The sequence below is a fragment of the Malaclemys terrapin genome, chromosome 8 (assembly GCF_027887155.1).
Source record: "Malaclemys terrapin pileata isolate rMalTer1 chromosome 8, rMalTer1.hap1, whole genome shotgun sequence".
Classification (NCBI taxonomy): Eukaryota; Metazoa; Chordata; order Testudines; family Emydidae; genus Malaclemys; species Malaclemys terrapin.
In genome coordinates, this window is record NC_071512.1 from 84,268,665 (window position 1) to 84,340,753 (window position 72,089).

Here is a 72,089-nt window from a genome sequence, read left to right on the forward strand (position 1 = left end):
AGAGTTGGCATCAGGCTTTGTTACAAGGATAGGTTCCTGGGTCAGTGGTTTTGTTCAGTGATGTGTGGTTGCTGGTGAGTATTTGCCTTAGGTTGGGGGGTTATCTGTAAGTGAGGACAGTTCTGTCTCCCAAGATCTGTGAGAGTGAGGGATCATCTTTCAGGATAGGTTGTAGATCTTTGATGATGCGCTGAAGAGGTTTTAGTTGGGGGCTGAAGGTGACAGTTAGTGTTGTTCTGTTATTTTCTTTGTAGGGCCTGTCTTGTAGGAGGTGACTTCTGGGTACTCGTCTGGCTCTGTCAATCTGTTTTTTCACTTCAGCAGGTGGGTATTGTAGTTATAAGAATGCTGAGCATACTCTAGGGCCAATACATGTCCTTATTGCAGAGAAAGGATCCACAAGCAGATGCACTTCAACTTTTAAGTCTTTCCACTCAGAGAAGACTTTGAGGAAAGGTTTACTTCCAGTGAGCAGACAGGACAAATATATTCGCAGAGAGACAGGACAAATAGATTCGCAGAGAGAAGCAATACTGAAATGCCTATCACACCTGGTCTGATCCAGGCATCTCATCTACCATAGAGACACTAAAGTTTATGGGATGAGCTTGCATCCCATTTAAACAAATGTACCAGGAAATACCTAGCCAGATTCTCTTCTTGTTTTTTGTTTTGTTTTTAAGGCTACCTCATGAGTACAGTGTTGTGTACAGAAAACTGCACCCAGAGATGTGGATCTCGTCTAATACTTTTAACATGTAATAATTCAGGGGTTGGTATAACAGAGTCATCAGATACATTGATGTTTGCGCTGTCTTTAGATTACAGATATTGCAAAGCTCATCTTTTCCCCGGGCATTTGAAAATGGGGATACTTCCGTTATAAGGTCAGAGAATTGTTCAGGGATAGAGGTTGGGCCTTGGGTACAGGAATTTGAATTGTACTAATATAACTTGCTTCACTTTATTTATTTAAACAATAAAATGACACTTGTCTTTGACTCTAGGCCCCCTAACACATGATTAATAATAGTAAAATCCCAGCAGCATTAAAATAGTCATTTACTCAGGAACCCAGCCAACTATAAAAAGTCCCTCATTTTCACTCCATCATTACTGTGGAATGGATACTCTCAGCACTTTCCATACCTGTAAGGTCAACAATTGGTGATTTATTTTGGACCACGATAGGGAGCAAGTTCCAGAGTTTCGAGAGTCCTCTGAGAGAACATTGTGCCAGCAAACCCTCTCTTTTTTTAATGAGGGAACTCTATCTCAAGTGCCTCTGCTGACCACAGCTGTGACAGTATGGCACAGGGAGAGAGGCGATCCCTCAGGTAGGCCAGTCCCAGGCCATGTTGGGCTTCATAGATGAAAATCAGCATCTTAAACTCCTGGAGACCAATGGGAAGCCAGTAGTGATCCATTTAGGATGCATTTTTAAGTTAAAAGGTGCATGGAGCATATTGATAGGTGCCTTTTTAGCATATTGAAGGCAGGAATTCAGTCAGAGTAACACCATGTATAGTGGCAGGGCTCGTTGTTTTTAACACTTTTCCTTGGGTGCCAGGTAGTGATGAAGATACATCTTCTAGACACTGTTTCACACAATTACACAATTTCAGACCATGTAAATACAATATTTCTGAGCTGACACTTTTTGTAGTTGTAGTTGTGGACTACTAGGCCGGGAAGCGGCCGCCAGCACATCCCTCAGCCTGAGCCGCTTCCCGCAGCCTCCATTGGCCTGGGATGGCGAACCGTGGCCAGTGGGAGCCACGATCGGCCGAACCTGCGGACGCGGCAGGTAAACAAACCAGCCCAGCCTGCCAGGGTGCTTACCCTGGCGAGCCGCATGCTGAAGGGTGCCAATCCCTGATCGAAATCAATGAACCTTCTAATACTTATAATACATTTGGATAATTTACCTTGAACTAAGGGCCTAGTGGTCAACAATTACAAAAAGTGTCAGCTCAGAAATATTGTATTTACATGGTCTGAAATTGTGTATATGTGTGAGACAGTGTCTGGAAGAAGTGTCTTCATCACTAGCTGGCAGCCAAGGAAAAGTGTTAAAAACAACGAGTTCTGCCACTATACATGGTGTTACTCTGACTGAATTCCTGATAATGTCTTCAGTATTTATGTGCACAGCTGAGTTAAAACAGAATGTAAGGACTTGTCTACGCTTAAAATGCTACAGCAGCCCAGCTGCAGTGCTTCAGCGTAGACACTATCTACCCCGAAGAGCGGGATTCTCCCATCAGCATATGTAATCCACCCCCCCAAAGAGGCACTAGTAGGTTAACAGAAGAATTCGTCCATTGACCTAGTGCCCCCACACCAGCAGCAGAAGGAGTTTGTGTGTGGCAGGGGGCTCAGGGATGGGGGTTGGAGCACAGGAGAGGGTGAGGGCTCAGGGCAGCGCTTACCTCGGGGGGTTCCCCAGAAGCGGTGACATGTCTCTCCCTTGGCTCCTAGGCAGAGTTGCGGCCAGACAGGTGGCTCTGCATGCTGCCTCTGCCTGCAGGCACCACCCCCACAACTCTCATTGGCCGCGGTTCCTATCCAGAGGTGAAAATAGGCCAGTACGGTCCGGTACAGCGTACCGGCAAGAGCCAGTATGCCGTTCCGGACTGGACCAGCTTCTCTGGCGGTGATTTAAAGGGCCCAGGTCTCCAGCCACTGTGGGGAGCCCCGGGCCCTTTAAATCACTGCCGGAGCTCCAACAGCTGGGCTCGGGTGGGGATTTAAAGGGCCCGGAGCTCCAGTCCCTGCTCTGGCAGTGCTTTAAAGGGCCCGGGGCTCCCCGCAGTGGCCGGAGCCACTGGCCCTTTAAATCGCTGCCGGACTGGACCAGCTTCTCTGGTGGTGATTTAAAGGGCCCAGGGCTCCGGCAGCAGGGCTCTGGCGCTGATTTAAGGGGCCTGGGGCTCCAGCTGCTGCAGGGAGCCCCGGGTCCTTTAAAGCGCCGCCCGAGCCCTGCTGCTGGAACTCCGGCGGTGCTTTAAAGCACCCAGGGCTCCTCACAGTGGCAGGAGCACCGGGCCCTTTAAATCCCTGCCCAAGCCCTGCCGCCCCAGGATAGCAATGGCAGGGTTCCCGCAGTGATTTAAAGGGCCCAGAGCTCCGTGGCGGCTGGAGCCCCAGGCCCTTTAATTCGCCCCTGAGCCCCGGGGATCCCAGCCGCCTCTGCAGCTGGTAGCTCCAGGGTGATTTAAAGGCCCTGGGGCTCCCAGCCACAGCCAGAGCACCAGGGCCTTTAAATCATGAAAGGCCCCGCCTCTTCTGGCTGAGGCCACGCCTCTTCCGGTTGAGGCCACGCCCCCCGCTCAGGACTCCGGTGTACCGGTAAGTCCTTTAAGTTACTTTCACCCCTGTTCCCAGCCAATGGGAGCTGCAGAGCAGGCGCTCGAGGTGGGGGCAATTCATGGAGCCCCCTGACTGCGCATCTGCCTAGAGCTCACAGGGACATGCTGGCCGCTTTCAAAAGGCATGCAGGGAGCCTGCCAGCCCTCCAAGCCCTCCCACCCCTCCAGCACCAGCGGGGGTCCTGGGCCACTCCCCCTCCCAGAGTACCCGTGGCACCCCTGGACCACCCCCTACCCCAGAGCATGCAAGTTTTAGTCAGGGGTATATAGCACAAGTCATGGACAGGTCACATGTGGTCCATGACTTTTACTAAAAATACACATGACTAAAACGTAGCCTTACCTATAAATAAACCAAATGCTAACTGGATTAAGAACTGGTTAGATGACAGATCTCAACAAATAGTAGTAAATGGGGAAATCATCATTGAATAGAGGTGTTCTGGTACAGTTCCATAGATATTGGTACTAGACCAGATGATATTCAGCATTTTCATCAGTGATCTGGAAATAAATATAAAATCACTGCTAATCCAATGTTCAGATTGGCAGAGTGGTAAATAATGATGAGGACAAGGCAGTCATACAGGGTGACCTTGATTGCTTGGTAAGCTGGGCCCATTCAAACACAATGGATTTTAAAGCATCCAAATGCAAAGCTGTGCATGTAGGAACAAAGAATGCAAGCCAGACCTACAGAATTGAATGCTGAATCCTGGAAAGCAGTGACACTGAAAAGGATCTAAGGGTCAGAGTGGACAAGCAGCAAAACATCAGGTCCCGGTACAATGTCGGGTCAAAAAGAGCTCATGCTATCCTTTGATATATAAATAGGGGAGTAGTGAGTAAGTGTAGGGAGATGATTTCACCTCTGTCTATGGCACTGATGAGACAGATACTGAATACTATGCACAGTTTTGCTGTCTACATTTTTTAAAGGATGTTGAAAAATTAGAAAAGGTGCAGAAAAAATAATAAAAATTATTCAAGAGCTGGAGAAAATGTCTTAATAGTGAGAGACTTAAAGAGTTCAATCTGTTTAGCTTATCAAAAAGAAGACTGAGAGGTGTCTTTATTACAATGTATAAGTACCTTCACAGGGAGAAAATACCAGGTACTAAAGGGCTTTTTAATCTAGTTGTGAGAGACATAACAAGAACCAATAGCTGGAAGATGAAGCCAGACAAATTCAAATTGGGAATTAGCAGGGCTGGTGCAAGGAAGTTTTGCGCCCTAAGCAAAACTTCCATCTTACGCCCCCCCAGCCCTGCGGCAGTTCCCCGCCCCTCCCCCTGCCCTGAGGCACCCCCCAGGCCTGAGGAGTCGTGCAGCAGCTCCCCACCCCAGCTCACCTCTGCTCCGCCTCCTCCCTGAGCACGCCGCCCCCTCTCTAATTCTCCTCCCCTCCCAGGCTTGCAGCGCCAGACAGTAAAAAAAAATTGGGGCACCGCTTTTTGGATTGTCCATCTCTTGATTTCTTCAAGCCAAGACTGGATGTACTTCTGGAATATAGTATCAGAGGGGTAGCCGTGTTAGTCTGGATCTGTAAAAAATGACAAAGAACTCTGTGGCACCTTATAGACTAACAGACGTATTGGAGCATAAGCTTTCGTGGGTGAATACCCACTTCGTCAGATGCATGTAATGGAAATTTCCAGAGGCAGGTACCTTATGCTTATGCTCCAGTATGTCTGTTAGTCTATAAGGTGCCACAGAACTCTTTGTCACTTTCTGGAATATGCACTTTTGCCAAACACAAGTTATGGCGCTCAATACAGGGATAACTGGGTGAAATGTAATGACCTGTGATATACAGGAGGCAAGACTCTTTCTGGCCTTAAACTTTATAAATCTATGAATCAAGTCTTCAGAGTTCCAGTCCAGTGCTCTATTCACTAGGTCGCACTACCTCCTGTCACCACCAGCTGAGAATCTTGGGGCAATCAGTAATTCAAAAACATCCCAAAATTATGACTCATTGACCAAATGTTGGGTGAACCCACTTAGTACTGGAAGCAGCCATCTCCATTATCAGACTCTCTGGTAGCATCCTCCAAACTACCAGCAAATACCTCTGTCTAACCCAGACCAAGCATCAGGAAAGTCACTGTCATCCAAGTCCTTATAGAAGCCTTGGCCCGGAGAAATAGATATATTGCATTATCCAAGTTCAGTGAAAAAAATGACATAAAGCTGTGTCGTCCACAGACTTGAAGGCATTGTAGCCTGAATTGCTTCATTATCTCTTGCAAAGGCTTTACATAGGAATTCAGACATTAAACAGGAAGGCTGATAAAACAGAATTCTAAAGAAGAACCCTACAAGGAGAGCATTACCCAAAACACCTTCCATATAGAATGAGACCATTCCAGCTCAATCTCTATACACCCTAGTCAGAGACCATCAAACTGCTAGGCTAGTGCAGCCCATATTATATCCAGTCTATAGAAAGATTAAAGGTATCAGTGCAATCTGCAGACTCCAGGATACATCTATATTATTTCACTCCAGTGTTCTTAATAATGTTACCCATAAAGATGGCTAGACATAGGGAAATTATTAATAATACTGCTGGCACAAGAGATGACTACTTCAATATGGGGTTAATGACTCCTTTGAGGGATGCTGGCACCTTGCCCTCCTAAAGGAAATATCAATGATTTCAAACAACAATATAACTTGCTTTGTTTTACAAGTTATCCAGGTCAGGGGTGCATCGTTCAGATGGTCGGTGGAAACCTTCTTAGTACATCCAGAACCAACATTAAAAAAATAAAGAAGTGCTGACTTTCAACTAGAAAAGTTCTTATATTTGCCTCTTTTTAACATGGATCAGGTACCTGGAAGTCAGCCAATCTGGTCTGAATCCAATTGATCTTGTTTGTGAAATAGATAGAGCAAGAACCATTTGACATTGCCTCCAATCAAAGGCAGCCCAGATCCACATTTTCTGAGCCTGGTGCTGGAGGTCACCTTCTCACTGAAAAATGTGATGTCAGCTGTGAAGCTGGCAGCATGAGAGCCCTGTGGAGCAGACTATAAACCAGCATCCAACCTGCTTTGATGATTGTTTAGTAGCCAAAATAAAACCTTTTATTTAATATTAAAAATTAATTTTTTGTGTAAATATTGTGGTTCTTTCATTACACTGGAATCATTATTAAAGTAAGATGGAAACATTTTTATGGTCTCTTTGCACTGAATCTGTGTTTACATAACTACACAGATACAGCAATCAGGACAAAATTCAGGACTTTTGAAGGCAAAACCACAGACCTTTAGTACTTGGGTTTCAGTCATTGTTACTAGCATTTTCTCAGCTTCCAAGCAATCAAGAAGGGTTTCAACTTCTGGAGTGAGTTATTTCCTTGTTGGGAAAGAAGTGTGTGTATATTGACATAGGACACTGTATTTTGAGTCTGATTTATTGCCAAGCATGTAGTTTCTTGAACAAGAATATTAGATGATGAGAGCAAAAATGTATCTTCAAATACGAAGTCGTAGGGACACTTTCAGAACTAAGAGAAGATGGGAGGTCAATTCAAGTCTGGGGTCTTTTCTACAATTAAAATGCTACAGCGGCACAGCTGGCCCGTTGCAGCTGCATCTCTGTAGCCGTTCAGTGTAGACACTACCCACACTGACAGGAGAGGCTCTCCTGTCCAGAGGCACTGACTTTCTAATGTGCCGGGGGGTGCTTGACCCCCACTGTGACCAAGGCCCCACTCCCACTCCACTCCTTCCCTCAAAGCCCCACCCGACCCCGCCTCTTCTCACCTCGTTCCACCCCCCCGAGCATGCCCTGCCCTCACTCCTTCCCCCAGCACTTCCTGCACGCTGCTGAACAGATGATCACCAGCACACGGGAGCCCTGAGGGGAAGAGGGAGGCACTGATCAGCAGGGCTGCTGGCAGGCGGGAGGTGCTGGGGGGTGGGGGAGGAGCTGATTGAGGGGTTGCCAGTGTCATTTTTTTTCTATGGGTGCTCCAGCCCCAGATCAACCACATAGTCGGTGCCTATACTCTTTTTGTTGTAGTTAATCCACCTCCCCGACAGGCAGGAGCTAGTTGATGAAGGAATTCTGGCAACCAAAAGCTGTCTTTGCAGGGACTTAGGCTGGCTTAACAACACCGCTCAGGGGTGTGGATTTTTCACGCCCCTGAGCAACATAGTTAAACTCACCTAAATTTTTACTGTAAAACAGGCCTGAGAAAGTTGTTACTCACCAGATTTTGCCAGTCCTGCTTATTTTTAAATTAAACAGCCAAGTAGCAATGGGAAGATGCAAAATCTTCTTAGGATGTCTTAGGATCTAGAAGCTAGGAAACTTTTCCCATTAGACTGCTGACCTGTAAAGATGCAGAAGAGCAGAGCTTTCTGTTTTCAGGTTTTGAAAAGTTCATTTTGGAAAAAAATTAAGACCCTTTGCTAAGCTCCCATTGAAGCCACAATGAATAACAAAAGTAAATATGCTGGGTTGGACTTTCAAAAGTGCTCAATGCTGGCCTACCTCTGCTCCTATTCAAAGAAGTGAACATTTTGAAAATCCCACTCTCAGATTCTTTAACTTGTTTGAAGAAATCACATGCTTGCCTACTCTTTTTATTAAAACTCACAATTGTGTTTAATCAGGTAAACTGATACTTATGTTTTACAAATGTTGTTTACCTTATGATGTTTGCATATGTGCATAATTGACATATTGTTTATGTCTATTGAAATGTGTACATTAGAGCACAACATTTTTGAATGAAAATATTTACATTTTAAGTGATATTTTCCCAAATATTTTAATTAAAGTGTTATAAAAATATTTATTGAAAATGAGTAAACAGAAATTCTTTATTTATCAAAAATTGGATTTTTGGTAAAAAAAAAATACTTAAAGCCTATTTCAATTTTAATTTTAGAAATATTTGAATAAATTGTGGAAAAATGAAAAACAACCAAACAAAATGAGTCTGTTTCTACCCTTCACAAATGAAAACAACTGAAATTTTGCATGAAGTTTCTTTTTAATTTTTGACACGCTCTAGTGTACGGTATGTTTAAAAATATTATACCAAATAATTATTAGTTGAATAGATGTTAGAATCATAGAATATCAGGGTTGGAAGGGACCTCAGGAGGTCATCTAGTCCAACCCCCTGCTCAAAGCAGGACCAATTCCCAACTAAATCATCCCAGCCAGGGCTTTGTCAAGCCGGGCCTTAAAAACCTCCAAGGAAGGAGACTGCACCACCTCCTAGGTAATGCATTCCAGTGCTTCACCACCCTCCTAGTGAAATAGTGTTTCCTAATATCCAACCTAGACCTCCCGCACTGCAACTTGAGACCATTTCTCCTTGTTCTGTCATCTGCCACCACTGAGAACAGCCGAGCTCCATCCTCTTTGGAACCCCCCTTCAGGTAGTTGAAGGCTGCTATCAAATCCCCCCTCATTCTTCTCTTCTGGAGAGTAAACAATCCCAGTTCCCTCAGCCTCTCCTCATAAGTCATGTGCTCCAGACCCCTAATCATTTTTGTTGCCCTCCACTGGACTCTTTCCAATTTTTCCACATCCTTCTTGTAGTGTGGGGCCCAAAACTGGACACATTACTCCAGATGAGGCCTCACCAATGTCGAATAAAGGGGAACGATCACGTTCCTCGATCTGCTGGCAATGCCCCTACTTATACAGCCCAAAATGCCGTTAGCCTTCTTGGCAACAAGAGCACACTGTTGACTCATATCCAGCTTCTTGTCCACTGTGACACCTAGGTCCTTTTCTGCAGAACTGCTACCTAGCCATTCGGTCCCTAGTCTGTAGCAGTACACAGGATTCTTCCGTTCTAAGTGCAGGACTCTGCACTTGTCCTTGTTGAACCTCGTCAGGTTTTTTTTTGGCCCAATCCTCTAATTTGTCTAGGTCCCTCTGTATCCAATCCCTACCCTCTAGTGTATCTACCATGCCTCCTAGTTTAGTGTCATCTGCAAACTTGCTGAGAGTGCAGTCCACACCATCCTCCAGATCATTAATAAAGATATTAAATGAAACCGGCCCCAGCCCATACTTCTTTAACTTGGCAGCAAGGATACTGTGGGAGACCGTATCAAAAGCTTTGCTAAAGTCAAGGAATAACACATCCACTGCTTTCCCCTCATCCACAGAGCCAGTTATCTCATTATAGAAGGCAATTAGGTTAGTCAGGCATGACTTCCCCTTGGTGAATCCATGCTGACTATTCCTGATCACTTTCCTCTCCTCTAAGTGTTTCATAATCGATTCCTTGAGGACCTGCTCCATGATTTTTCCAGGGACTGAGGTGAGGCTGACTGGCCTGTAGTTCCCCAGATCCTCCTTCTTCCCTTTATTAAAGATGGGCACTACATTAGCCTTTTTCCAGTCATCCTGGACCTCCCCCAATCGCCATGAGTTTTCAAAAATAATGGCTAATGGCTCTGCAATCTCATCCGCCAACTCCTTTAGCACTCTCAGATGCAGCACATCCAGCCCCATGGATTTGTGCACGTCCAGTTTTTCTAAATAGTCCCGAACCACTTTCTCCACAGAGGGCTGGTCACCTTCTCCCCATATTATGCTGCACAGTGCAGCAGTCTGGGAGCTGACCTTGTTCGTGAAGACAGAGGCAAAAAAATCATGGAGTACATTAGCTTTTTCCACATCCTCGGTCACTAGGTGCCTCCCTCATTCAGTAAGGGGCCCACACTTTCCTTGACTTTCTTCTTGCTGCTAACATACCTGAAGAAACCCTTCTTGTTACTCTTAACATCTCTTGCTAACTGCAACTCCAAGTGTGATTTGGCCTTCCTGATTTCACTCCTGCATGCCTGAGCAATATTTTTATACTCCTCCCTGGTCATTTGTCCAATCTTCCACTTTTTGTAAGCTTCTTTTTTGCGTTTAAGATCAGCAAGGATTTCACTGTTTAGCCAAGCTGGTCGCCTGCCATATTTACTATTCTTTCTACACATTGGGATGGTTTGTTCCTGCAACTGCAATAAGGATTCTTTAAAATACAGCCAGCTCTCCTGGACCTCTTTGCCCTTCATGTTATTCTCCCAGTGGATCCTGCCCGTCTGTTCCCTGAGGGAGTCAAAGTCTGCTTTTCTGAAGTCCAGGGTCCGTATTCTGCTGCTCTCCTTTCTTCCTTGTGTCAGGATCCTGAACTCAACCATCTCATGGTCACTGCCTCCCAGGTTCCCATCCACTTTTGCTTCCCCTACTAATTCTTCCCTGTTTGTGAGCAGCAGGTCAAGAAAAGCCCTGCCCCTAGTTGGTTCCTCCAGCACTTGCACCAGGAAATTGTCCCCTACACTTTCCAAAAACTTCCTGGATTGTCTGTGCACCACTGTATTGCTCTCCCAGCAGATATCAGGGTGATTAAAGTCTCCCATGAGAACCAGGGCCTGCGATCTAGCAACTTCTGCTAGTTGCCAGAAGAAAGCCTCACCCACCTCATCCCCCTGGTCTGGTGGTCTATAGCAGACTCCGACCACGACATCACCCTTGTTGCTCACACTTCTCAACTTTATCCAGAGACTCTCAGGTTTTTCTGCAGTTTCATACCGGAGCTCTGAGCAGTTATATTCCTCTCTTACATACAATGTAACTCCCCCACCTTTTCTGCCCTGCCTGTCCTTCCTGAACAGTTTGTATCCATCCATGACAGTACTCCAGTCATGTGAGTTATCCCACCAAGTCTCTGTTATTCCAATCGCATCATAGTTCCCTGACTGTGCCAGGACTTCCAGTTCTCCCTGCTTGTTTTCCAGGCTTCTTGCATTTGTGTATAGGCACTTAAGATAACTCATCGAGCATCCCTCTTTCTCAGTATGAGACAGGAGTCCTCCCCTCTTGCGCTCTCCTGCTTGTGCTTCCTCCCAGGATCCCATTTCCCCACTTACCTTAGGGCTTTGGTCTCCTTCCCCCGGTGAACCTAGTTTAAAGCCCTCCTCACTAGGTTAGCCAGCCTGCTGGTGAAGATGCTCTTCCCTCTCTTCGTTAGGTGGAGCACGTCTCTGCCTAGCACTCCTCCTTCTTGAAACACCATCCCATGGTCGAAGAATCCAAAGCCTTCTCTCCGACACCACCTGCGTAGACATTCGTTGACTTCCACGATTCGACGGTCTCTACCCAGGCCTTTTCCTTGCACAGGGAGGATGGACGAGAACACCACTTGCGCCTCAAACTCCTTTATCCTTTTTCCCAGAGCCACGTAGTCTGCAGTGATCTGCTCAAGGTCATTCTTGGCAGTATCATTGGTGCCCATGTGGAGAAGCAGGAAGGGGTAGCGATCCGAGGGTTTGATGAGTCATAGAATATCAGAGTTGGAAGGGACCTCAAGAGGTCATCTAGTCCAACCCCAATCTTTCCATCATATCGTGTATCCTAGCTCCTGGCAAGCAGCAGACCTCTCGGTTTTCCCGGTCGGGGCGGCAGATAGATGACTCAGTCCCCCTGAGGAGGGAGTCCCCGACCACCACCACCCTCCTCCTCCTCTTGGAAGTGGTGGTCGTGTAACCCCCATCCCTAGGACAGTGCATCTTTTGCCTTCCAATCGGTGGAGTCTCCTTCTGCTCCCTTCCCTCAGATGGGTCATCTAGTCCACTCTTCGCATTAGTACCTGTAGAGAGAATATGGAAACGATTGCTCACCTGTATCTCCATTGCTGGTACATGGACGCTCCTCTTTCTCCGTCTGGAGGTCACATGCTGCCAAACTTCTTCACCATCCTTCTGTCCCTGCTGCACCTGCTCTGAATCTTCAGAACATTGTGGCTGTAGAAGCATCTCCTGACGTCTGTCCAGGAAATCTTCATTTTCCCTTATGCAACGCAGAGTCGATACTCGTTTCTCCAGACCTCGAACCTTCTCTTCCAATATGGAGACCAGCTTGCACTTTGTACAGACAAAGTCGCTTCTGTCCTGTGGAAGAAAGACAAACATGGCACAACCTGTGCAGGTTACAACAGCTGATCGCTCACCTTCCATATCACCTTCCTCTTAAGAGCTTCCTCAGCTGTTGCAGGAACTACTCAGAGAAACCTGCAGATGAAAGCCTCAGTGAGCTCTCCCCAGGCAAACTCCCGCTGGTACCCTCTGCTGTTCGCCACTCAGCTGGTTCGCTGCTGACTGCCCTTATATACCAGTCAGGCCCACTCAAGGCCCACCTGGAACAAAGCAGTCCCAATTCACACTTTTCAAGCAAGCAAGCAAGCACACGGTCAAACTGACAAACTGTCCCAGCAACAGACACTCAGATACTCACCAACACAGCCCCCCCCAGTGCTGCACTTAGCGTACCTCCTCTCGGACAGATCCCAAGCAAACTCCCTCTGTTAGCCTCTGCTGTTCGCCGCCCCTCTGCTGTTCGCCCAGTTCTACCACCCTTGCCCACAATGACTAGTAATTCCTTATAGGGAATTCCCATTGAAGAAGGAAATCTTGTACGTTAAGTTGATCATATGCATGTTTGTGTGTTCTATTTTTATAGCATGTTTGGTATGAATGTTCTCCTGATTTGAGCTGAGTTGTACTAGACAGAGCAGTGAAGGCCTCAGAGGGATTGTCTAGACACCTGAGGCAATAACTGGAAGCTAAGGACACATGAGCTTTTGTATATTGAAAGTGACTGTTAAAAGACTTTTGCGAATATCAATTTTGAAAACCTTGAGACAAATTATTCTTAGGGTAGATAAAGGGATTGATTCTGATTTTATTAACAATGAATGGAATTCTGATAAAGTAAAAGGTGTTAAACTGGAGGAAAAAATATTATACCAGAATCAGGTGTAAATCATATAGGAACTGAAAAGGGGACTATTTCCCCTAAAATATGAATCTAGAAATGAAAATTAGAGGAACGAATACATGAATAATTTGAGAAGCTCCTTCAACCTTTGAGAATTTTTGATCCTCTGTTAATATTCTTGCACAAATAATTAGCTTGTGGTTAAGTAAAATATTATAAGGCATTGGAATGTGGTCTACCCTTTCCTATAGCACAGCCATCTGACAGAATGAAAAATTGGTCTCAGGTCAGAGAAATTACTTGTGGGTCAAGTCTTTTTGTCCTTGTGGTAAATTGGCCTTGAAGTAGAGATCTTGGTTTGGTAATCATACCTAAGCATAACAATTATTTGGCACCTAAAAGGGTTAAAGTCCCAGAGAGTGTTACAACATTAATCACGAAGGGGGAGGATTTTCAAAGGGAGATTTTCAATGACCAACTCCCATTGAACTTCAATGGGAGTCAAGCACCTAACTCCCCTTTGTGTCTTTGAAAATCTCCCCAGAACATTGTAAGATGTCTGATTCTACCTAGAAGGAGATAATAGTGTGCTAACACTCTAGCTAGTACTTCAAATCTTCCGTTGAATTGAACTTTTGGACACCTTCATTGCTGATGTCACAAATGAAACAATATCAACTTTCACTAAGAAAGCCACCTCTAGCGCAAGGCTTAGAAATGGCAAATGTCATTAATATCTTTTAAAAATACATTTCATACTTTCTTCATGGTGAGAAGTGTTTTCCTTTGAGCTTTCATATTGCTGGGCTGTGCAAAATGAATGTAGATTTCTTTTAACCTGGGCAAAATCAATAGCCAGGATGAGCAAATAACAGAAAAAGGAGGGGGGGGGAATGAAATATTTTATTTATTAGCACAATTACTCTAAGGTTAGAAATCCATCAAAAGGTCATATCTTTATATAAAAATAGCAATAACTTCTTGGAGCCAATTCAGCAAAATTCAAATGGAACAGAACTAAGTGGGCCAGAAGTTACTACTTGCTTTACACCTGTGTGAGTGAGAGGAGAACCAGCCCAAGACTGGCCACTGTCTATAAAATGGAGGGGGGTAGGTTTGACTATAAGCACAAGTGAAAAAAGAGTTGTTTAAGGCTTCATGATTTTGGGGACTCTGTGACAGTCCTCGCTTGAGGGATTGGTTGGTAGGGTAGCAACACCTAGTGGTCAGTGCTTCGGCCTATGACATGCAGGAGGTTTGTTGGTAGGGGAGTGCAGGCCGTTCTGCTCCACTGAGCTCTGACCCATTGCCCTTTGAGAGCTATTAGTGATCAGACAGCCAGGAGCTATCTAAGGCTGACCTCCCTGGGCCACTTCCTATCATCTCTCTCCAATTATCCCAAGGTTGCCATCTAGTTTTAGGTGGCATGAAGGGTGTCTGCTCACCACAAGGCACCTTCTGACAGTGGCTATAGCAGGGTACTCTCTTCCTTTCCTGGGCAGCAACTGACACCTTCTGTGGTACAGCTCACCCTCCTGCACAAGGACCAATCATTATCTGTCTCTCAGTGTTAACTCAGCCCATAATCAGGCACATTCCTGGTAAAGTCAGCAGGATTAAGGGCTGAGTAAACACTGAAGTCCAACCCCCTCTGCTGTTGTACTTACTCAAACAAGTAGAAGCCACTGAAGTTCCAGTTGAAATGAATGGAATAACCTGTCTGAGTAAGTGCTCACCAACATAAATAAGCATCGTATGATCTAGTGCTGAGTAAACAACTCAGGATTTGTCTCTTTGATTCTGTACTTTCATGTCTCACCAGGTATTATGTCTGGCCAAATGTAATTAGGCAATTTCCCTGACATACATTACTTCATATGTGCTCCAACAGATCCCTCTGGTCTGTTCTCTGTTGTACCTGATCTGTTCAGCATAAAAGCAAAACTATCCTAGTGGGGGAAAGCCCTAGGACTGATCTGAGCTTTTTAATTTAGTCTGGTCCATCTCCCTGACAGTTCAATATATTATCTATTGTTTTGTTAATTCTAGCTTTAACTAACTCAAATGATGAGACTTCTATATTTATCTTATTTATTGGCTTTCATAGGGCACTTATCAATGTGATATGAAAGAGGCTCACTTTTCCTCACAACACTTTTATGAGACAGGGAAATATTAATAGCCTAATTTTATAGAGGGTAAACTGAGGGCCAAGGAGCTTATGGCTACATCTACACTTCTGTCAGGATGTAGAGTACAGACACTGCACACCCAGCTAGCAAGGGTAGCAGTGTAGACAGTGAGGTGTTGCTTAGGCGAGTAGAATACACTACACACCTGAACCCCAGGGTATATATCTTACATAACTCTCTACATGATGAAGCAAAGCCTTCCATGTGTGCCCTGCTGCCTCTCCACTGCAGGAATCTTTCCCTGCCATAGTGAAAGGCTCCAACAGTGGGGAAAAGGCTCCATGCTGCCGGAGCCTTTCCCCAATGCCACGGCCTTTCACTGCTGCATGTAGCTACACACCACAGTGACAAGTGTGGACACAGCCTGCTTTTAACTGCAGCATGCAGCTACACATGTAGCTCCTGTCCGCTGTCCGCCACCATAAGTGTAGACATAGACTAAGTGACTTGCCAAAGGTCATAGACAGAAAGTCTGTGGCAGAGCCAAGAACTGAACCCAGATCTCCCGAAGCCCACTTCATTGCCTCAACCAGAAGGCCATCCTTTCTTTCATGTAGGTGGCTATTCCACATTTTATTAAACTTATCATAGGCTTTTTCTGGTTTGGGGGTTTGTTTGGTATTCTTACTAATAGCCTGTTTTTCTTTTCTTTCTCAAAGCTTTGCATTTATTTGAGCAGGTATTTCATTCAGATCTTTCTGCCAAGGCACAGGCAATACAGGGGTTAAGAAGTGTCTCTGACTGCCCTACTTAATGGAACTGGTGTTTTAATGTTCCCAACTAGAATTAGACCTTAACACCTCATTAAGGTGAATGGGGGATATAGTTTGCACCTTTGCTATTGCTTCTATATTGTGTGGCTTGGAGACTGCTTCTTCTGTTTCTGGAGGGAAGGCTCTTTGCAAAAGAGATGAGTAGTGACTGTATTTTTAAAATAAAAATGAGTCTGTAGAAAACCTCTTGTCTCGTAGAAAGAACCTGAATACAGGGGTGGCATTTTTGTAGAAATTTTGGTGGTGCCCAGAACCCGCCCCTGCCCAGGGTTTGGCATGCAGGGTGCAGGCTCTGGGAGGGAGTTTGGGGATGGGAGGGGTGCAGATGGGGCAGAGGATTGGCATGCAGGGTGCAGGCTCTGGGAGGGAGTTTGGGGATGGGAGGGGTGCAGATGGGGTGCAGGGTGAAGGCTATGGGGTGTGGCTGCAGATGAGGAGTTTGGAGTGTGGGAGGGGCTCAGGGCGAGAGTAGGAGTGTGGGGGTGAGGGCTCTCACTGGGACTGGAGATAAGGTGTTTGGGGTGCTGGAGGGCCTCAGGGCTTGGGCAGAGGGTTGAGGATAGGGTGACCAGATGTCCCGATTTTATAGGGACAGTCCCGATATTTGAGGCTTTTTCTTATTTAGAAACCTATTACCCCCCACCCCGTCCCGATTTTTCACACTTGCTGTCTGGTCACCCTAGTTGAGGATGTGGTGAGGGGGTGAAAGATCTGACTGGGTGTGTGGGCTCTGGGGTAGGGCAGGGCTGGGGATGAGTTTGGGGTGCAGGCAGGCTGCTCCGGGACAGGGGCCAGAGAGGAGGACTCCCCCCAGCCCTTTCCCTGCCGGCAGCAGCAAGCTCTGGGGGAGGAGCCCCCCTTTCCTGTCCCCCCAACAGCACACTCACCCCACCACTGTCACTGCATGTGCTCCTAGGGCCCCTCTCAGGTCCAGGATTCTCCTTCGCCTCCTCCGTGGTGGGTGCCGGGCGGTGCTGCATGCGCCTCCTCCCCTGCTGTTGCCCCTGACTGTAGCCTCCCTGGGGGGGAGGGATGGGGCTGCCTCCTTGCCCAGCATGGGGCAGGAGCGGTGACAGTGTGCGCGGGGCAGGGGAATGCCCTGTGCTGCTGGAGGGTCCTGCCAGAAAAGGGAAGAGTCTGAGGGGGAAGGGCAGGCTCAGAGTCAGTCTGCCCTGGCAGTGGAGAAGGGGGGCACTAGGACCCAGCAGCAGCAGTTGCTGCAGGGAAGCAGCATGGAGGAGATAAAGACAGAGATGCTCTGCTCCCTCCGGGGCCGGGAAGGTGGGGGAGCAGCAAGTCGGGGCCACGGGACACGGGGGAGGCGCGGGGCGGCAGGTGGGGCTGGGGGAACACCCAGACCCAAATATTGGTGGAGCTTGGCCCATGGGTTCTGAATATTACCGATGCCCGAGCACCACGTGGGTATGGAACTCGCCGCCTATGCCTGAACATCAAGGGATTCAGGATCTTTGTTCATCCACTCTTCTCCATTGCTTGGTGTCATGGCATATGGGAAATATTATCACTCAGAATACCTATTTCAGACAGGTGTAGAAGAAGCCCTCATGTAGAAATCTCAGTGGGACTGACACCCTGACCATATTAGGGAAAAAACAGATGGTCTCCCCGTGGCCATATTTGTATTCAGTATTAAAATGAGTAAGGATCTAAAGCCCACCTAGAGGCAGAATCACAGTCATGCATTTTACTACTAGAAACCACACAGGTACTAGGCAAAATAAGTACAGACAACCCACAGATGAGCCATGACAACTCCAACACAGGGACATACATAAAACTAATACCCCTATATAGGCATCTCTTTAGTACATGAATGTGCGCACATATATATAAGCTGATATGTTAAACCACTGTGATGTGGTTTCGTGATTCTAATTTTGAGTGATAAAATTATTGCACGATATTGAGTAGTGGAAAATAGTGGGTGAAAAGCAATTCTGAATCTCTTGATTAGGGGTCTCTCTACAATTTGAGCTGTGTTCTCGAGCAGTGGTTCTCAAACAAGGGCCGCCGCTTGTTCAGGGCAAGCCCCTGGCGGGCCGGGCCGGTTTGTTTACCTGCCGCATCTGCCGGTTCGGCCGATCGCGGCTCCCACTGGCCGCGGTTCGCTGATCCAGGCCAATGGGAGCTGCTGGAAGTGGCGCGGGCTGAGGGACATACTGGCTGCCGCTTCCAGCAGCTCCCATTGGCCTGGAGCAGTGAACCGCGGTCACTGGGAGCCGCCATCATCCGAACCTGCGGACGCAGCAGGTAAACAAACCGGCCCGGCCTGCCAGGGGCTTTCCCTGAACATGCGGCGGCCCTTGTTTGAGAACCACTGTTCTAGAGAACTAGACCTTTTATTTTAAAGGAAAAGCAGTCACCTGCTCTTTCCTTTGCAGAGAGCCTTCCTTTTATAAATTAACAAAACCCTGGTATACTGTTAAGCCTGACCTCCAGAAACAACAGAAGCAGCCCTGAAGCAATATTATATAGCTTGGGTCTTATACTTTAGTCCTCACTCAGCCCTGTCTCAGAAGGCAGAACTCCTCTAGATTATAGTTAAGATTAAAATTTTGGCACAGGAATTTTTATTAAAATTCATGGAAAGAATGTTGGCAATAAACAATAGTACATATTCTGCCTGAGTAAGAACTGACTAAAGGCTGCAGAATTTGGTCCTTAGCAATTAAGATTTAAGGCCAAGATTTTCAAAAGTGACTTGAGAGTTTGGGTGATTCTGTTTGTGTGTGCTCATTTTGAGACAGCTGAAAGGGACATGATTTTCAGAAGGGGAATGCTCAGCTCAGCACTTCTAATGATAATATTCCTATAAACCAGACCCCTTTAAGGGGTCTCCACTTGGATAACTAAAACCCGAGGCATCCAAAATCACTAGTCACTTTTGAAAACCTTGGCCTAATTTGCAACTTGTATTGTTATCAGTCAAACATGCTTTTCATTTGAAGTTTTCTTGAATCCAGTTATCTTGGTTCCCACTGGTTTTTGAAGCTGTTACTTCTTGAGTCACAAAATTTTCCATAAGTCTGAAAAGATAAAATCAAAAGGCAATATTTTAATCCATCAAGAAATGATGTCTAAATGGAAGAAAAAAGTTTTCAAAGCAAAAGTCTTGAAGCCTGCAGTACAATTAGGTCAAAGTTCAGTTCACAATGTGGATCATATTATTAATTTTCTAAACTAGCTGCAGGCCTGAGATCAATTTCTAAATTATTTATTTGTGCATTTCATGCTTAGGCGATGGTGCTGAAATGTTTTGATTTTTTTCTCTTATTACCAGGAATGATTTAACAGGATACTTACTAGTGGGTTTGATTTTTAAAAAGTAAAATAAAGGATGTGCTTAAAAAAAAGTTCAGTAATATTTTCACTCCATGCTATTAAGACTTTTTAAACAACTAATTACTGCTGGTATGCAAATTTAGTGAAACCCAATTAAATAAATATCAGATATATGGATAAACCTGTTAGCAAATCCATGCACTTTATATCAGTCTGTACACATCCTGTGCTTGTAGTGAAACCTGTTTAAACAAATAAGTGATAAAAGACTAAGTGAGTCAATGAAAAAAATCCCCCAAGTACCAAGTGGTGAACTGTAACAGTTATTAGATCTTTCAGTGGGTAAATGTGCTCTGCTGCATTGCTCTAGAGGACAAACTCCCTCTTAACCAAATACTATCTTTTAAAAGAATAAACGTGTTAAAGGGATAGATTTTCAGCATATCAAGGCAATGTGTTTCATTGTCTTTCACTGTGTATCACTACAAAACCAAAATATAGTCAATTTTCATAATAATGTTATTTTCTTTGCATAAAAATAAAACAATTTTCCATCCAGCAAAAATACTGTATGAATGAAACAGGGAAAACTGAACTGATTATGTCCAAGCATGTGATTATAAAATATCTTCCACTAAAGATATTTTAACTAGCTAGATTCCACTGATCAACAGTAAAGCTTTGTCAACTAAGGCTTTTTTCTTAAATTGATTCTCCATCTTGTCTTTTCATTCTTTCGACAGCACACAGCAGGAAGCTCTGTCTACATACAGAAAACAGGATCTTGCTGTAGGCATGGGTATAAAACAAAAAGACACTGATTAAGGAAAAAAAAAACAGACTGCTGTTAGTATTTGATCTTAAAATTATTGATCTTGTCGATCAGTTAAAGACACAGAATGTCCATTTAAATATGTAATAACTATTAATGTTACCACCAAAATGCTGACCATTTTAAAAGGCAAAGAAATCCATAAATGTGAAATTTATTTTGCTTTGTGAATACATGTACTATATGACAGTATAGAATGTATTCCACTTTATAAAGATCATACCTATATAATCTCTTTTAGAATAAAAAATGGATTTATATGAAAAATGTACATTTCAAAGGCTTTGTTGACTAAGAACTTTTTTTTAATTGCCTAAAATAATTCAGTTTCATCATGTAGCTATAAAAAGCAAAATATATTTTTCCTAGAGCTGGACAAAAACTGAATCACTTTGCACATGGGTAATGTTAAATTGCCCACTGGGCCTAGCTGGCATCAAGTTGTCTTTGTTCCCCTACGCAAAATGTTTCTTCCATTTGGTACCTGGGATCTGTGTTTTCTATTATTGCAGTAACAATAGCACCTTTAAACCTATTTAAGAGTAAATGCAAAAATTACACTACACTGGTGTAACTGGAAACACTGGTGTTCCTTAGTTGTGGACAATATTAAAAAAAAAGTCCTATTGGACTTCTGGAACCAGTGCTCTTCCATACTTCACTCTGCAACATCAATGTACGGCCAGTAGACCTCATCACTTTAATATATGGGCATTTTAAAGGGAAATTAGTATTGCATACTAAGCTTCTCAGTGAATCATCTTAACAAATTTTAGCACAGGAATTCCTATATTTTATAGCATTCTCTTTCAAAACCCCATGACCAGAGAAAGGGAAAAAAAAATTCACTGGGTTTATTTTGGGCTGGACATGGGAAAAGTTACACAGATGGTTGCATCTGATATGTAACTAGTGAACATACGCAGGCACATACATGTAATGTACATCAGTAGGAATATGTTGAAAGATCTACACTGCCATGTTCTAACATATTTTATGGAAAGGCTTTTCCCATCTCTCATCTGTGTGTAAATTATTTTTTGTGAAATGTATTTGAAATGCCCTTCACTGGTCTTCTCAATTCATCATAAACCTCCATTTCATATTTTGGGGCCAGTCTAGCGGGTCACATGATTCTGAGACCAACAGAGGCTCATACTGCAGGGTTTTTCTTTGTTTGTATTACTTTATTGGTTGAGTGGAAGGATTAAAGACAGACTAAAAAGTCATTATGATGATGTAATAAAACACACATTGCTTGTTCCTTCATTTTAAAAACTGCTTCTTAAGCACATTCTTCTGTGAGAAGCCAGAATGAAATGTCATTAAGCATCTGGACATAAAGATAACTGTGGACATTTTTGTTTGTTTGTTTGTTTTCTTCTACATTGTTTTTGAATCCATACAACATTGAAGGAAGAAATAATTAAATATTACATAGATGTTAGAATACATAAAATCAGAGATTAGCATATGTAAATTGCTCCTTTACCCTCGTACTACAGAGGAGCTATAACCTTTTATAAAGATCTTTTTAAATGATTACAGCATACTTGTTGCATCGGGGAAGGAGCAATGAATACACAGTTCTATTTTTTTCCTCTAAAGTAGGACTTGTTTCAGATAAAAAAAACCCATCGTAGCACATTTTGTCATAGCTTTGCTGTGTGTGTAAAGGCTGATAATAATAAAGAACTAAATAAAATATTAGAAATCTTTTGAACATGCATCACGTAATGTTATGGAACCCTAAAATACTGATTTTTCTCCAGAGGGAACAATTGACTTAAAAGTTTCTCCCTGCAAAGAAAGACATTTTTTCTTTGTTTTTGCAGTTTATACCCTTAGGTTAGTACATTTTTTAGCAGAAGAGAATGTTTTAGTTATTGTTGGATTGAGAATGAGTGGGAGTTCAGTTCCGTAATACTAGAGGAGGTGAACATAGCGTAATTTATTTTGCATACTTGTCACTGCAATCAGTTATCAACTGATTAAACACACCTTATGCTTTTCTGTCTGGAGTGTTGGACTTCACACTTCACTCACATAGACGTTCCCAGGCCTTGCACTAGCTTATCTCTTAATTCAATAGTGACTGATGTTACTCTTGTTCTGTTCTCCTGCATGACTGTCAAGGGTGTTAGGGAGGAGAATCTGAGCTTGGTGCAGAGGAGTTCAACTAGGGCTAGCGAGGGGAAAGTACCCTTTTGCTCAGAAAAGGAGTGATAGGAACTCCTCCGTGGCTATCACTGTAGTCCTGAACCATTAGTAGTCTTTCTGACACAGAGGAAGTGGGAGGCAAACTCCTGGGGGACAGCATAGCTGCAGACTCATGTGGTCTGCCCCTCTCATCTGCAAGCCTTTCACAACGGGACACACAGAGGAGGGAGAGCCCCTTTGGACAGATTGTATACAATGCTCTCTGCAGAGGTTCCTCTGATCCTGCCACTGCACAGATTTACTGCTCCCTGCATCCAGAGTGGAAGGAGCAGGAGGTTCACTCCACTCGCTCCTTCTGCAACAGCACTGGAATCAGAACTTTGGAATCGGAAGCAGTGAGTGAAAACTCCACTTGGGAATCAAGTCCCCTGTAGCAGGGCTGTTCAGATTACTCCACCTGTCATGGGTTTTTAAAATTTGAAAGGTCTGATAATAGCTACAAGGACCTGGGCAATATTGAGCAAGAGGAAGCAGACCCGGGGTAAGTAGGGTTTGGGGGGGACACCCTGGTACAGTTTCTTTAAAGAGCTGGGGACTTGCAGAGAGGGCAGGGCAAGGCTTCCCTCTCTCCCAACTAAATTGGGGATGATCTGGGAGAAAGGGACGGCTATAAGTGCTGCCTTCTCCTTCTTAGTAGGGCAGATACTGTAGGGAGCAGACAGCAGTAGCTGTCTGCTGAACACTCCCAGTCTGAGGGTGGAAGGACTGATTGGGAAAAGGGCCAGCTGGAGGAGAAGCTGACACTGGCTCTGCAGCTGGGCTAAATTACAACTCCAGCTCCAAGGAGCTGAGCATAGGAGACTTAAGGAGAGGGAAAGAGGGATTGTCCAAAATCCAACCCAGCTCTGGGAGAAGATCTGGGACCTCCTGTACAGGGAAGGAAAGTGACCAGAACACTTTTGTGGACCCAGAATGGGTGTATACTTGAGGAGCTAAATACATGATTAACCGTCAGCAGAATGAGTGACTAACCCAGACCCTGCAAATGAATAAAACTAATCTGGTCTGGGTAATTATCTGAAAAGATTCAAGTAATGCTGAGTGTAATGTGCCTACGGGGCCATGACCGGCCACAAGGGGCATGCCCCTACAACGTGCTTTTGAAGTTTAGGGCTTGACTACACAAAGAAATTGATTGGCATAGCAATAGTAGAATAATGGCTCTAGCTATGCTGATATAACTTCCCATGTAGACACTCTATTTCAGTAAATGTTAAGTTACCTAGGAAATCAGAGGTGGATTAATATCAGTTATCACTGAGTCATGGGATGGCCTACATCAAGGATTGAAAATATACAAAGTGAGCAGAGTGTAAAATCCATCTTCTCATACCCCGAGATATGACATGTATTTAATCACTTGCTGATTAATACCACTGGCAAGAATACAAACACAAATGCTATGTCTACCTCTCTGAGTGTTACCTTCCACCCATTCCTAGTCCAGAAACTTCTAGTATTCACTTCCAATATAATGTACTCCACTGGGAGTTGTGTCTGAATATAAAGCATGGGATCAGGCTCTTTGTGAGTGTTTTGGTTTTTTTTTTAATGCTATGCTAATTTTCTCCTTTCACTTCAGTCTGCTTTACTGATTTTTAATGGGCTTGTCCTAAGCTCACAAACACTGAAAATTTGAAGCTTTGTTTATTACTGGATATAAAATGTGATGTTCAGAAATTTATTTTAAAGAGAGCTTAAGGCAGATTTCCAAGATAGGCAAGCTCCATTCTGATCTGATCTAGGCTTAATTTTTGACCTCTGGTGTACAGGCACGCATCAACATCTATCTTATCAAGTCACCTACTGTGCATGCACAAGAAGCAATATGTACCCAGGTATGTAGGATGGAGCATGAGCAGTCATCTGGCACAGTAAATAGCAGTAAAATCATTTTATACCTTGCAACATGGTTGTAAAATACAAAATTGTCAGTGGTGCAAAGCAAGAGAATTGCAAATACATGTTTCCACAAAAGTATTATTTTTCATTCTCATTTATATGTTCACATCATGTAAATGATAAACTGGGGATTGTTTTGTCACAAATACACTGCAGGGTTTTGCAGTCTGAAAAGAAGTAAAAAGACAAGTGGAATCCGGTAGTTCTGAACATTTTATATGAATCAGAAGCTAAAAAGTTGAGCACAGTCAGAATAAAGCTTTGGATGAAAGAAAAGGCTCATTATTTGGGTGCATAGCCTATTAGGATCATCCAACAATTGTCCTGCCAATGAGAAAGACATGGCACAGCAGAATACAGCACAGCACCAGCTCTGTACGTGGGTACACAGGAATTGTCACATCGAATGAGTGTTCTTTTTTGTCCAGTAGCTTGTTGCCAATAGTGGCCAGTGTCAGATGCTAAAGAGGAAGGGAGCAAGAAAGACCTGCTTGGTGACACTGATAATTCATTGTTTTGCTTTGTCCATTGTTCTGGATGCATGATAAGATGCATGATTTTCCAGATGGATGTGACAATACTGTGGTTATCTTGAGTGGTTGTTTAACTATCTTTTCTCTCAGCAGCTTTGAGAACTAGCTCAATGGAAAAATCGGGAAGAGGAGTGAGTACATTAACTGAAACTGCAGAGCCTGTTGCCCCTCCTTCCCCAATTTCAACTGTCAATGTCACTGGTCAATCTGCATTGACAGGTTTTAATATTCTGCCTCTAATGCCACAAGAAGCCATACTGTTGATTCCTAGATAAAAACTTAAAATGTTGATTATTACTTGTGTTGAAAATTAGCACAGCTGAGACAAAGCCCATTGATCCAGAATCACACCCCTGCATCTACAATCAGACCTTGATTTCCATGCAGATCTCCCTTGGCTCTCTAGCAGATGATGGCTGCCCTCTAGTGACAAAGATATTTCTGCTGGCACATTGCAGCAGAGAGAAGCCTACTAATAACTTTCATTTTGTCTTGTAGATTGATAAATCATAAGGGTTTTCCTGTATAAGAAGGATACAGAATCATCATAGAAGCACTTGTTTGATGCTTTAGAAAAGGAAAAGCCACAAGCTAAACAGGAAGACATGCAATTCTCAATCACAGCAGCTCTTCGAAGGTGAATTTCTGTTTACCCGTAAGTTCCCAGATTTTGCAAATTTCTGACATTTCTGGTATCATCTAAACAGCCAGTGAAACATTATAATAAGAACAGAACAAGAATTATGCTCAGCTCTGCAGAGAGTAGAGAGACTCAGGCATTGCCCAAACTGGAAATTACCTTCCTCCCCCACTCACTCACACCCTAAGGCACAAGGAATGCACACTGGACAATGCCTTTGTGTGCATGCCAGTAAGAGTCATGACAGTGTAATGTTTTGTGTAATTTCTTAGCTGTCCCAAGCTGCACTGAATGGATCATACATGCCCTGCCACACTGGGGTACATTTTTGGCACAACACACAGGACTTTAACTGTGTGACTCCCATAAATGTCAGTGGAAACTGTAAAAGATAAATCGTCAAAGAGTGCACTGAATATTTACCATCTTGAGTCATTTCATGTTAACTGTGAAGCGGCACTCTATGGATAATGCTGTGATTTGTATCATATTTATTTTAAGAGATACAATGAACCTTCATTTCCTGCTAATTGGGCTGAGAGGGGATACAAATCTCACATCCAGGAAAACCAGCAGGGGAAAAATCATATTTTTACATGATACTGTATCATAGAATCATAGATACTGGAGATGAAAAAGACCTTTTAAGTCATCTGCCCCTCCTCACTACCTGTGAAGGCGTAATTCTCACAGTACATTTGTAAGTACTTTAAGTCTATTTTAAATATCCCAAGTGCTGTGTCTCCCACCACTTTCACTGGTAATCCAATAATTTTTCCAGATATTCGGCTGAAATTTTATGTTGCTTAGTCCGTCTCATTACCCCCAGTTCTACCACACTAGACAATCTGTCTGTCCCTTTGGTGCCTACCACTATAATATATGAATTCCTTCACCTCCCTCTCTGATGCTTAAAAATCTCAAGTACTTTAAGAAGGTTAGCATGTCACTCACTTTTGCCTCACTCATCCAAGCTAGTGTATTTAGCTTTTTTCTTATTCTATCACTCGGTCTCTCTAGGGCCATAATTATTTGTTGTGATGATTCTACTCTGAAAAAAGGGGTATCATGAGGTTCCGTTTTCACAGTCTGTCAAATCTTCCAACTCAAATTTGTTCTATTTATAAGTAAAATATGCTTCCCTCCTAATTACCAGCCCTACAAACTAAACCTGGGATCTGCAAGTCAAGTTGGCTTCTTGCCTTCTCACATATCTTCATAAGTAACAAAGTCTTTCCTGTCAACTGAGCAAATCTGAGCTGGAAACCAAAATGCCCTAATTCAGAAAAGAATCCCTATATTGAAAAGCACTTAATCACTCGCTTAATTTTATGGGTGTACTTAAGTAACATTGAAATGTTATATTCCATGCACAGAACACATCTTTTCAAAGTAAAACTAGCAAGCTTCCCTTCTTACACAAAATTAAATGATATATCATGATGATTTTGCCCAATTTATGATTCATCTTCAGGAAAACACTCCACGATTTGACAAAAGCACTTTATTACATGTGGAAGAGTCCCACTGACTTCAGTCTTCTATACTGGGAGCTAGCAGTCTCTGCCCCACTTGCCTACACATACTCACAGTCACACTCAATGAGCTAGCATGAATTTAAACAGTAATGTAGCCATGGTAGCATGTGAAGTGACAGAGGGAGGCATGGCTTAGCCATATTGAGTACAAATATGCCTCAAAACTGGTGGGTACATAATTGGATGACTAAGGCCTGCCTCCGCCATTGCTACTAGTCCTACCATTGCTACACTCCTGTTCGTACTCACATTAGCTCAGTTTGTTTACCTGACGCATCTGCTGGTTCGGCTGATCGCGGCTCCCATTGGCCGCGGTTCGCCACTCCAGGCCAATGGGAGCTGTGGAAAGCAGTGTAGGCCCAGGGATGTGCTGGCTTCGGCTTCCCACAGCCCCCATTGGCCTGGAGTGGTGAACCGTGGCCAGTGGGAGCTGCGATCGGCCGAACCTGCGAACGCGGCAGGTAAACAAACCGGCCCAGCCCACCAGGGTGCTTACCCTGACGGGCCACATGCCAAAGGTTGCCGATCCCTGCTTATGGTCAATGCAAGTGCAACTATGCATATACAAACAGAGGGATCACACCCCTAGCTTATAATATAGACATAGCCTTAGATATATATTCAAGTTCTTTCCTGAAATGGAGCCTGGAAAATGATAAATATGATACACACACACACACTGATGCCATTTATACATTGTTACCTTACAGAGCTGCAATTTAAGTAAAACTTCAGCTGCTTACATTTGAAGCATGGTGAAATATTTCAGAGAAAAAAAATCAAATGTCTATATTGGGCAAAATCATAATACTGAATTGTTTAAATTTTACACAGGAAGAGAAGATTGCCAGTTTTACTATACAAAGCTGTCTTCACTGGTGGGAATATTTCAGCCTAGATCAAATTCATGAAATATGGTATTGCACATGTGCACAATTATCAATCTCCCATTTGTTCATCTTTAGCTAATAATGAAAAATATGGATAATAAACTAAAGGGGTGTTGAGAGACTTCAGTAGCTGTATGTGGGGCCTTGAGAGCTGTTACTGAATAGTAAGTCTGTCTGTATATTATTATAGCTGAACTATTGGAAGCATTGGAAAGCCCATGAAGTGGACAAGTTCTTAGGGGCAGTGAAATATGCTGCCAGTTCTCACTGCTTGGGGCCTGATCCAAAGCCCACTGAAATCACTTTGAGTCTTGCCTTTGACATCAGTGGGCTTTGTATCAGGCTCTTGAAGAGCATTGTTCCGTTGGCAATAGCATTGCGATCTCCTCCATGAAACAGATTAACATTTAACTAGCTGCAATATCCATTTCAGCTCATTGTGCCAAAGGAAACAGGTGCTTCCAATTCTTAGGCAATGATAGTACACCACTTTCCAGGACTTCTCTCTGCTTTTCCAGGCAAGAGATTTCCTGCAGATTGTCATCTACCTGCCTGTGCATTTATTGATTGGAGTGCAATGTGCTGTAGGTACTACTCCTCACTAGGTCCATTTTCTGGTTGGAATGACCATAGAAAAGACAGCAAACCAATACACAATTCCTGTGGTCCCCAGTTAATGGTGACATGCACTACCTTTGCTATTCTAGATCTCATCTCCCTGAAGCAGATGTTGCCAGCCCTGCTATTATTGACAAAATGGTGCAGTTGTTTCTTGCTGTGAAGTGGACCTGTGTACCTATAGTGGGAATGTCAAACTCTCATGAATAACATAATCCCAGATCTTTGGAGGTGAATGGCTAATGCGTTTAGCCACTGCACTACCAATCCCCCCTTGGGGAGTTTATATCATAACATTATTACTGGGTCTTTTCCCTCCTATGATAATACAGTCTTTCAGCCCGTAGAAGAAGTAATCTACTGACTTTTAAAAAATTGTCTTGAGTGTGATCACAATGTGTCCCTTATGAACAACCATGACAGATGCCTAAGATGTTTCTGAAGAATCATGACTGTCTTAACTCCTTGGGTCCAAGGTGTTTTCAGATAGGCTGCCAGAACATACACATGCCACAGCGCTCAGGACAATGTGTCATTCCTCATGGACTTTCCTTCCCATATTCCTGAAAAGTAGTTTGTATTTATTAACAAATTGAATTCATACTTGTATGAAGAGGTCCAGTCTTCATTCTCTTCAGCTTTGTCAGCAGGTCAACACCAACCCAGGAAATACCTCTTTTTTTTTTTTTTTTTTTTTTGCATAGTCTCAACGACATTTTAAAAATCATAGAGATCTCATTTCCATGTTTCAAATGATCTTATTATTTCAAGCCCCTAAAATTTCAAAGGATGGTCTTTAGGTCCCAGATAATAAATTAGTTTTTTAGTTTGTCATATGAATCAATTAAGCAGTAAATTTTAGAGATTTAAATGTTTAGGATTCTTGAGTATAAAGCCAGCCAATGTAGTTTTGATCCTTTACATTCACTGCATGCTCCTTAATAGCATGTCTGCACTTTATAGCTTCTTCATTCCTTTTGTATTTTATTTTAAACACTATGACCAGGGACTGTCATTAACTTTATATTTGTACAGCACTTAGAATAATGGGTCCTTGACCTCTAGGTGCTACAGCAATATAAATATTTCATCATCATTTAAATGATAATTCTTTTGAAATATTGGGTGTTCTGTGAGAGGATATATCCTATCTTTATAATATCTGAATTTCCTTCTTTGTCTTGAAACTTCATTTCCCAGTCTTCTTCATGTCACAGTGACCCATACGTAATTTCTTCCTCATTATTACTATTAGTCAGTTTCATGCTATTAGCAGTGTGTGGCATAACCTGTTTCAATCATGGAAGCCACTCTTACACAACAAAGCTGCCTGGAGCTGTTCACCCGAGATTTCATTTCTGACCAGCAAAGCCCTTCCAAAAAGCCCACTGCTGGTTTGTATCTAAATCTCTTTTGCATTGACCCTGTTTATCTTATTGCCTCAGCCAGCAGAGAGCCTGCTGCTAACATCATAAGCGCTTATGTCTGGTCCCATTCTGAAAAGCCAGCTGAAAGAAATTGACACAGAGGAACAGCAGATACAGCATTGAAGAGAGCACCCAGAGACATGTGGGGGGTTAATATGAAATATTTTTGGGAACTGGAGGAAAACATTGGGGATAGGAAGTGAAAATGTGCAGCCTGGGGAAGGGCAAAGAAGATCAATGTGTTTATTTTAAATAAATCAATTTCTTAATCCAGGTGGGATTCAGCAGCTGTGGGTGTGGAGGGCAAAAGGAGGTGATGTTTTTGTTGTTGTTGTTGTTTTTCCCCCCTCAAAAATAGAAAGAAATCATTTACTTAATCAACGGTCAGATGGGAGGCCATGGCTGGAATGGAGAGTGTGTGGAAAATACTGTTTCAAATCTGTTCCTTTAAAAACTGTACTGGCTATGTGCTTTGCATCACTGGTGATGGAGGGACATATCCTCAGCTGCTGTAAATCAATCTACATCTATTGAAGTAAATGCAGCTATGCCAATTTACACCACCTGTGGATCTGGCCTAGAATCTGCTAGGGCAGCACTAGAACAAGAGTGTTTGATTGTGCTCTACCCTGGTGTAAGGGCAGAGTTACTCTGATTTCCAGCAGTGCAAGTGAAATCAGGCTCAGAATGAGCATATTTTGGAAGAACTAGCCACTGCAATAAAGCTTTTCTTAGCCTGGAGATGTGTGATTTTGTTTTTTTGTTTGGTTTGTTTTTGTTTTTCTTACAGAAGAGCGCTTCCCACCAGGAGGATTTAACTAAGCCAGGGGTGGTCAACCTGTGGCTCCGGAGCCACATGCGGCTCTTCAGAGGTTAATATGCGGCTCCTTGCATAGGCGCCAACTCCGGGGCTGGAGCTACAGACGCCAACTATCCAATGTGCTACAGGGTGCTCACTGCTCAACCCCTGGCTCTGCCCTAGGCCCCGGCCCGACTCCACTCCTTTCCCCAAGGCCCTCGCCCCTTCCCCTGAGTCAGCCGCGCCTTTGCTCCTCCTCCCCTCCCCCAAGCCACCACAAAACAGCTGATTGTGGCGGGCGGGAGGCACAAGGATGGAGGGTTCGTGCTTATTGGCGGTGCTGCTGTTGGGTGGCAGATACTGGGGGAGGGAGGGAGCTGACGGAGGGGGGAGGGGGGCTGCTGACCTGTTACTGTGGCTCTTTGGCAATGCAAGCTCCTTCTTAGGCTCAGTTTGGTCACCCCTGAACTAAGTTCTCACAACCCGAGACATCACATTAATAAGAACTAACAAAAGTCCACTTTGGCATGCCTCTGCTGGTTTTTTTGTTTTTGTCAAAAATATACAGCCTAGCCAACAATGCAATTGTATTATTTAAATTTAACAACCTTCTCAGGCAAAAGAGTTTACGACACAGGTCTTAAATTTTTCAGAGAACATTTTGGAACGGGCCACAATATTAATAATTATTGTATACATGCCACATTTCTTGTGTTCTATCTATAACTGTAGCATTTGTATTAGTTCATTAAAACATCATGTTTTAATGTGAAACACTACAGCATTTTTTATAATCTAAAAAGAATAATAAACATTAAAATAACTTCCGTTTTATATCATCTTTCATTTTTTCATCCAGAAGGTTCTTCAGCACGTGCATATAGGGGAATGCTGCCATTTCAAGAGGTGGGGAAAGAGAGAGAGAGAGAGAAAGTGTGTGTGAGAGAGATGTACCTCAGTCCACATAAGAGAAGTGGTGCTGGTCTGCTAAGGACTGAAAAGAGCATAGGTCGCTCCTGTCCCGTTGATTTTCCCTCAATTTTATAACATTCATAATCAAGGAATCCTATTGGCTCCCCTGCTTCTTCTGTGTATCCATATAGTAGAACTGTCTAAGACTAGACCTTGCTGCAGTTATCCATGCTTATGCAACTTCTAGTTTTGATTGCTGTAATGTGCTCTGACTGGGTTTATCCATGAAGACCACTCAAAAATGTCAGTCAGTGCAGAACATTGCTGTCTCGTTACTTGGTGGTGATTCATGCATTGAGCAAATGAAACCTATTATCCAAACTGGTTTGCCCAACCCTTACTCAGATTAATAGTAGAACAGCACAAAATCACTGTGCAGTACCTGACAAATACTTTTTTATAGAATCTATTTACCTGGCATTCATCACTGTAGTGTCCAAGTGACTACATTCATTGGTACAGTATGTCCATGTTCACTTATCCAAGGGTACAACAGAATTAAACTGGTTTACTTTGCAAGAACAAAAAAACTGTCAATAAATCTACTAGCTAGAACTTACATTAATGTAATATATCTGCAAAGAGATCTATTAGCCATTTTATTTGATTCAGATCTATTAAAGATGTTGAAAGAAAATATTTTCTCTTGGATAATTGCTGGGTTTTTTTACATGTTCTGAAATAAACTGTTGGGAGACCATATGGCAATGAACAGGACTGAAACATGTATCTTCCATTTATTAAAGGATAATCTGAAATATGATTAATTAAAGTTTAAAGAGAAAAGGAAACATAATAATGTTTTTCATTCCCTCAGTGTCTGTCTGCATAAATAACTGGAAAAGTTAATAGGTGAGATTATACACAATATATACTTATCACTCACTTGTGCAGTACAAACTAAAAACTAAATCCATTTTTTCCCATATGTAGATTCTATTGATTTATGTAAGTATGTTTTTTGAACTTGCATGTTGAGGATCTTGCCTTCTGGTCTGTATGCTATGGCTAATGTTGGCACCTTCTGGTTTCCCTGGTGCCTCAATTATGAAGAGCAGTTTGGATTCAGCTGCCCGTTACTGGGTTTTATTTTAAAATAATGTTTTAAATAAGCATGAACATAATTATACTAATTTAGATTCCAAAGGGAAATTATTGGTCATGAAAGATGTGAATCAGTCAACACTGGAAACTGAATACCTTCTCAGAACAAATATAGCATGGGCAGTATCTTACACTTTGCTGCAATGCTGCATCAATATGCCTTATCCAGGAATCGGCAACCTTTGGCACTTGGCCTGGCAGGGTAAGCACCCTGGCAGGCCAGGCCGGATTGTTTACCTGCCACGTCTGCAGGTTCGGCCGATCGCGGCTCCCACTGGCCACGGTTCGCCGCTCCAGGCCAATGGGGGCTGCGGGAAGCCGCAGCTAGCACATCCCTGGGCCCACCCCGCTTCCTGCAGCCCCCATTGGCCTGGAGCAGCGAACCGCGGCCAGTGGGAGCCACAATCGGCCGAACCTGCAGACACTTCAGGTAAACAATCCGGCCCAGCCCGCCAGGGTGCTTACCCTGGTGGGCTACATGCCAAAGGTTGCCGATCCCTGGCCTTATCTGTCACACGGAGGGTCAGAAGGCGGTGCAGCCTCCAAGTTCACTTGACACTGCCACAAATATGAGTGCTGACTGAGATGAGGGGTTTAGCAGTTTGATACCAAACACCTATTTAATCATTTTGCATTAGCATCCATCACTATATTGACTGACCACTTTCCATATAAATTAATTGGCATAAAGCAAAGTCCCTAGCGGATTTCATGGAGTCCTCAGTTCTTCTGCCTTCTTGGGTGCAATGTGCTGGGCTTGGGTTTTGTCAGGGTTGTCGTGTTAGTTTTTTTGTATGTTGCGGGATGGCAGAGAAGGCAGTTGCTGTAAATTGTGTAAGTTTTGATTTTACTACTTTCATGGGACAGATTTCAACAGTGGAGGGGATAGGTTCTATCTTGCAATGCAAATCCCCAATTCAGTAAGTTACATTTGACTTAAACTTCTGGTCTTGCTAAAGCATCTTGGGCCAAGACCTCAGCTAGTGTAAACTGTCATTGAAGTCAATGGAGCTATGACAGTTTACTCCAGCTGAGGATCTGCTCCCATAAAATTATTGTAAAGTAAGTTATGATACCTGAAATAATATAATGAGTCTAAATTACCCACTGAATTACTTGAAGTCAGTTAATATGGGCAGATAAAGACAGGCCTCCCCCATGTGTGCAGTCAGAATGCAGAACACTGAAGGAAATTGCTGATGACTTGTATAGAGGAGCTGTATTGCTGCTAACAGGGAACCTGAAGTCTTGATTAGTTTGTTGTAAACTCTACAGTCATGTTTGCATGCTTCCATTCACTTTGCGAGCAGTGTATTAGATAGATGGTATTCACACTGATAGCTGCAATTTAATTACAATAAGTCCGTTCCCTATACAATTTCAGCTGTGTCATCCCATTATATTGGCTGTGAAGCATTACAGGGTTCAATACAGCATATATCAGCATGTCAGGGAGAGAATACTACACAATGGCTCAATTTTGATTTAAGGGATTTTTGCCCAGATTGGAATCAATTTGGTTATACAGAATTTCTAGTGAACTGAAACAAAGTGATGGTTTGAGAAAGCACATTATTTCAAAGAAGTGCTGGAATGAATAAAAGTGAGCCCAGCACTTTTCAGTAGCCAAATCAGATGTTGCACAGGCTCAGGAGATAGTCCATGGGTGCTAATTTCTAAGAGCTCATCAAATCAGAGCATATTGATGCAGCCACCCCAGTACCTTAATTTTCAACAGTTGCAAAACAAATGAATGGAACAATATGCTGTGGCTATTCAATGCATATCGTTTTCTTCTCATCTCCTAAAAAGAGGCCTTTCAAAATACCTTTACATTTCTCTGTCCTGTCTCAGTGCAAAACTGTAAGTGTGTGTGTGTGTGTGTGTGTGTGTATTTGTGTTTGAGCAAAATGCTGGGCAAACATTCAAAGGTTTGGATGTTGGGATGGATAAACACCAAATATTTTGTGCTGCATGAACCTCCTCTGTCCCCACAGCTGATGTCTCAGAACAGACTCAGGTGGTGTTACAAGCTAACGGAGTTTTGGGAGCCAGGAGGGAGAGAGAAAAAAAATCAAGAAGGTTAACAGCCTGCTGCTGTGCTCTAGCACAAGTTCTTCGGGGAGTAACCAGGACTGCTCACTCTCTTCCCATTCTCCATGGGATCCAGGAGTGCAGCTGACTGATCCACTTCTCTTTAACCCACACATGGAATCTTCTGAGCCTGCTCCTCTGCCCTGCAACACCCAGAAACTCCAACAGGACCGCCGATTGGACCCAACCGTGGCGTTTTTAGATCATGCAGCCAGCCACTCCCAGAAGAATCCAACTGAATATTAGGGACGCACGGACTTGAAGGGGAGGTTCCTGAGGTGGAGGGAGATGTCATGATGTCAGACCTCCCCTCAAGTGGTTAGAGGTAAGGGATAAGCCTCTGGGCACAGCTTGTTTTCCACTTACACACACCAGCTCTTATCACATACTAGCAGATTTGCAGGGAGTGGTGAAGGGGATGGGAAAAGATTAAGAAGGTTAGCAACCTGTGGCTATGCTCTAATACAGCTTCTTCAGGGAGTGCCAACTGGCTGGATGTAAGGGTTGTGCCTGAGGGAAGATACTAGGATGGTACCCTTTGGGAGGAGGGGGGAGATGAGGGCAGGCCTTATCATCCACATTAGTATGCACACCCCTACTTGAGGGGAAACAAACTCCTGTGTGGAACCTGTTTGAGTCCCAGGGTGCCAAAGGCCTTTGAGGCAGCTCTTGTGGGCTGCTATATGTTCAGAGTATAAGGCAGTAGAAAGAAAGATTGGTGAGGGAGGTTATGTGGGATGTCAGAAGTCTGTGAGGTAGGATGGGGTTGGGGTCTGTGACTGAAAATATAGGCATGGGTGTGTAGGCAAATATGTGAAGACAGAAGGCAAAGTAAAATGAAAAGCTATGGATCAGATTTCAGTGAGTACCATAATCTTACGGTGCTTAACTTTGAACCTTCATATCTTTGGAGGGTCTGTAATGTTATTTATCTAAATGCAGGTATAAAACACACTGGTTTCTTCAGCAGTAGATTAGAACACTGATTTACTACAAATGATTCTTAATCCACCTTTCAATTTGATGGATAGTCCCCCATTCCTACAATCTTACAGGAGGAAAGGGAGAAAAAATAAAGCAAGCAAGGCTTAAAAAACACATTTTTATAAATGTCCCCTCTAGGTCGCTAGAGTACTTGCCACTCTCCATTCACTTCTCCACAGGGGCATTTAATTAAATGGTGCTTCCAAGTTCTGACTGACAATATCATATTGAATTCAGGAAGGAAACTACTAAGTAAAATGAAGATTGTTCACACTGTGAATTTTAGGGATCTTGATTTCAATGAACTGTTTTATAAATTGTGTGTATTAGATGGGCAGGATGAAACTACTGAAGAATCCTGTTAGTTCATATTATTTGGAACTGTTTTTTTTAAAATGCTAAGAGAGGGGAAATGGTAAACCTAATAAAGTTAAAGAGACGAGGGCTATCAAAGATTCCCTTCCAGGCAGTCTGCCAGGCAGCTTGAGCCAGTTTTTCACGGTACTACCTTCAGGTTTTATTAAATTAAAATAAAACCTGTCATCTCGGCTTTTACTGGCACAATCAAATGCACAGCTTCTGACTCAGTTGCAACACCAGCTTTGCAATTCCAGCCAGCGTTTACAATGCAATATACACAGGCATGTTTTACATATCTGGCAAGAAGTCACTGTAAAATCTCATTATTCTGTTAAAAGTAAACAAACAGTGTTCCTAACTATTTGATCATGCCAACATTTTTTCACTGTGTTCTCCCTCAAAGGTCTGAAAACTTTTGGAAATGTAAATCATAGAATCAAATAAATGAGAAATGGAAAAGACCTATTAGGTTATCTAATTTAGCCCCATGATAGTGCAGGATTGTTCCCTACAATACACTTCTGATAACCAGTCCAGTTTCAAATAATTTAAAACAGAGGTCCCAATTTTTGGCTCTGTCCAGGGTGTACTCAGGCAGGACCCACGGATACATGTGAGCAAAGGTCACATCTGGGCTGCTCTAACTTTGCCTGGTAGTCATGGTCTTGTGGGAGTAGCCAGAGTGAGAAGATTTACCGCAAGATATGACCTATTCTGGGAGGCAATTTAACGCAAACCAGGAATCCTTCCATGCTGGAAGAATCCCAGGTCCTGGATAAAGACAGCTTTATAGTCCATTTGTGATGCTACACCCAAAGATTGAGGACCAAGAATCTGGCCCATAGGAGTTCCATCTCATTACTTGGGATACTATTCCATAGTCTAATAGATCTCGCCATTATAAAACACTTAGTGAGTCCCTCGGCTTCCAGCTACCTGCAGAGACAAGAAAGTCCAGTTGGTACTCAGACAGTCTCAGCTCTGCCCAGTACTTTCCCCCTTGCCCCAATCAAAGCAGTCCCAAGAACAGTTGAGTCTATGTTCAGCTGCTCTCAGATTTGCCATTTTCTCCCAACATCCCAACCCCCCTATAACTGTCCAGGGTTATTCTTTTAAAGCTATATTCTATTCTTAACTTTCAAAGTACAATTTTCCTTAAGTCTAAATATCAATTGTGACAGCTCAGGGGTAAGCTGCACCTGTGACCTCTCCTTCAGTCTTTCCCCTGGGCACACTAACTGCACTCTTCCTAGAGTAGAACTCCATGGTTCACCCCACTTTAGATCAGTGGACCAGGATACAACATGCCCAGTTTCTACCATTCTGCCGGGGCGAACGGTGCCTTATAGCCCCTTGCAGTTTTTCACAAGGACCTCCCAGGTGACAAGTTCTGCTATCTTCAGCTCTCTCTGGGTGGAACCCTGCAGTTTTGCCACTCTTTGGATCCCGGCATGCTACATGACCCCCAGTTTCCAACCATGTTAATGCGAGAGGCCCAACTGCAATTGATGTCTGCAAGACGCTTCTCTTCAAGTGCCTATGAGCAGTGGCTGACTAAAGTGACTCAAAACAGCTCCTTTCAAACTGACATATTGTCCACTCACCCAAAAGTATATAACAAGAAGAGGGAAGGGTTAAAATGACCCAAGATCTTGCCTACAGCTCATCACCTCTCTCAAAGTTTAGGCAAACCCATCTACCTCATACACTTCCCACAAAGCCCTGGCCTTAGTTCCTGCTGCAAGCTCTGCCTGTATCTGGGTAGGGAGTGACACTCTCCTCCTGAAGTTTCCTTCTTTCTTTCTCCAAGCAGCTGCTGCCTGCTCTTCCTGCTTTTTTGTTCTAGGCTAGGGTTTTTAATGGCTTAATGTTCTTCTGATCTTATGCTCTGGGCTTGGAAAAAGAGGGCTGTTTGTCTGGCAACAGATAGGTAGAGATTTCTGATGACTAGATTATTTCTCTTAAGGATTCTTGTTATTCTCCCTGGAGATTAATTTCTCTCTCTCACTTGTTTTCTGCTTGTTGCCCCCCTAGCAGCCTCCTTAGATTTAACTCAGTGCAATGACCTGGAATAATATCAAGCAGGTAAACAGAAGTCCATATAACTGTAATTCAAAATAATACAGCTATCTCCCTCATTCTCCACACCAATATACATACGCATTCTGTGGGTAAGAACAAGTAGTGTATTACTGATCAGAAATCAGTGTACTGCAGAGGAAATGTGTACATTCTTTTCTATGTGCATGAGCAGTCTGTGTTACAAAATAAAAGCTTACTTATACATGCAGTTGAAAATACATGTGTTTTCATTTTGTGGTAGAAACCCTATTTATTTCATTTCAGATTCACCATCAATATTTGACATGCAAGAGAACAACTTAACAACTTAGGGGAGATTTTAAGGTCCTAAAGCTGTGGAGATTTATGCAAACTGTTTATGGAAATGAAGAAACAGCCTTCTTCCCATCACTAAATGCATACTTTCCAGTGAAACATGTACTGGATTTTGTTTACTTATCAGACATATGGTATGACTTCCCCACACAAGGCCTCAAATTTTGTGAACCATATCCCACAAACAAATTTACAATGAAAGATCTTTGCTTTATCTTTAATAGCCCAAATTGTTTCAGGATTTCCAGACAATGGCTTATGGTTTTGGCTAAAGCTCATTTTAATGTTCTTGTGGGGAAAATGGAATTTGCTAATATGAACTCTTCCCTGTACAAAAAACTCACCTGAGGAATGCCTAACAAGGCTTTTTGCATGTTATAGACCTGATTCTTATCTCACTAGGACCATTTTTACACTGCTGAAATTCAATTTATTTCATTAGTAAAATATATTAGAAGCAGGACCTTGAACTGTAAACATGCAAAATAGAGTCCACTCCATAGAAATGTAAAATAAATGAGCTAGTCACATGAAAAATGCAAAAGGGCTTTCAAAATACTAAGCTTAATGATGAATGCAGAGGTGTCAAAACATCTTGATAACAAGGAAAATCAGGTAGCAATTTTTGAGGCTAGTGTTGAAAAGCGGAGCTAGCACCAACCTGATTTTACTGAAATATGCACCTCACTTTAACTGCATATTGTCCTGGTGGTCCCATGACTATGCAGATTAATAGAGTGCACTGCTCATAACAAGCAGCTTCTTTTGATTTGGCTACGTATTTAGAGCCTTTCTTCACAAACACCTCAATGTCATAGTGAACCAATACTAACCTCTCTAAGGTAATGTACAAGTCAGAGAGGGAAGAAGTCAACTGAGAAAGGAACAGGACCTGCTGTAAATAAACCTATTCAAAAGCAATACATCTGAACACAGATAGTAGACAGTTATTTTGAAAACCACAACCACAATAATGTAATTTTTCAAATCCTGTGTTGTTTTTGTTTTTTGTTTTCTTTTAAACAAACTAATGTTTTCAAATTGTTTTAAAGAAAGAAAAGAAACAGGTATGTTTGGTAGGAGGACATGCTATTTAAGGTTACATTGATTGCTTTAATAAAAGAAAAGAACAGCTATGTAAATATTACATACCCCATCCTTATCTCTCTTGCACCCTCCAAGAGATTGCACTCAGCCTAAAATGAACCCCATCAATCATTCTGTATCTAGACCAGAACTTTTCATGAAATACTTCATTTTCTTGCCTTTCTGCACCATGTGCATGCCATATATTCCTCTGTGAACAACAAAACACAGTTAGCTGCTGCACCTTAACAAGGAACACACAGTAAATCATTCATATACATAAAGGCAGCTCCAGACAAAACTCATTTCACTCATTTCACAGATGAGGTCAGCTATATTTTTGGGTGAGGGTGCAGGGAAGGAAACATCTCAGATTCTACCAAGAAAACATGAGCCTGTCTTTTTAATCCCACAGTTCCACAGGGCAACTATATCAGCCTTGGGTCAATTACATGTCAAACATTTTTTTTGTTTTGTTTTGTTTTGAGTCTTGGGGACTTTTTTTTTGTGAAAGTATGACTTGAATTTGTGGTCTATGTTTCTTTGGGGGCTACAGGTGTTTGATTACGCAAACTGGTAGATCTCAGATGAACTTTGAAGGTGACACCCAGATTTTTAGCTGCAAGGCTTCAAAGGGCAGTTTCCAGAATTCCTACAGGGTGAATGAATTGTAGAGCAAAATTTGGTCTCATAGAAGGGAACTTATCTAGATGAATACAGATGGTAATAGTCTATCATGGAAAGGACAGTTAAGTTATATTTGTATAGAAAGGGTGTCCCCAGAATGACAAAATTGCGGAGCTCTTAGGAGTTGTGATGGATAATCAGCTGAACTTGAGGTCCTAGTGCAAAGCTGTGGCCAAAAGAGCTAATACAATCCTGGGATGTAAAAACAGGAAAATCTCAAGTAGGAGCAAAGATGTTATTTTACCTCTAGATTTGGCACTGTCATGACTGTTGCTGGAATACTGTGTCCATTTCTGGTGTCCACAATTCAAGAAGGATATTGATAAATTGGAGAGGATTCAGAGAAGAGCCAAGAGAATGATAAGATGGTTAGAAGCATGCCTTATAGTGATAGACTCAAAGAGATCAATCTATTTAGTTCAACAAAGAAAAAGTTAAAGGGTTACTTGATTACACACAATAAGTATCTACAGAGGGAATAAATATTTAATAAAGGGGTCTTCAATCTAACTGAGAAAGATATAACACAGTCCAATGCCACAAATTCAGACTGGAAACAAGGGATACATTTTTGACAGTGAGGGTAATTAATCATTGGAACAATTTACCAAGGGTCATGATGGATTCTCCATCACTGACAATTTTTAAAACAAGATTGGATGTTTTTCTAAAAGATCTGCTCTAGGATTTATTTTGTAGAAGTTCTATAGCCTGTATTATAGAGGAGGTCAGACCAGATGACCATAATGGTCCTTTTTGGTCTTGGAACTGGAATCAGGCAAAGCAAAAGAGAAGTCAAATACATATGCAGGTTGAAATATTTGTTTATTTTATGCTAATCAAAGAACCTTCCTGGTCTAAAATCTCCTCTGTCTAGATTACATCTATTCATTAATATATATTCTCAGTGAAGCCTCACAGAACATTAATATGATCCTGTTTATGCAGTAAAAAAAGGTAGAAAAAAGGTCTACACAAAAGATTTCTGTTTTATTTCCTCAGTAATAACTTCATAGTGAGGGAGTAAAAAAAGAATCAGGCAAATATCCAAAATTATTTGGATTTTAAAAAATATTTCATTGTATCTCCTAATCTACCATGTTTAGTAGAAGGGAGATGGTCTCTCTCCATAAGATTAATACTGTAAATGTGGTGAAACAAGCTCCCGAAAGCGAGAAGGCCAGTGAGGTCATGCTTTTGTCTAGTGGCAATAGCATTCTCTGAAATACAGTCTTTGATCCTTTACATTTTAAATTCATATAGAAACCAACACAGTATAGGTCACATAAGTCAGAACACAAGTTACAAGTGCTTGCCCACCCTTATTGCTGGATTTGTGTGGCTAAACCTTCTGTCTCCAAGGATCCCTCCACGAGGGATGTAAGGGTCCATCCAAACAGTTTTTATGTAGGATTAGGATTTTATTAGTCTATATTTTGGTTTTGGTTATCATTAGAATGCAGGGGCTCTATCCTGGATGATCCATTCAAGTCAATGGGATTTTTGACTGACTTGAATCCCTTAAAACAGGAGAGGTGTTAAATCACAATGCTACCATTGCTGTGGTACTGCCAGTGTTTGGAATGTCCTAAATTCATGATGATCATTTAAACCATTTTTCAAATGAGTGACTTTTCTATAGGTCAGTAGAAAATGTAAAATAATTCTAATTTTGATTCTCACTTATTTGTCATTTCATCCCGTGTGTGAATTGTCATTTAGTACAAAATATTTAAGACAAAACAAATCTGTTTTTCTTTTTCATGCTCCTTTCACTCTGATTAATTTTATTGATTATATAATCCCAGTTAAATTATTGTGCTCAAATCACCATATTCACAGTTGCCTTCCCTCTCTCCTTCCTCTTCTTTCTCTTCCTGTTTTTCATGGGTTTCTTCAACTGTTGCCACATATTGCTCTGTTCTAAACCTCTGCATTTCCTGTCCTGAAAGAGTACACAACTGCTCCCCAAAGAGAGCAGCCTGAAAATGTTGCAAAGTTCTTCTGCACTTCCAAAATGTCAATCAAACTCTGATCATGCCATCTTGAAAGAACTAGAGTTACCGGAGACGATATATATTTTGTCCCTTTGTAGAGGAGTTAGCTTTATATTCTGGCAGACTGTATAAATTAATACATAGACAGTACCTTAATCATATGGACAAAGGTCAACACTTCATGTAAATATATATTCTGCAAGTTATGATCCAAAGTACATTGAAGTTAGGGTGACTAGACAGCAAATGTGAAAAATCAGAACAGGGGGTGGGGGGTAATAGGAGCCTATATAAGAAAAAGACCCCAAAATCGGGACTGTCCCTATAAAATCGGGACATCTGGTCACCCTAATTGAAGTCAATGGGAACATTTCTATTGATTTTACTGGGCTTTGGATCAGGACCCATACATACAAGGTTTATTGACTAGATACCTTCATCTGAAGAAGTGAGGTTCTTACCCACGAAAGCTTATGCTCCCAATACTTCTGTTAGTCTTAAAGGTGCCACAGGACCCTCTGTTGCTTTCATCTGAAGAGTCACTGATAGTGTCTACAGAAATTATCCTACAGATACAGTGAGCATAGAGCTCTTTTCTTTAATGGGGAGTGGTTCAGTTGCTATGAACTGAACCTATGAGCTGTAAACGGAGTTTGCAAATATATAAAACAAGGACTTCAGCAATTCAGACAGATGTGTTTTTGAACGTGATTGTAAAAATAGAAAATGGGCTGGATAAGGTTCAACTTTGAGAGCCTGATCCATACAGAATCTCCAAACCTCTACCCATCACTAGAGTAAGGCCCCTGCTATTACCACCAGCTCAGCTTGACAGTAGTTTGCAATCTCAGAGGAGAGACCAAGCACTGAATGAACATAGAGGATAACTAATTACCTGTTCTCTCAGAGGAGTTCGTTCTATTCAGGTCGGAGCACAATGGCAGGGTGGGGTAGGTAGGAGACAATGGCACCACTGCTTAACTTGTTCTGTGGATAATAAGAGGACTTCATTTTTCAGGGCTGTCAATCCAGGCACATTGACTATCATTATAAGTTCACAGTTTAAGATATTTCTCCTTTATATATTCATAAAAAATTTACAGAACCTTTCTTCAAAGCCAGGGGTCTTTTTTAATTCAAAATACTGCAGCTATTTAAAGCTTCTTAAGTCATCAATCTGGATTTAAATGTTACTAAAATCACTCAAACATGTCATTACAATAAACCTTTAACCTGTTCTCACCTTTCAGAGAGCTATAATAAAATTAAACTGAATATTAGCATTTAACATTTGCAAACCCCTTAAAGAACATTACAAAGCCTTAATGTTTTGGGTTTTTTCCATAGAACATTTTTACCTAAGGACTAAAACACCTTATAAAATAATCTTCAAACCATTCGAATACTAATCCATTAAGTTCTTTACCTTTTAAAAAGGGTGGTTGGAAAAAAAATCATGACGACCCCTTGAAAGCAATTGAAGTTTGCTCTTTTTCTAAGTAGAACATTTCAGGTAAATATGTTTGCTTCTGTCTTGAATTTATACCAAAAGAACAGAAAGTTTCATTGTGCTTCTTGTAGACTGGGAGGTATGGCTTTTGCAACCTTAGAAAACTATTTAAACCTCAGAAACTTTTGACACAAAGAAATTATACTGTGAGTGATAGTGTCCCTGTGTTATCCAATGAGTAGAATTAAATGTCTTTTAAAAACACTGTTTCTCATTTCATATAAATTGCAGTATTTCATGTTCCTTACATAACCAGGGTAATAACTTCTTAGCTTTCTTTCTTGTATGAATTCTGGCCATCATGTTAAAAAGGTACTTCTGTTTTAACTAGGCTAGAAATACTCTTTAGAAAACTTTGGTCACTGGTCACAGCCAGATTAGACAACAACAACACAATTGTCATGACTTTTAGGTTTATTTTTCTTTTTATAAAAATACGGTATAAAGATATCTAAAGAGAAACCAGTCCCTATAAAGTCAAGTTTCTTTTTGATTTTCTGGGGATGATAGCTCATGTCTACATTAATATAACTCTAAAGTACTTTGAGATCCTAAGATGGAAGTCACTATAGAAGTTCAGTGTATTATTATCATATCATTCACACAATATAATATAAAATATTTCTTTTTTATTGGCTGCAAATAAACACTCGTGCTATTTAGAGAACAGAGAAAAAAGCAACGCACTATCTTCTCTTTGAGTGAGAACGTATGTGAGATTTATCCTAGGAATTATCGTTAAAAGACAGTGGAGGACATTTGGTTCCCAGTGGAAAAGAATCTAACAAGACAGAGGCTATTTTTATTTCTTTTTTAAGAATGTTAATTGAAATCTAAACTAACATTAAGACTGCTAGAATCTAACAGGCTGAGACAAATGTAAGATTTAGTGTCAAAGTAGAAGAGTTAGACCTATCTTAATGTGCAAAGAGGGAAAGTGACAGGGTATAATATTATTCCAAAAAGAACAATTGTTAAATCTGTATTTCTGTAATGAACATTAACAGCAGTGGAGAAGAAGCATTCTCAGTGTCTTTCTGTCAAAACACAGAACTGTTTACAATGCCATCTCCCTAATATGGGCATGTAGTTTAATAGCTAGAGTAGGAGATGGGACCACAACTCCTGAGTCCTAGTCCTGGCTCTGTCACTGTTTTGTTTGTGTGATCTCAGTTGAGTAACTAAGGATACAATTTTCTAAAGTGTCCTCTGATTTTGAGAGCTTCACTTTTTGGGTGCTCAACCTGAGATTGTGAGGGCTGGAATTTCACAGGGGCTGCGCAAGCTCAGCACCTCTGAAAGTCAGGCCACAACATTGAGGCCCACAAAATGAAAGGCTACTTTTGAAAAGTTGGCTTTAAGCACACTGGGCCAAAGTATTTATACCCATTTATAAATTGTAAGGGAAGGTCCATAAATTATGTAATGCAGTAGGGGATGGGCAGGTCCTTAATTTTGCATGTTTGTTTTGTGTTACAAAGTTTTACAAGATGAGGGTGGGTCTTGAAAATCATCAAAAAATGTGTTATGTAATTAGGGACAGCCCCTAAAGTATGTTTTTACGGGAATTTGTGTCTATTATATAAAAGAAATTCCATCCAAGCACAAAGTACTTGTTGTTTTGTGTTTGGCCTATTTAATTGTCGTCACTGGTATTTCCACTTCAGTAGAAGTGGTACCCATGAATCTGCATATAGGATTGGATCGGGACCTCTCTTGTGAGGTGCTGAGCCCCTCTTGCAAAGTGTTAAATGCCCAGAGCCCCAGTGGAATTTGGAGGCAATCAGCAACTCATATGAGGGGGCTGAACACCTTGCAGAATTGGTCCCTTAATCCCCCACAATAATGGAGCTTGGAGAGATATCACCAAATTTTGTGGCAGGTAGTTCAGTGAATCATATAAACAATTCATCTGACTAATATAGTTTCACTGCTTTCTTGTATTTCCCCATCTGTCTATCTCCATCTGTTGTCTCTTGTCTTATACTTAAATTGTAAGATCCTAGGGGGAGGACCATCTCTTTGTTCTGTCTTTGTACAGCACCTAGCACAATGGGGGTCCTGGTCCATGGCTAGAGCTCCTAGGCACTACGGTAATACAAATAACAACAACAACATTATGGGCCTGACCCAAATTCCGTTAAGTCAATAAGAATCTTTCAATTGATTTCAATAGGGTTTGGATCAGGCCATATATAGGTAACATTAAAACAAAAACCATCAGTCTTACTGTAAATATAATTATCTCAGAAACGGTTGATGAGTTTATGATGTTACTGTTGGGCTTTCCCAAATGAGTCTAAGGTTCTAGTCAAGTGAAGTCTGAAGTGAAACTGATTTTCTTGTCAGATTGGTCCACAGAGAACAATGAGTCAACAAAGCCATCATATATAGTTCCAGTTGTTTAGCCTCATAGGCACTTTCTACTTACGGGAAATTTAGGAGTGCTAATATTCAACTCCATTATCAAAGTGTAATATTTATGAAGCCTTTATATGACTATTTTTAATATGTTCCCTTCATAATTTCTATGATAGTATTTCTATTAGGGGTTACATGGTGCTGACCAAGGATCTTATGGTAATAAGACAGCTATACCAAATTGTGGTTTTATTGTTAAAATAGATCGACAAAATAAATGTAAAGAGTGAGGATAATGACTAACTCAACAGATTATATCAGATTATTATTATTTTACAGGCTGGAATGTTACACGGGAATTTACAAGGTAAGGAGTTGAACAATGACCCATGCAGTCTTCTGTTTCTGCAGCATAAGCTCCTGTTTATTCTAAATATTTTAAACTGATTTGCCTCTTCCTCGTCTGCTCCTTCAGGGAGACAAGAAAAAACACACTGTGGCTCCATGCTAGTCTGTTATTCCTCTTCTCTTCACTCATGAAGATGGATGTCATAACAAAGATCACACACACCATGCTCTCTGTCAGTCTGTGTGCGTACACACCCACACACTTGCACAGATGCAGATACATAAAAGTATGCAAATACATGAAAACACAGACATCTCAAAAATGGACACTAATATAGAATATAACTATCTATATATTTCTTATAACATCTCAGAAAAGATATTTTCTTTCATAAAGCAATGAATTACATATTGCAATCATAGTGGAATCTTGTGCATATTTTAACTGGAAAACTATGTGGCAACTGTCACAAGAATTGGAATCAGTGACATGTTTGTGTCCAGTGCTTTGTAACAATTATTATTAGTTGAGAGGCCTCAACCGAGTTCATTATGCTAGTTGCTGTTCATACACATAATAAGACACCGTCCCTGCCCTAAAAAGCGTACAGTCTAAATGGAGAGGTCAAAAGGAAACAGAGGCACGGAGTGGTGAAATGACTTATTCAAGGTGACTGACACAAAAGGATGGGGAAAATAGGTGGTCCAGGCATGAAGTTCCATATTAGAATACACGACAGCCCTAGCATATGTCATCTTTCTGCCAGGATCCATTCCACAGTGAGAACTCGTCTTTAACTGTGTGCATGTGTCTGTGTGCATGTGCATGTGTGAGTTCATGTGCACCAGGGCAGACACCATTCATGGGAGTCTATTAGTCTAAGTCCATTAGAGAGAAGATGACACAGAATCAGTGGGGAAGCACAGGGTCCATGTGCAGGTAGCCCTGTCTCTATTCTGATCTCCCCAGAGCTTCCCCTCAGCCAGAATTATCAGTGACAAACCAATGCAAAATTTCTTCCCTTTTAGCCTCCTCCACTGGGTTTTCTCATGAAAGGGGCCAATGCTGTCTCTTATTATGTTTATGGACAGCACCTACGACAATGAGGCCTGAACTGGGTTGAGACTTCTTGATGCTAATGTACCATAATACAAAGAAGAAGAAGAATTGTTATAAAGCACTGCAAACAAACATATCACCGATTCCAGTTACTGTGGCGGTTGTCACATAGTTCCAATTAAAATAAGCACAGTATATCAAGACTTGTATTTCCAGTGTTGGTCTCCTAATCCTTATGCTGCAATGCACCTCCCCTGCATGTGATATAAGAGTTGGCTCTAACATGAGGGCTCAGAAGAAAATCAAAAGAATAATGCTTACGATAGCAGAGGTGCAGAAATACAAATAGATTCTCAAGGTTCTGGCAGGGACATAGAAGATCCCAACTTTAAAAAAAGGTGAAAAGTTCAAATATTCCATTAGAATGATGCACAAAATGTGCTTCAGATGAAGGGAAACTTTTTCATCCAACTGCACTAAGACAGGATAACAGTGCTGTGTGCTGGAGAGCTCAAATCTCTCACTCCCCACAATGGAAGGCACGAGAACTATTTTGTGAGTCAGCTCCAGTCAGTGGTGAATTTTGCTAGCCTGCTTCTCCAATAGTTTCTTTAACACTGCTTTAGAGCACCATTAGTATCAACCTCATGACCTCAGAAATAGCCTTTGATTGTGGCTATCTGGCAATGTTTGAGATGGGTTCCCTAGACTAGATGGGAAGTATCCTACAGAATAAAAAGTATTTTTAAACTTCCCGAGCCAATTGTTAAACATCTAACATCCAATTGTTAATCACATCTACTTTCAATTATCCAAATCCTGACCATTTACCTAGAATTTTACTTGTGTGTTAGACAAATTACTTAATAACAACATTAAAATAATTATTTATGTAATTTACAGAGCAAGTATCAGCAAAATGTCTGCAGTATAACAGATTAATAACTGAATATTTATTTCAGTGTTAGTTAGATATTTCTCTCTAGCCATGCATAACAAACTGTTTCATTTTATTTTAACATTCCTGATAATATTAGTGGAGACTCACTGTAAATTAAAAGCTTTAATTCTGCTTGTTTTCAATTAGGGGAAAAGTCTTTAACTTATACAGGCAATTGTTTTGTTTCCCCTCAGGAATATTTTTTTATAACCTTGTGCCATTGTCTTGTGAGTTCATATCCAAAAAGAGAGTAAAAGTGGATCAAATATTGTATATCTTCCCCCAAAACTATAGGCTTCAATGGCATTTAAAGCCAAAAATCAGCTTTCACAGTCACACAAAGCTCTTGCTTTCTTGAAAAACCTCAAAACCACAAACCTCCAAATGTTCTGAGCTTGTTGTTTGGTTTGGATGAGCACCCAGTTGTTTGGATACTTATATGACCTTATCTGAATTATCTGAACCCCTAGAGTCTGCAAATGGAAATAGTGGATGACAAGAACAGCTTTTCTAGCAGGATTTCAGCACATCTGCTTCCATGAGAACCAAGTAGAAGTGCACAAAAAAGAAAAAAAAGAACAGGGAAAAATTAGACAAGCCTTCTTTGAGGTTCAAAAATAGGTTCAGTTCTCATCAGTACTTTTAACTGAACCAGTTCACCCATCCTTATGAGACATTTTGCTTCTATTGCACTAAAATGTTTCAAAATCAGTGTCAAAAAGCTAAAATAATAAAAAAGAGGCAAAAAATTAAGATTAATAACCCTCTAAAGCTAAACTGAAATAAACTCTTCTGAAATTGTTTAATGGTTCATATACCTATCTGTTTGCCTGCTAACCAGTGCACATACATTTTTCCTTTGCATCTGTGCCTATTGCTGAATTATCTGATCATAGTAGATATGTGGATATCCAAGTGAACAGTTAAAGAGATGTAACACAACATGCCATAAATGAAGCACTGGATAGGAGGATTGCTGTTAAAGAATATAAAGATTATTATTTCCCCCCAGTTGCATATCTGCTATCATTTCAGTAGTGAGTACCTATCTGATCTGAAATGTTATCTGTTGCTTTTGAAATCAGATGTTTTTGAAAGCTGGCTGATTCTGAAGTACCTAAGAAAGCTTTGTGTGTATGGAGGTATCACTGCTAAGGCAGATCACTATTTATTTTTTCGCTTCAATAGTTTTTCTGCTACAAATGGGTTCTGAGACTTCTTAAGGCCTGATTCTACAAAGACTACTATGTACATGCCTTGGTCTTTGCAGGATTGGGGCCAGATGACTCTGCAGTTCTTATCATGATGATTTAAAAATGACACTATATTGAATTTACTGATACAATCAGAAACAAAAAACAATTCCTTAGTGTTACCGTATGGAGCTGATGGTAAAATAAATGCAGAATCACACACAGTGAATTTTGTGGTTCCCAGAAGATTTTTAGCATATCTTTCCTTCAGAGCAGCCAATATGATTAACATGAATCTTAAGAAATGGAAGAGCAGCCAAAACTTCAGGAAATTGACAGGTGTTTTTTAACACTAGCCTTAAATATCTTTCACTCTTCATCAGTCAGTAAATAGGAAATTCTGTCATCAGTGTGGTTAGGTAGGTTTAGATAGGCAAATATAGGACCTCGTGAATACACACATACACCACTTTATTTTACTTTTTATGCTCAAGTGCTGGAAATGTTTAGAAAGTGGGGCTCCATTAAGCAATGACATTTGCAAAATCACCAAAGCAATGTTTGAAATTTCTCCAAACACATTCCCATCTTCCCCTGAGCCTCCCAACTCAAACACAGAAATGGAGATAAGAGAGGCTCTGAGCAACATTCACTGCACTAGTTTTCCGGCCTTCAATACCTGCAGCAAATATACATTCTTGAGTTCTGGGTAAAGTTAAGCATTAAAAACTTTTAATTAACACAGAAAAAAATAGCAAAGTTTAGATATTAGTTAAAATGACTGTGTCAATTTGCTTTAGAGCCAAATCCTGCTCACTTTACACAAACAGTCAAGAGCATGGATCTGTCACCCTCACTCACATTGGGTAATTCCTTACCTTGCACATAATCCAGTTTACTTCAGCAGATGGCAGAGTGGAGCCCTAAGATGATACTCATTAGTTATCTTTCAATACAACAAGTAAAAGAGAAGATTGTGCTTGGCCCCTAGAGAGGTGCAGAAGGCAGTGGGAAGGAAGGACACTTCACATAACATGCCTATGGTAATTGCATTCCCTGAAAACTACAAAGAGGAAAGACTGATCCCAGATAGTGACCTCTGAGGCACAAGAGAGAACAAGTGGCTTCCACTACAACAGCTAAGCTCCCTTCCAGACACATAACGAGTGTGTGAAAAGATGTATGTAAAGTGGTGATTTTGATTCCCTATGCTATATTTCCAACAAAAAGTGAAAGAACATTTAAACTGATGAGCATACTTAGAAATCTACATGGTGAAATAAATTCTCCTCTCTGTTACCTCAGGGCAGCACCAATGACTGTAACCAGGTGTTGTTATGAGTTTTCTTGGGTCACAACTAAAAGGTAGGTTTTTTTTCTTGAATGGAAACTGACCCACAATGGCAAAAGTGCAAGGACCGGACATGCATGATGCAAGAATGTCCAGAAACAGGCTTGGTCCTTTCAGGAAGTCTTTAAAATGACCCTTGCATATATGTCATGGCACTTCTGTCACAATTCTGGGGGGCAGGTTCAGGTTGAGATTAAAATTTCAGCCACACAGAAATTCAAAGGGTTTAGATGTAAGTTTGGGCTTTCTCTGTACTACTCTGCAAGTAGAATGAGCATTTTCCTATTAGCAATCTCTATTAAGATGTTAATTGTTAGTACAACCAATTGCCTTCATAAATGTTTGGGTCTTCCATCTCATTGTCTTAGCGGACAGCTGAATGCAAAACTGAAAGAAACCCTCTTCTGATACATCTTCAGAAAAACACTTTCTTAAAAGTTTCTTGTTTAAGACTCCATGTACTGTGAGTGGGCAACAAAGCCACCTGCACTAATCAGTATGCACAGGGAGGGAACACATAACAATAGGCAGGCCTAGCCCTGAGCTTCTAGTTCCGCTAATGTCAGCTTACAGTAGTCTTCTCCTTTCCTAAAGAACTTTCCTTTCCACCAGGAGCTGTCTAATTATGTAAGGGAAAAGTGATTAACTGATTATGATGAATAAATTAATCTCTCAGGACTTGTATGAATTCAGACATTTCTAATTAGTGTGATTTTCATGGGGCAACTCAAAACAGTCCTCTGTTCTTATTAGCAATGATTAACAGAACAATAAGTAATTTTTGGCAGCTCCTTGCAAAATTATTAGAATCAACCTGGGAGACCTAGATTAAGGATTCATGAGAAATTTGTCCCTGATTGATGATGTGGGACTGACATGTCCCACAGGCCTCCCCCAGGAAGGCACCCATGTCTAATGATCTAAGTAAGCAGCAATGGATCTGGTAAAGTATAATACTTTCCTGTCAACTATATCAGCAGTCTCTAAGTGCCATGACTACTTTTCCTTCTAGGCCCAGTCGGTGCACTTTTTCCTAATCAGGATGGTAAGTTACAGCATGCCAGGGTAGCATGCTGCTGACTGTGTAGATATTTTCTGGTTTCTTATATGCAAAACTGATTGTTTATATTCAGCTTCAGTTGCATTGTTAGTAATGTCTTGGAAATGAACCAAATGTTTTTGTAGTCTTTTATTTGCATATTATTCCCCTTCTACATGGGATTCTTTGGCTTCCCAAATTAGTTCTGGAAAATAATTATCTGCATTGAAGACTGAATATTAAAGTCTTATCTTGCAGCCTTTAGGAAAAAATTGTTTTATATTATTGTGCAATGCTCTGAGGTATCTGCATGAAGGCACTGTATATCTACAACTGAATGTTTCATTCTTAAAGTAAAGCATCTTGTAAGTTACCAATTTATAATCAGAGTCCTATTCCTCCTTAGGAAAAGCATATGTCAAAACTGGAAATAACATAATAGCATAGTCAGAAAGCCTTATGACAGGAGATTTCCAGCCCAGTGATGTTATCCTAAGAGATTTAGAACTTTTAGGTGTTTATCTGAACCATATCAAATTCCTAAACGCTTGAGCAAAGCTGGTCAAATATAAATCAGTGTCCATGAACAGTCATTTGAATTCTGAATAGTTGTCTAGTCTGAGCATGTTCATGGCCCATATTATTCACTATGGGTGTGTCAGGAACTCAGCTAGCTCAGGGCATGGTTGCCTAGCAACCAAATGAGCTTAACTGGACCCAATAAACCATCTCTAAGTGACCGTGCTCCCTAATTAAACAGAAGGCCAACAGATCACCATTTAAGCCTTGTAACAACAGCAGCATAGTGGCCCCTCAATGAATTTCACGCTTGCGGTTGTCTCAGTCCTTCTTCCTGTATTGGCCCTTGCTCCAACTCCTGTTCCAATTCCTGTTCCAGCCCTAATCCCTACCTTCCTCAGAATTTTTGGCTCTGATCATTGGCTTGTGTCTTGGTCACGACTCTGGTTCTCCCATTTGATTCTGTTCTGGCTCCTGGCTTATGGCTCTGACTATTGGCTTGTCCCCAACCATGCCTCTGCTTCTGCTCTGACCAGTAGGCCAGATTCCTGTTCTGACCACAAGGTCACACTATCTACACTCCAGTGTGTGACAGAGGGGAATTTACCCCATGCAGAGGACAAGCACAAAGTCTGTGTGTCACTTGAACCCTCAAATACAGCTTAGGGGAGACTTCATGGACATATAGGCCTTTTGCTGACTGTTGTCAAGAAGCCTTTAAAATGTCAGGTGAATTTCCCCTTATTTGTTTATATTTACATGAATGAACTTTTGTGAATCCAACTGGCTGTTCTTTGTACTTATACCTGTATTTTTATATGAACAAGGCTATTTGTACACAAGCAAGAGTCTTCATTGTTTGTCATCCATTATCTTCTTTAAAAAATAATCACCCAGCAAAAATACATTGTGACTTAACGTAACCAATCACACCCCATCAATTAATGTAAATGGTGGGTAACCAACCCATTGCATGAAATTTGTTTGAATACTTGGTCCTAGAATTTTTGAGTAGTGAAAAATGTGTAAAAGATTGTCTGATGAAGTTGTGAACAGAAAAAAAAAAGGGGGGGGGGAGTGGGAAGTAAATTCATCAGTTAACTTATCTGCCCTGAAAATATTGACTAGCCTCTATTTTTAGAGGATCTTACATCACTAATACTCAGGTGTCCCATCCACACTTAAGGGAAAATGCATCATCTGTGTTTAACTCTTCATTTTCTCATATAATACTTTTAACTTGGATGAGAAATTAACACATTTTTCCTATTTATTTTGGAGTGAGATAGACAATGAGGTAGGGGTTAAGGACATTTAGGCACCCCTGGCACTAAAATCTAAAAGCTCCCTTCCCATCTACTTGTAAAAAAAAAAAAAAAAAAAAAGTCCTTTATATTTAGAGAAGGCTGAATAAAATGCAGGGGGTGATGATGCAATCCTGCCAAAAGTAGTAACAAAGGCAGAAATGTTAGCAAGTGAAACAGCATCTGTAATAAGTGTTGCATCTTCTTTCCTCCCACCTGCCAAAGTCAGCAGGGCTGCAGCTAATCCTCCTGTTTTCTCAATAACAGTCATTTTCACTGTAACCAACCATGATGTCACAGTCACAAAGAGGTGATTATGACTTCAAGTGGTGAATAAGAAGTGGGAGTAGATTTCTTAAAACAAAGACCTTGTTCTCATGCAAACATCTTGACTAAAGAAGAAAAACATATTCAAAGAGATTTGTTTCCAAAGTTACTATTTTTCAGTTTTCCATGAAGTGAGGGATTCTATTCAAAGTGTACACAGAACATCAGACTATTATAGCAGTGCACTCTTTTAGTGTTCATTCTTGCAAACCTTTACACAAGTAAGACGAAGGTCTGACTCATGCCAATAAGCATTTCCAGGATTGGCTCTTACAGGTTGAGGGGAAGCACTTTCATTCCAAGCCTCTCCTTTTTAATATTTATCTTTTCTCAAAATAAATTACCCATGAGATTGAAATTGTTCATACAGATACTCAGCCTGAAGAGAGAGAGAGAGAGTGTGTATGTAAAAATGTTGAGAAATTTTTATTTTGCATTTTTCAATGTATCAAAGCATGATGAAGTATTTCTCATTCTCTGTCATTTTTCAGATACTTTATTAGCACTGAGATGCCCCCACAAAATGTCTTCACTTTAAATCTATACGTCTGGCACAAATTTAGCTTTCAAAATGTGTTAAGAAACAACGAAGTTATGAATACTTTAACATAACGTAACACATGTAATGTGGAACTTAATTTCTTCCTCATGTAGGCACACCCCAGTTACAGATTTATAAACATGTAAGGGCCTTTTCCCCAGACTTTGTCTACACAAGAATATGGTACCTGTTTAACTAGTTTAGCAACGTTTAATAAAACCCACACGATTTTCTCCTGTAGCTACGCCCCCTTTACACCGTCCACCTTGGCTGAGTGGGGAAAATGGGCCTTAGAATAATTGAAATCAGGCCTATATATATCTTCATACTCAGGAACCTGGTGAGGATCCCTTCCTCCTGAACAACATTTGGGTTCTCTTCAAATCGGTGTTCATTATATCTCACGTCCAGTTCAAATATTGTGTGTTGGAGAGCTCTGCCACCCCAAATTTACTGCCTTCTTTAATGCCATCCAAAGTCCACTGACACCAGTGACCCCAATGGGCTTTGGAACAGCCACTGAGGCTATGTCTAAACTTGGGGCTAGGGGTTTGATTCCCATCCGGAGCAGACATACTCACGCTAGCTAGAAAAATAGTACTGCAGCTCTGGTAGCATGGGTAGCAGCACCATAGGTTAGCTGCCCCAAGTACATACGCATGGGTTTCCAGACAGGTTTGTACTCAGGGTGACTGCCAGCGCTACCATGTAGTGTAGCACAACTGTTTTTAATGCCCTAGCTCATGTCTGCTTCAGGTGGGAATTGCACCCCTAGCTCCAAGTGTAGACATACCCTAAACACGTAGCAAAATTTGAAATAGACAGCGTGGGTAGTGGGATTTTGCTAGTCACGAATGCAAGGTTGCCAGGTGCTCTGTTCCTCTTGTGGTGTTTTTAAAAATGTATGGGGTATGCAGTTTGGCAGATGAGAGTAATTCTTAAGACTCTTTGTTTTTAAAGACTTTGAAGACTTTTTAAAGGCTTTGAAGAGACCATGAAATTGATTGTCCTTTCCAACAATCCCTGAGCTAATGACTTCAGTGGGAGTTTTGCCTGAATAAAGAAAGCAAGATTTGGCCAATGACTTTTAAGTTGTGAATCTATTTTTAAATTCACAATTATAAGCAAAAAAGCAATTTCAGTATGCTGGCTCTGACTGAATTCCAAACAGACTGCATAGACAAAGAAAGCATAGTGCCAGATCCTCAGCTGGTAGAAACTGGCACATCTCCACCGTCGGATGGAGTCATGCTGATTTACACCAGCTGAGGACTTCCCCGCAATATTTACATGGGATTTTTCAGCATTTTGTTTTATAATCATAGGAAGACTTCAAGCACTGAGAAATAAATTGTTAATCTTTTTTCTTTTGCTGAGGGACAACAGATACATCATTTGAAATGAGAATAAATATAGCATTTCATCACAAAGCAATACTCTTAGGAATAGAGTAGTCACTTCTAAAAAGACATTAATGCCTGTGAATTGATGCAGTGGAGGTCATGTTACTTACAGAGAATAATATCAAGCCTCACTATATAAGCGCTAGTGAGCATAACTAGGTGCAGCATGGTCAATGTCAACAAGGTGTTGCTTTTGTCAACAGTCTTCTGGACAAGAGCAAAATGGAATGGCTGCATTCCACATTCAGTTAGCTTTCTTGAAAAGAGACGTTTTAATGGATACTGCACTCTGCAGACCTTGAAACTTTATCTTTCTTTAGCTTTTAAACATCACCCTATAATTCAGTACTATTAGCCTCCAGTCTTTCATCTTATCATTTACAAGTGAATACTTTTGTTGAAAACATGTTTTTTAGATGTTTTATGCATGTTAAAACTGTCAAAACACAAAGGAAGGAAGAAATGTATGACAGTTATGAAAGTGAAGGGGCATTTGTGAAAGTGATTTATACTACTACTATATAACAAAGGTGTTCTACCTAAAGGGCAAAGCCTGCAGTCCTTAGGAAAAAAAGTATTTGAATTTATTAGAAGTTTTGTCTGAGCAACTCCTGAAGCCCTGATTCAGCAAGAAACTTAACCTTACATCTAACTTTAAGCATAGCAATAGACTGCAGTAGACTCATTGACTTCACTGGAACTATTCATGTGCTTAAAATTAAGCACACATTGTGTGACACAGTGGCCCATTAGTGGTTCGCTGCTGTGTGTCAACAACTCTTGTCAGGCCTGATATGCTCACCACACCTACCATGCTGTCGTCAGGAGATATACCCTCTAACGGTGGCAAGAAATATATGACTGAGTGTGTACAAAGAGTTAGGGTATGTGTTAGAATTATGTCTCCCATGAAATTAGGCAAGGTGTGACCAAAACCAATGGAAAATCTATTTACATATCAATCAGGAGGGAGATGGGAAGTCCATAGAAAAGAAAGAACAGCATGAGGTCATCCAAAGCATGCGGACAAAACACTCAGTTTGGGAAGCTCTGAGGTCAGAGAAGAAGCTACCTTGGCATCCAGTACTTTACAGACACAAGAGGCCAGAACTCTTGCAAGCTAAGAAAGATGGGTCCTTCAGACAAGGGGGTTGAAGTCTCTGGGAACTGAACATAGGTAAAGATCTTTCACCTAGCAAGACAAGGAGCACCTTGTACTTCTGTGGAAGGTCCTGACTGAGAGAAAGTCAGCTATGGCTGGAAAGAAAATGATTGTTGAGAAAACTACCTTGAGCAAAGTCTGTAACTTGTTAAGTTAGGTCTTAGCCACTAGAAAGAGTATTTTTAGTTTTGTTTGTTTGTAACCTGTTCCACCTTCAATTCCTTCTACTTGGTATGACTTAATCTATGTCCTTTTGTTAATAAAGTTGATTTACTTTTAATCTAAACCAACCCAGTGTTGTGTTTAAATTAAAGTGATTGCCAGAGCCAGCTAAAGTAATCAACTGTACTTTGTCTCTTTAAGGGAACAACAAACATTATTATTTCTCTGAGTGTTCCATGAAAGGGCTGGACACTTCAGGGCAGCTGGTTTTGGAGATATTAGGAAAGGAGTGTGTGCTGGGGGTCACCCTGCAAATAGTAACCAAGGCTGGTGGAGACCAGGGTGGGCTATTGTGTTGTACACAGGCTGCTGGGGTCAGAGTGCTGAACCAGGGCTGTACAGCACACAGACACCCAGGAAACTTCATGGTTGTCTGCTGGCTGTTGATGTCCGGAGTTATAGGGTAGAGAGTGACAGAACCACTTACTGGTCTGGGTTGCACCCCAAAATGTGTCATATGCTTAAATACCTTGTTGAATCAGGACCCAAATGTAGCTGTTTTCCCAGTTTTTGCTATGATTTTGAAACACATTCATTTTTAAACAGAGAGCACTTTACATAGCCTCATCAAAAGCATCAAAACTCCTTTGGTAACTTACAAGAAATGCTATAATCCCTGATGGGCTAAAATAATGACTTCTTATCATAGCCAATATATTTGGAACAGGGGGTTACCGTCAAAGAAAGTATAAGTTCATTACAACAAAGTGAGAATATTTAATGTCAAAAATGAATGTAATGATTTTTAACAGTCACATGGAATTTAGCTCAGATGTTGTAGCACAACTGTGAACCACTGGAAAGATTGCAATTAGGCATCTCAATTGGGTCTTTGATTGTCATGTAATTTCATGCCATGTATAACTTGAAATTTGAGCAAAAGCAGGTTTTACATTTCAGCTCCGATTTATTATTATTGGCTTTACTTAAAGGTTAACAATATTCTAAGCTGTTCACAAGCCAACAAGCAACACAGGTGCTCTTCCCAAAAAGCATAGAAACATAATATAAGACAAGAGAAAGCAACAAACAATGAGATGGAATAGAGGGACGAAAACAGGGGGACGTAATGTAGGATTATTTGGTTGAACTCTAATTTAGCTCTCATTTAAATCACAGGGAGTTGGGATTGGGCCTTTACATCTGCACAGCTTAAAGATACCAAGATATATATAGTGCATATATATATACAACAAACAACAAACTATTAATATTAGTTTTGTATCATGGTCTTAGGTTTAAAAAGAACCAGCACAATTATATTTTACTAATGGTTTGAAAAGAACATTGAACAGATAATAAAGTTTCCCAACAGGTAGCATTTTATTGAAGTGTTCATGACTTGATGTTCAACTAGTGAAGGTATAGTACAATGGATTATTGATGGACACAAGTGAGAGACACAGGAGTGCAAGGAGAACTCATTGTTATCAGCACAGCATAATATAATGCTGAATGAATTTACGACAGTGATTGCTTAAAATGTACCTTTTTGTGTAATAGCCCTAATTATCAGCAAGCCTTTACAATGAGTGGATAATTGTTTTTAATTCCTTCAACATTCATTGTAGTAACATTAATCATGATGAGCTCATTTGGTTTTAATGTGAATATAATATGTGATATCACAGGAATTCCATTGTAATTTAGCAGTAAATAATGCCCACTTACTGTAAAACGTTACCATGAATTCCTTTGATAGACAATGAATGTTGGCTGGTATACAGCTTAGGGTATTGCTTAGTTGTTCAACTGCCTTCAGGAATAAAAACCATTCAGTGAAGTACAATCCACTGGTAACTAGGGGGGATGGTGCTTAAGGTCAAATTGGGAATTCCAGAGCTCCCTTCAACAGAGGCTGAATGGGGACATTGATGTGCTGGTGTTGATTTGAAGCGAAATAGCTCTAGATAAGGTTAATCAATGCAACTCAATACAAGGAAGTCTGAGAAGTAATAATTATACACTTTTGTAGTCTATATATCTATTTATCTGCTGTAACTCTCTGACTGGGAATTTTCTGACTAAACGGTTTTGTTGGAAAATGCCGAAATGACAAAACTGAAATTGTTCATAGGAAAGGATTGGTTTTAACAAATTTTTCAGCTCAAAAACATTTTGAAAAATAAAATTATGAAATTGTCAAAATGTTTCATTTTCATATTTTCAAAAGGAAAATTTCTGGTTTTCTGGTTCAAAATGACTGTTTAGTAATTTTAGCTAATGATAGTGTTTTTTTTTTTGTTTTTTTTTTAAGTAATCAGTAATGTATCAAACAAATTCAACCTCCTTTTCCGTTCCCATCATAGAAATGTAGGACTGGAAGGGACCTTGATAGCCCACCTAGTCCAGTCCCCTGCACTGAGGCAGGACTAAGTGTTACTAGACCACTCCTGACAGACGTTTGTCTAACCTGTTCTTAAAAACCTACAATGACAGAGATTCATTTCCAGGAGGAGATTGCAATTTCCTCATATATATGCACCACATGGAATTATTTAGTACATTTTTTAAGAAGTCCTTAACTCATGGATTAACTCATGGATTGTTGTGACTAATTGTGTTCTCAGTGAGTATTTGCTATTTGACTTGTGTGGGTTAATTGTAATTGGTCAGCAGTTTATCTGACCAATTACAATTAACCCACACAAGTCAAATAGCAAATACTCACTGAGATAAACTGCATAGTTTTGGGGGGCTAAATTGTGCCTCTACCTACAGTCCTAAACAAGAGGAGATGCTTTACATTGTAGTATCCCAAGAGTGTCCCCCAGGAGGCAATGTACCTCAGGGGCACTTCTATGAGGCATTATTTCCTTCTTGCTCTGAGGGCTGGGGAGGAGGTAATAATTTGCTGCAGAGCATTTGCACTGGCTAGTGCACTAGTAAGCAGATCCAAGTCTCCACCTATTCTCTGTCATTAACTGCTTACCTCTTTTAAGTGCCTCCAGTTCCAAAATGTGGGTAGCTCAGGCATGTCTGTAACAGAGTCTTACTCCCCTTTACATCCTTGTGCAAGTGAGTATATACAGTTCAAGTCACCAACTAGCCCTGGTTGAGCATGTAAGCACTTAGGATGCAAATAGGCATTCATGTGATTTTAAAATGTGTTGGATGATTATTTGTATGTGCCAGTTTCAAAGGGGCTGTGTGTGCATGGACATTTGTGAGAGTAAACTCAAATATATGAACGTTCACAAAGCACAAACACAAAAAGGGCTCAAGCATGGCTAAAATAAATGTTTTAAAATTCAAGTGAACGCTAGGAAGTTTCTTTGTAGTATCCTCCCTGATCTAGTTAGCAGGAACCATACTTAAACCATGTTTTAAAACAGCCTGCTAATTAGCATTCTTTATTCTTCAGAGTAATTGGAACCTTACAAACACTGTTTGATTAAAGGCAAATTGTAAAGGCAAAAATTAAACTGGAGATAGTCCCTTCCTCATCTGATGTAGCTGATTATGCAAAGGTACCTCCCCAGAACACCTAATGAGGTAGCTAGAAAGCCCTCAGCACTCAGACTTCCAAATGAGCATTAAAGGGATGATTTCTAGCCCACCCTTTGAGAACTGGACTCCAGGGTTCCATTCTCAAATATCATTGTAAATGGAACCCTGTGACTTTCACAGAGCAACAGTTCGGATTCCCAGTTTTCTATTCTAACCATTCAAATTTACTCCTTTGGCATATTTTTAACTTCTTTATCATTTTTTAATGTTGTTGTTAGTGGGCCAGATCCTCTGCTGATGTAACCACTTAATGCTATGCTGATTTACACTCTCTGAAGATGTGGTCCAACAGTATGTTTAGATACTTTACAAAGGTCTGCATACTGATAATACTTACCCATTTCCAGAGGGCTACCCCCTTACCAGCAAAGATTTTATAGGTTTCTGCCATTGTGTTTCCACAGTCAACCATTTCTTCTGCAATATCCACTTATCAAAAAGCATATATATACTCCATTTTGAGTATTCTATCTCTATCTGTGTATCTGTAGCTATATAAAAATTCAAATTTAATCCTTTTTCTGGGCTTCCCTGTTTTCTTCCTCTCACCTTTTAAATTATAAGAATTTTGGATCAGAAAGTGTTTTCATATTGTGCCTTGCAGAGCACTTTGCCAATGCTTAATAAATAATAATGAAACTACTTAGGCAAAATTGGGTATTTAAAACCTGTCTTGCCTTGGCCTGCTTCTACTCATGAGAGTTAATGTAAGTTCATGTCCTCTAACTGACTGGTACAAAGGATCATATTATGTCAAGCTATACACTGCAGTGATATTTGCAAACTTGTAAGAAAACTAGAGTTTTACATGTTCAAAGACAACAAAATATACAACTGTAAACTGACAAACCTCCTGTTTACTGACTACCCAGATTTCAGTAGGCTTTTTATATGCAGTGTTGTTGCAGCCATGTCAGTCGCAGGATATTAGAGAGACAAGGTGACTGAGGTAATATCTTTTATTGGACCAGCATCTGTTGGTGAGAGAGACAAGCTTTTGAGCTATGCAGAGCTCTTGTTCAGCTCTGGAAAAGGTACTCAGGGTGTCACAATAAATACAAGATGGAACAGATAGTTGAGCATAAGTAGTATATATATTCTAACGGATCATTCATGGTGAAGTGCCCTAACACCCCTATACTCACAGGACAAAAAGGAGGACTAGGGGGCTGTAGATTGTTGTAATAAGCCAAAGACACTGGATTTATGGCTTATTCACCAGCAGAAACTGGTCCAATAAAAGATATTACCTCACCCACCGTTTCTCTCTAATAGGCGGTTTTTGCAGATCTCCTTCCTGAACCCTTTTCAGTCCAGTAGTTTTTTTCCTAACAGCATTACTATATACAAGCATATCATTCATACATTACATTTGATATTCATTTAGTCTATTTTTTTTTTTTAGCTTTGGAAAAGAATTTTACGAGAGCCCAATATGCACTCATCCCCATGAATGAAATAGATCTATCTGTTGAATTTGTTTGGGTACTTCCATAGGTGCTGGAAGTAGGGTGCTAGGGGTGCTGCCACACCCCCTGGCTTGAAGTGGTTTCCATTGTATACAAGGTTTACAGTTTGGTTCAATAGCTCTCAGCTCCCCCACTGTACAAATTGTTCCTGCACCCTTGGGTACTTCTGTCAATGGATGCTATAGAACAGGGGTGGCCAAACTGTGGCTTGTGAGCTGCATGAGACTCTTTTACTGTTAAAGTGCAGCTTGCGGAGCCCCCCACACTACCCCATTCTCCACCTACCAGATTGGGGAGGGGAGCTCAGGACCTCCAGCTTGCAGCAGGGTAGTGGGATAGGGTCTTCTGCCCAGGAGGGAGGGAGGTCTCGGGGTTTCAGCCCTGTGGGGGGTACCTGCCAGGATTCAAGGCTTCAGGAGGAGTGGGGCTGAAGCCCCATGCCCTGTCAGATGCCTCCAGGGCTGAAGCCCCAAGCCTCGCAGGTGAGTCCTGGCTCTCAAACTTCTGAAGATTATTGGATTCAGCTCGGAGGGCCAGTAAGTTTGGCCACACCATCTTAGAAGAATTCCTAAGTATCCTGTAATTATTCCCCCCCTCCCGCAAAAAATGCATTGAAATTTAAGTAAACTCCATTTCCCCCCCACCCCCAACCAAGTTGTCCAGAAACTTAATATTTCTCCTTTTTGCAGAATGGCAGCATAATCTATTCCACCACTTCATTCCCTGAAAGTTTCTTACAATTAGTCTGGAAACAAAGTGGGTGCTGTGTCATTTTATAAGATGCAAAATAAAAAGCGGGTTAATGAAAATGCAGTCTAGGAATATGAAATAAGATTGGAGGTGACATATTGTTACTAGCCATGAGGCCTTCTACAGGCTGTAACAAGGAAAAAAACTATTCTGCTTTAGCCATCGTATCAGGCCTCCATTTGTTGTGGAATTCAGAAATAATTGTCACCTTAGGGCAGCATACAGCAGTATGAATTAGATGTGGGTTGTTATGAACACTGCTTTTTTGGGCAACTTGCAGCTTGTGTAGCTTGTTGCCCAAAAGGAAGCTCACGGGTAAACTCACATTAGACATTCTGGCTTTTCAGCTCAATAAAACCCATCCTTAAAAGATTTTTAAGAGATCTGGTGCCATTATAACCCCTGATAAATGAACCATATTATTATTCAGTTATCAGAATTTGAACCCCTGCTTGCCCCAGTGCACATTCTAATCGTACCTTTTTTTTATTTGTCACCAACTGTAATCAAATCAGGCCTTGTAGCTTACAAATATGCTTGTTCAAGATATAGAGCCCTTGAAGTCTTTTGTGAAGACTTATTGCTGAGTGCAAAATGTGAGATAAGTTGCAAATGTTTAGACATGATGACAACTCACAGGCCTGATTGATTACTAGGGGAGGACAAATAGAAGGTGTTTTTAAAGGTTTTTTGGATAGAAGCCCAGAGACCATTTAAGAATGTTTTTAAAGCAATTTTCTAGTGAGAAAGCCTGCTGACCTCATGCGTTTCTTTTATCACTTGAAGGAGGGCTGGAAAGTCTATTTTAAACAATTCAGTTAATATTTTATGGTTTTGCTACTCATGATTTATACTTAAATGGCCAAATTTTGCTTTGGTGCAACTGTGAGAGCAGAATATGACCCACAAAGTTCTACACCTTCAATTAGAAGAGCTACACTAAGGCTAAGAGAGACAAAAATGAAATTTTACCCTTTGACCAGATGTGATTTCAAAAGAATTCATTATTCATCCTCTTTATTTGCAAGACAGTTTATCTGCATTTTAAAAGCAGGCTCAACGTATAGTCATATAAAGCAAGCTACACTAAGAATCTCATTGAAATTACCATAACATTCTGATTTACATCTTAATGTCTAGGAACAAGACTTCAGCCCCTCAGGTTCTAATCTTGATGCCACTGAAATCAATGGTAAAATTTTCATTGACTTATAAAAAGGACAGGATCATGCCCTGAGTTTGTTCAATGCAATAAGAAAAAGCCTGCAATACTGTAGATATCCTATAGACTAACTCTATACAAATCAGAGGATTGGTAACAAAAAGACTGGTAGGGCAGTAACACTATAGGAATACATACAAGGCTAGAGTAGAAAAGCATGCACATTTGGGTACCAGAGGTACTTTGAGCAATGTCTGGTTTCTAGACATAAAATTGCAGCGGAGTGGGTATAAAAGAATTAAGCAGGTTTGTAGGACATTTATGGCTGGATTAAAGAACCTGATAACATAATACCAACTCAATTCCAGTCAAAATACAAAAAAGCAAACTCTTGAAAGGGTAGAGTTATGCCCACAAACTCTGAGTGGCTTTTAACATATTACTTACTGTAAAAATCTGGAAAACTAACTCAGTCCCCAGATCAGAGGGAATGGATTATACTTTTACCTAGCTGACAGAGAAAGAGGTATTCGCATGCAGATCTGAATCCCGGTTACCTTTAAACTAGGGATTGAATTTCTTGGTGACATCATTTAACAAGCTATTCTTGCAAGACTGAAAGAATAAAAAGTGTAAATCTAGCAAAATTATCTGCCTCATCCAAAGCACATCTGGAAAAGGCTCCATCTGTTGCTGAAGCTGACACAGAACCAAAATTCCTATTTGTGTTGGTCAGACATCAAAATGACAAATTCCTTGAAAATGCCAACTAATTTTAGCACAAGAAACTCAGCTTGCAAAACATGGATCTATACTATAATAGTTTTCTTTGGCCAGTGACCTGTTTGCTCCACTCCAGCAGCACAGAGTAGCTAGAAAGCTACATTAACAGGGAAGCTGAAGATCCCCCACCTAGAGTAAGCCACGCCTGGCATAGATCTGGCCAGTATAGAGGACACGTAAATGCTATAATGGCATAAGAGGGGAAATCTTAAATGGAGTTCAGCATAGATGTGATCCAGGCTTCTGAAGTTGCCAGAGTTTAAAAGAGTGAGATTTCTAAAAGTTATTACTGAGATTTTAAATGTCTCATTGCAACATATTGTGAAACCACTAGGCTAGATTCTTTAATAACTGCCTAAAATCAATCTAAAATGATTATCCCTCCAGATAAGTGAAACTTAATGAGTCTACATGGTTTATTGTTAAATGGCTTTTCAGTTTTCCTATAGATGTCCTATAGAAAACCCCAAGTCCATTCCCCAAAATTACACAGCCAGCTCCATAACCGGAACTCTGTTAGAGCAATTGCAATTAACAAATGCCATTTCTCTTCACCTACCCTAACATCTAAGCTATGTTACAAAATTTACAACTCTCACCTCTCTTTAAAATTGCAGAAAATACCTGCTATCAACAGCAAGTATTATGAGAGAGGACCCTAAATATAAACTGTATCATTTTTTTTCTCATCACTTACTTTATTAGAGCTGCCTATCATATGTAATTTCATGCGTAAGTTGAAACATGCTTAGAACAGCTACTAAGATATTGTCACTTTCATTTTGGTGTGGGAGAATCACTTCTGTGATTTCTTTAGGGAATGCTTTCTTTCTTTCTTTTTTTAAGTAAGATGTACATTGAGTCACAATGAATGTCAAATGCTTTCAAAAAGTAAAAGAGAGTGTTCAGTGAGAAACTTTCATGATTTCAGCCTGCAGGTACAGCAGTCAAAGGGAGACTTGATCCATTTTCTTCTACACTCTATCATTACCCCCTCAGCCCCTATGACATTTTGACATGTTATCATTTCCATGATCTCAAGCATGAATACATTGATTTTTCAATCATTCTCTATTAAACCCAACAATAGAAAGTTAATGATCCAATTGAATCAATCCAGGGAAAATAACCTCTAGTTTCAACACTATTAAAAGATCCATGCCATTCTCTGTTGGCTTATTTTGTTGTTATCTCAGCTGATTAAAATATTAAATGGATGCTTGGCATTAAAGGTAACATGTTGGCTTTTAAGCCATAGATCACGTCTGTGTGAAGAGCTGTTGAGGGGCTTCCCAACCGTGGGATTACCTGTAATCATGATGACTCAGGCAGAATTCCTCCAATGGCCTGGTAGGAGTGCATGATGCAGACATCACCCATTAAAAGGATGGCATAAGATGAAGCCTATGTCTTCTCAGATCCGTTGGAGCCTAATACAACTCCCACTGATGTCAATGAAAGTCCATGGGAAGTAGGGCCAACTCTAGGAAGGACTAGGTTCTCAGTGGACACAAGAACTATGATAGTGTCTGACCCCTACACCAGGGAACATAGAACAGGGAAGTCTCCTTGTGCCTTCTTGCCTGACCGTCTCTTGTGCACCCATGCAGGACCAGCTAGTAACTAACTTGGGTATTTGTCGAGCCCCCATCATCACAGTATATAAGTGCTGCTAGAATCTACACCTAAGTATATTGAAAAGTTATATGTTGCACTGCTCCCAAGACATATAGACTGATGAAAAGTTTAAAGGATCAATACTTTACAAAAAAGGGGCAAAGAAGGTTATTGCTTCCACTGCAAGCAGGGGAGTCAGCAATGCGTGCTGGGATGCCCGATGGGAAGATTCCGTAATTCTGATTTCCTATAAATCATTTCCTCCCCTTTCAACCGACATATTTCTGGTTCTGCCAAGTGTCATGTAGAGGAAGTCTCAAGCACAGAAGATGGTTCACTGCTCCCCTGATGTTTGAAATAGGACAGAATAGAAGAAATATCATCATGCAGATTTTATTAGCCTTTCAGGAACTTCATTTTGAGTATGTTTGCAAGGTTTTGCATTGCTTCCCATCCTAGCGGGATATTATTTCATTAGTGTAATTCTTGAAGCAGATGTGATTTTCTATTCTCAATATCGGGTCCCAATACAGTCAGTATTTCTGCATGTTTCACACAATCAGGTCTAAAATAATCATCACTCTGTAGTGCAATGATTGCAATTAGAGCTTGCAAATCTTGGTCATTTCAGCACATGGAGCTTTCACAGGATCTTTATTTTTTTTTACTGGTTCACACGAGTTTCAATCCTCTGTGGCAGTGTAAAACTGGAGTAACTCTAGGGACTACCCATGAAGTAACTGTAGAGTAACCAGGCATGGATTCAGTGGAGATCAGTATCTATCCTTTTCAGTTTCATTTTGAGTTTGGGGCCCTGTTTACTTGAAAATCAGTCAGCATGCACTGAAACAGCTTTGAATTACAATCACCTGGAGTTTCACAGGAGTACAAAAAACTGAAACCAGTATCAGAAACATCTGATTCCAGGGTTTATTTCCCCACCCCCTACCATGCAATTTTCATAGCATTCCAATTACAATGTTTTACATGTCAAGCTTGGTTTTTTTTAGTTCAGAAATTTTAGTTTGCTTCGATCAGACTTTTAACATATTTTGAAGTTTGGTAAAGCTAATTCAAAAATAGATATTCATATTATTTCACTGCTACTTCATGCTTAACAAGTCTGTAACCGTTCAACACAATACTCTTAACTCCTAATTTACATCTATTACAAATACTTAGATTACATAAAGTATCATTTTCCAAGCTTATCCAAAACTCAGTCCATTTGTGTTTCTGTAGCTTTAAGAAGTATCTTAGCTAAACATAATGTTGCCTGTGAGATGCTCATATTATAGCCGATGAATGCCAAGATCTGTACATCATAATGTGTTTGTCATGGAGAAAAAGAAAGCTGTAACGTACAGAGATTAAGTAGCTCCACAGCTGGACTAGCCAGACCTGTCTGAAAGTAGAACAATAGTTTGCTCCAATCTAGCATGACATTAAGATGACAGTCTTTATCCGCCATTGTTAGTTAAAACATGGGAAAAGAGTTTTTTTGAAAATTTCAAAAGGTACCGGATGTGCTGCAATTCCCAGCCTTTCATTTGTTTGCAAAGCAAAACTGAAGCAAGCTATAGTTCTGAACTGCTTAGTTATACACCAGTAACCAGAGAATTGCAGACCTGTCTACTAGCCCACTGTGTTCTCTGAAGCATATCCTCTTGACTATTATCTAGCATTTGTACAATGAATCTTTCCCACCCCTAAAATAAAGAGAAACTCTGAATAGACAATGTTTCAATCTAATATGGTTCCTCTCTCCAATGTGTAAAGAATAATATTTTAAATAGTATAACTACAATGGGGTCATTCAGCATGTTCAGGAATGACAGACTGGCAAGACTTTCCAGTTTCCAAGCAAATATACATATCTTGTTTGCTAGGGTAAAAATAAAACCATTACATCTCAATATTTATAATCTGTAGGAAAACGATTTTCAGTCCCAATGGTAATAAATGTCTAATATTGCAATCTGTATAGTTGCATTATTTTAAATGAGTAATATTTGTTGAAATTCTGCAGTCCTGAGTAGCATGATTACATTTTAATAAGAGATAACAGGGTAAAAAGAGGTTTAAAAGAACTCCAGTTCTAACAAAATATGAGTAATCACTCAAACCATCCAGGTTTTAAACAGGAATTCTAAATATTATTGATGCTACCCTTATCTAAATCAGGGAAGAATTTGGCTCTATTTGTACAATACAGAACACCCATATTGCAAACTGAGAAGTTTTTCGCTCTACTATAATGGACTTCAAATAAATACATACATTAAATAAAAAAAGAGTTCTTGAGGACTCTTTGCAGTAATAAAACATTCTAAGAAAGCATAAGTATGTGCATCCAAAAAAAAATCCACATTCTTTTCCTCCCTACATCATTAATAATTTGTTTTTTAAAAGATATAATGTGAAAATAGATGATTTTATATAGCATGGTGATAGGAAATCATAGCATTATTAGTGGAACTATGCAGCTCACAGAGGAGTTTGGCAGTTTCAGAATATAATGGAAAAGACGTGGTGCAGTTATATCCTATCCTATCCTATCCTATCTCCTAGAACTGGAAGGGATCTTCACTAGCAGGACCAAGTACTGATTTTGCCCCAGATCCCTAAGTGGCCCCCTCAAGGATTTTGCCCTTATGATCCTAACTGGGTTCAGATACAGAAGGGCTGAGGAGGGGGACTTATACTCTCCTAAATGTTGAGAAGCCAAACTCTGCTATGGCCCACTCTCTGGGACTACATGAAAGAATTGTGAATATGCTGGAGAATGTCATAGGGAATGGCAAGCCATGAAGAGCCACTGGGTAAAACCCCCCTGGGTCAGGCATAGCCGGGTTTAGTCTGTAATGATGAACCAGCTGTAGCAATGTTCTCATGTGCCCTGCTCCTGCATTCGGGAAAATAATTCCATTTACCACAAGTCCTCATTGGTTTACTCAGGCTGTGTGCGAGACTAGATTTTCTCCTTACTAGGCATTTTCCTCTTCTCCCTCGCTTCCCTACACACACACACACACACACACACACACACACACACATATTTCAGTGTATAAAAGCTTGTAAGTTCTGCTCTAAGCACACACTTAACTTTAAGGAAATGAGTGATCCTATCCTCGTTCAGCACAGTATATAAATCCCAGTGATTTAGTTTTTCAATTCATGCTTTAACTTTATCTCATTTATTTAATACATTTATTAAGCACATACTTATTGCTTTGCTGAATAGAGATGGGATTATATATGTGCTTAATTTTAAGCATGGGCTTAAGTGTTTGGCTAACTTAAGGCTAATATCATGCCCAAAACATGTCTGGGACTTTTTTAACATACTGCAAGATTAAGAATGTGCTGTTCCTGTTAATTGTAGTTTTACATTGACATCAGTGGAGTTTTTCCTGATTTACACCATTGTAAGTAAGAGCAATATCGTGCATCAAGACTTTGAAGATACTGGGCAGAGCCAGTCGGGTTGCCTTACCTGCTAATAACAATAATATAAGTAATTGGGATATGTTGCAAAGCTGTTCTGGTCACTAAGTGATTTATGGCTATTGCAGTTGCCTTTAGCTGTCTCTTACATCAGAGCACCAGAAAAGAACTATGGGAAGGTATTATAATTCCTGAAATTGCCAGTAGGAATGAAATGCTTGCATGGTAATGCCCAAAGGTACAGAATTTTGGGATGTGGAAGCTCCCATGCGTAACCATAAGTAACAGCTTGTACCAGGTATTTTGATACTAACATATTTGGAAAACTATGATTTCAAATTACTTGGATTTTTGCTGTTTTTTCGTATCACCCTAAAATTAACATATGACGTTTCAGTTCTTATTTACAATTCACATTAATAATTTATCTTAATGTAGCTAAATTAGTCATGGTAGGTTTAAATTCATTATGTCTCTTTCTCCTTCCTGCCAACCTCTTCCCCCTTTTCATTCTCATTTTCTTTCTTACTTTGCTTTATTTAGTTATTTTTTTAATGATCCATTTATGCATTCTTTATTCCTTTAATGAAGTAGTTGGGGAGGCGGTTTCCTTTGCTAAAGCCAGGAACTATTCAGACATATTTGATTTGGGAAAATTGGGAATCTTCTTTTTTAATCTAGGCTGATGTTATTTCAGAGCAATACCTGGAAAGATGCTTTTCAATTACTGTCAGGACATACTTCCAATTTTAACCTTTTGGGTTTCAGTTCTGAGGGTCAATTTTATGTCAATAAGTTCCCAACCTTTTCTTTCTGAGCGCCCCCTCCAACATACTATAAAAATTCCACAGCCCACCTGTGCCACAACAACTATTTTTCTGCATATAAGAGCCAGGACCAGCATTAGGGGGTAGAAAGTGGGGCACTTGCCCAGTGCCCCACGCTGGAGAGGGCCTGCAAAGCTAAGTTGCACAGGCTTTGGCTTCAGCCCCAGGAGACGGGGCTTGGGGCCCTGGGCTTCAGCCCCATGTGGTGGGGCTTCGGCTTTCTGCCCTGGGCCCCAGCAAGTCTAATGCTGGCCCTGCTTGGCAGACCCCTTGAAACCTGCTCGCGGCCCTGGGGATTATGTGGAAATGATGAAGGAAATTACGATGACCTGCACGCTACAATTTATTGCCAGGTACTCCCTGATATTTTAAGCAAATAAAGTTGCAGCTGAATTAAAACCTCATTCATTGCCTCCTGTCTTTCTTCCAGCATGGATGGACAAAGTTCTGTACTGCTTTCACTAACTCCAGCCTGTCTGTTGTTTCAGTAGACTTTTATCTATTGCTCTCCCAAGAGGGAGTAAAAGATTTCTTATGATAGCATAAGTCTGACCAAAATGTTAGAAAATCAAAATATATGCTTTTCTTGTTGTGAACTCCTGCCAGTTTCAGTCAAATACATTAGGATTCTGTTCACTCTACAGTCTACGTGAGCATAGAAGGAGTGAGATATGCACAGACTGTGTGAGAGAAAGAGACATCCCTCAACTCAGCTGCTGAGCGTCACAACACCCTAAAAAGAAAATTATTTGAGTTTTGTGTCTCTGCCAG